Source organism: Paralichthys olivaceus, chromosome 15, assembly GCF_024713975.1.
Source record: "Paralichthys olivaceus isolate ysfri-2021 chromosome 15, ASM2471397v2, whole genome shotgun sequence".
Taxonomy (NCBI): Eukaryota; Metazoa; Chordata; class Actinopteri; order Pleuronectiformes; family Paralichthyidae; genus Paralichthys; species Paralichthys olivaceus.
The window spans coordinates 23,177,383-23,249,471 of record NC_091107.1 but is presented as its reverse complement, the minus strand read 5'-3'; the positions used below and the strand labels follow the sequence as shown (position 1 = coordinate 23,249,471).

The 72,089-nt window shown below is 39.9% G+C and overlaps 2 protein-coding genes and 1 long non-coding RNA gene across 3 annotated transcripts in view; 1 reads left to right on the top strand and 2 right to left on the bottom strand.

Moving 5' to 3' along the window:
* Window positions 1-29,765, bottom strand: part of LOC109642007 (myotonin-protein kinase) — a 38,284-nt gene extending 8,519 nt beyond the window's left edge. The window contains exons 1-11 of the mRNA XM_020106628.2: window positions 29,161-29,765; window positions 12,902-12,993; window positions 5,359-5,442; window positions 5,085-5,180; window positions 4,794-4,942; window positions 4,570-4,663; window positions 4,225-4,422; window positions 1,357-1,605; window positions 1,037-1,116; window positions 841-937; window positions 531-691 (exon numbers count right to left, since the gene is read on the bottom strand). Of these exons, the coding sequence (XP_019962187.2) occupies window positions 531-691; window positions 841-937; window positions 1,037-1,116; window positions 1,357-1,605; window positions 4,225-4,422; window positions 4,570-4,663; window positions 4,794-4,942; window positions 5,085-5,180; window positions 5,359-5,442; window positions 12,902-12,993; window positions 29,161-29,326 (1,466 nt within the window). The 5' untranslated portion in view covers window positions 29,327-29,765. The remainder of the gene's footprint in view (window positions 1-530; window positions 692-840; window positions 938-1,036; window positions 1,117-1,356; window positions 1,606-4,224; window positions 4,423-4,569; window positions 4,664-4,793; window positions 4,943-5,084; window positions 5,181-5,358; window positions 5,443-12,901; window positions 12,994-29,160) is intronic.
* Window positions 29,766-47,923: 18,158 nt separating this feature from the next.
* LOC138404893 (uncharacterized) lies at window positions 47,924-57,664 on the bottom strand. The gene is made up of 4 exons (XR_011238640.1): window positions 57,543-57,664; window positions 56,154-56,246; window positions 55,845-55,899; window positions 47,924-48,610 (listed from the first exon to the last, which is right to left on the bottom strand). It is a non-coding gene; the product is annotated as an uncharacterized lncRNA (long non-coding RNA).
* Window positions 57,665-67,678: 10,014 nt separating this feature from the next.
* On the top strand, window positions 67,679-71,839 carry LOC109642455 (protein LBH). The gene is made up of 4 exons (XM_020107257.2): window positions 67,679-67,907; window positions 69,258-69,336; window positions 70,947-71,200; window positions 71,619-71,839. The coding sequence occupies exons 1-4, from the start codon at window positions 67,882-67,884 to the stop codon at window positions 71,752-71,754; spliced, it is 495 nt and encodes a 164-aa protein (XP_019962816.1). The 5' UTR covers window positions 67,679-67,881; the 3' UTR covers window positions 71,755-71,839.
* The last annotated feature ends 250 nt before the right edge of the window (window positions 71,840-72,089 follow it).

The following is a 72,089-nucleotide window of genomic DNA, read 5'->3' as shown; positions in this document are numbered from 1 at the left end:
CAGAAAGTAAATGGTTTGATCCCAGTCTTGTACATCCCCAAAGTGTCCTTGGCCAAGATACTGAACTCTGAATGGCCCCTCATAGAAAAAAAGTGCTGCTCTGTATTAAATTGTGTGTGAATGGGTGACTGGCAATAAACTGTATTGTAAAGCATTTTGAGTGGTCATCAAGACTAGAAAAGTGCTATATAAATACAGATCATTTACTTATCCTATGAGTGAGCCCCCCTACCCTTTCAGACCAATTCACATCTGGCCTGAATCTAGGGAGGCCAATCACTACCATTCCTCTCAATGGCTGTTAAAATATGATTGGAAAAGGTGTTGTACTTGGTTGTAGGCCTGTTCTGTGAATGCTGATAACACCCTTTTGAAATTAAAACATACCAACATAACCAAGAAGGCTCCTCTCTACCATTAGCACCAATATTACCACTGTATGTGCCAATGAAGCTGACTGGTACTCTTGCTCAAATTCTGACTGGTACGCAGATAGATTATTTTAAAATGGAATTTGTGTAAGATGATACCGCTGCAGGTCTTCATCAAGATCTGATATTTTGTCAGTATTCCCCTCTTCCTCAGTGGTAGTTTGGGTGGACACAGTACAACTTTGCTCCAGAGTGAGTGGGAGCTTCAGCAATGCAGGCAGGTTGTCTGGCAGAGCATCGATGAGATGCAACAGCTGGCTCTGAATTTGAATTTGAAAAGGAAAACAAGCGAAACATTATTTGTTATCATTACGTGAAAATGTGTCTTGTCGAAATGCTACACATGGGATTCTGAAATAACTACTGTAAGATAACAATCTATACAGTCTGTAGGGTAATTATGTCTCACCACTTTCTCATCTGTATACAGTCTCTCACAGTCCCTGAGCCTTGTGTGGTCAATCTGCATCATGATGTTGTGGCTGCGGTCTATGGCACCCGTTTGACTATAAAAGAGAGAACAATCAAACAACACCCTGGAAGATCACATACAGAGGACGTCAGTTAGAGATGCCTATAAAACATAAGTCATATATTCAGCTCACCTCGTAGCCGTGTAAGAGTATCCGACAAAAGCCAAGTGGACTCCTATTGGTGCTCTTTCCATTACATCAGAGTGTGTCTCCTGCAGAACATAACCAATATCAATTTACATACCAATTGTATGATGGAATTGTACGCAGGCAAATGGACTCTCATCAAAGAGATTTCTAAAATTTTATTGTTGTGTTAAACATGCAGTCGGTCATTTGCAAAATGTTTTTAAGAAACACTGGCACACCCAGTTGTACATGTACACATGCAGAACTCCTGAAGATTCCATGACATTCATAGACTAAGACGTGGACATTTTCTAAAAATATACCATTTCGCTTAGAGAGTCATCCAGAATGTCAAAGTTGGAGGTGTCTGTAGGATTAGATACATCAGGCAGGAATGGTGCAGAGAGTTGATTCAGGGAATTCCAGTCTAGTCCACAGAAGAATGGATGGCTCCTGAAGTCACTGGAGCCTTTTCTCCCCAGACGGATTTCCCTCTCACAGATGAGCCCAGTGATGAATGAATGAGCCTTATCTGAAATCTCAAGGCCAGAGGGAGGGAACTCAAAATACTCCTGGAGTTTTAAGAAAAGAAAAGACATAATACAACACAACTATATCAAATCAAATTTTATTTGTATAGCCCAAATTAACAAAACACATTGTGCCTCAGAGGGCTTTACAATCTGTACAGGGAGTGACACTCAAGAGAGGAAAAACTTGCCCACAAAAAACCCCTTTAAACAGGGAAAAGAAGGTGGAAGAAACCTCAGAGGAGGGATCCCTCTCCCAGGACGGAAAGACGTGCAATGGATGTCACGTGTACAGAACAACGCAACAGAAAAATATTGTACAATTACAATGAAAGACAATGATTGCAGTAGCAGTGGTTAGCAGTGGTGGTAATATATAACAATGATACAATTATAAACAAGTTCATATTAATTTCATAGAATTATGACTAATAGTAATAACAAGAGTGGTAATTTTGGCGATGTTACGTAGGTGGAAGAAATCAGTCTTTGAAATGTGTATTATGTGGACATTAAAGGACAGATCCTGATCTGAAAAACAACTCAGAGATTCTTAACGGTGGAGCTGGAGGCCAGGGTGATCCCATCTAAAGTAACTAAGTCTCTAGAAAGAGAGTTTCCTAGGTTTTTGGGTCCAATTACAAGAACTTCAGTTTTGTCTGAATTTAACATCAGAAAATTGTAGGTCATCCAACTTTTTATATCCTTAAGACATTCTTGAAGTTTAGTTAACTGATTGTTTTCATCAGGCTTGATTGATAACTATAATTGGGTGTCATCGGTATAAAAATGAAAATTAATGGAGTGATTCCTAATAACGTTCTCTAAAGGAAGCATATATAAACTGAATAGTAGTGGTCCTAGCACAGAACCTTGTGGGACTCCGTGACAAACTTTGCTATGCATGGAGGATTCATCATTGACATGAACAAACTGAGAGCGATTTAAAAAATAGGACTTAAAGCAGCTTAAGGCGGTTCCTGTGATGCCAATTTGATGTTCCAATCTCTGTAAAAGAATTTGATGGTCAATGGGGTAGAATGCAGCACTGAGATCTAACAAGACAAGTACAGAGATGAGTCCTTTGTCTGATGCCATTAGGTGGTCATTTGTAACTTTGACAAGTGCAGTCTCTGTGCTATGATGCACTCTAAATCCTAACTGAAAATCCTCAAATAAACTGTACTTATTGAGAAAGTCTCGCAGCTGATTGGCTAAAGCTTTCTCAAGTATCTTAGAGAGGAAGGGAAGATTTGATATTGGTCTGTAATTGGCTAAAACCTCTGGATCTAGAGTGGGCTTTTTAAGAAGAGGTTGAATTACAGCTACTTTACAGGACTGTGGTACAAATCCTTATAATAAAGACAGATTAATCATATCCAATAAAGAAGGGCTAACTAGAGGTAGAACATCCTTGAGCAGCCTGGTTGGGATGGGGTCTAAGAGACAGGTTGATGGCTTTGATGAAGAAATTATTGAAGTTTTTTGATGAAGGTCGATAGGAGAAAAACAGTCACAATATATATCGGGTTTTACAGCTGTTTTCAAACTTGCTGTGTAAGAATGCAGATCAGTGCCTGTTGAGGGCAAGAGGTGATGAATTTTGTCTCCAATAGTTATAATTTTATCATTACAGAAGCTCATAAAGTCATTACTACTTAGACCTAACAGAATAAACGGCTCAATGGAGCTGTGGCTCTCTGTTAGCCTGGCTACAGTGCTGAAGAGAAACCTGGGGTTGTTCTTATTTTCCTCTATTAATGATGAGTAATAGGCTGCTCTGGCATTATGGAGCCTTCCTGTATGTTTTAAGATTATCTTGCCAGACTAAACGAGATTCTTCCAGTTTAGTGGCATGCCATTTACGTTCAGATTTATGTGCGTCTTGCTTTAAGCTGCGAGTCTGATGGCTATACCATGATGCTAACCTCCTTTGTTTAATGATCTTCTTTTCAGAGGTGCAATAGAGTTGAGAGTTGTTTGTAATGAGCCTGTAGTACTATCAACAAGATGATCTATTTGTGAGGGGCTAAAGGAAGCAGACAATTCCTCTTCTACATTGAATAATGGCATTGAATTCAATACTGAAGGAATCACTTCCTTAAATTTGGCTACAGCACTATCAGATAAACATCTGCTGTAGGAGTTTCTGCCAAAAGGCTTATAGTCCAGTAATACGAAATCTGATACACATAAATCTGATACACACAAATAGTTTTCATACTGTTAAAACAGATAGATGATTTTGTATTTAGTGATTTTTATTTGTTACTTTAGTTGTTATTATTCATATACAAATAATATATAAATATCCCCCCAAAACCCTAATCATGGTTTGAAGTTACCATCTAGCAGTCCATCTATTTTCTCAGTTTCATCTGTTAAATAGGTAATTTTCTGTGGTCAGTGGTCGCTATTTGGGGTTCTGGATAAATAATTTAGCTTAGCTTATATAGACTTTCTTCAACAAACTCTGTCTATAGTTCCTGAACAAGAAAGGTCCACTTCATCCTATTGGTGATTGTTTTCTTACTAACCTACCCCTCAACCAGAACTTATCTTTAAATTGCACATACAATTACAAAATTTGATTCTAGATAGATAAGTGGACAGATGGACAGACAGAGAGATTGATAAATTTGTGTCGATTTGTTTGTTTACCTTGAAGTGAATAATCTTGGCATATGTTTCAGAGAGGGTATCTGCGTAGAAGGGTGTGGTCCCCAGCAGCATTTCATAGGCACAAATACCCAAAGCCCACCAGTCACATTCAGGACCATAACCTCCACCTCCCTCTACTGCTCTTAAGATCTCTGGGGACAAATAGTCAGGGGTCCCGACTGCTAGAGAAGAGTGAACCTGCAATGAAAACAACAAAAGCAAAAGTGGTCCTGACCCATATTTCCAAAGTTATTCCGTTGTGATAAACTGTTGCTGATGAAACAATTATTTGCTAGCAATGAGTATCTTTGAAATTGAAGCCTTTATGTAAATGTCAACTCTCACCATCCCATCATCTAAGAGCCTGAGACAGGAGCCAAAGTCCCCAAGTCTGATGTGTCCATCGGCTGTCAGCAGGATGTTGTCAGGTTTGATGTCTCTTTGTAACGAACAGAGTAGAAGGGCAACTGGTTTCATTTAATAACATCATAGCATGTTTACAAGGTATCCCCCTCATTTTAAAGCTCTTGAGGAACTGTGATATATATAAGTGAGGGAGAATAATCTACCTGTGCACATAACCCAGTTTGTGGACAGATTCAATGGCCATGACCATCTCCGCCAGGTAGAACTGGGCCATGTCCTCAGGGATCCTGTCTCCAAATTTACTGAGCAGAGACAACAGGTCCCCTCCTACATAATAATCCATTACCAGGTACTGAGAGAGGTTGGATCAGTAAGGGAAATGGCAGTTGGATTAAAGTTAAAAACAGTATGCACTACTACACAAACAAACAACACAGTGTATTTACATACAATATGTTAACTTGACATTTTTGATTGGGCATGTTGATACACACCAGATAGTTGTCATCCTGAAAGGCATAGTACAATTCTGTGATCCAGCGTCTGTCACCCCTCAGTAAAACCTCCCTCTCCTCCTGGTAACATCCTGTCTGTATAAGACAAAAAACTGGATAAAAGCCACAAATAGGAACAGATACATGTTAAATCAAAAAGCATGTATCCCCATTACTTTCCTTCCTTTTTCTTCCTTCTCAGTCCTGCATATACACTGAGAGAACTGGCGATGTTCTTAGTCCTGTGTATGTGAGTGCAGATTTGTGTGTGTACCTCTCCTCGCCTCAGCATGTCCCACTTATTCATAATCTTCAGAGCGTACACTTGTTGTGTGCTTTGCATCCTTGCTACAGCAACCTGCAACAGTGGCAACACAGAATAACCACATGAAGCATACATAAACAGAATGGTAGATACATTAATTCCTAAAGCTCAGTGACAGTGACTCATTTAAAACAGTTAAATTCAGTGTGGTGGTGGTTACACACTCTCTTAAAGGCTACCATTTATATAAAAAAAATCCTTTTTTCATTTACAATAAATTACTGGAAGTACAGTTGCCAGCAACTTTCTGTATTTGAATTAACAGTAAAGTGCTGTAATTTTACTGTATTGTAATTCATAGTATAAAGCTCATCATTGATTTTGTCTTGGAAATGCGGTCCTTGGTTATCCAATTTGGCAATGTTGCATGGCAGAGCCACAACGAGGTAAATGTGGTCCTGAAAGTAGACCCTCTGATATTGCAGGAATCCCCTACTGATATATTGAAAAGTACTGTATTATTGAAAAAAATGTTTTTATGTAATTTGTAATTTGGTCTATGTACTATGTTTTACTATTGCCAGTAAATATTTATATATTATTGTGACTTATTACAAATTACAATAATTTCAATACAATCATTTGTTTTATTATTAATATAAATATTTACATGTCCACCATTATTTAATAATCTTGTTACTAAAATTATAAATCAGTACATTTCAACATTCCCTGGAATGTTGAATGCCTAGTAAACAGGGGAAGATCAGCAAAACTGGACAGATCTGTGAAACTCAACATCACTGTAACAGACACAAAGATGAAACCTGTCATCCTCTCCCAATGCTCTCCGGGGATAGCAAGTCACACTCCTATGCTTTTTTTTCCTCATCAACTATCTCAAGCCATACAGAATCATGATGTGGTTAACTGAAAGCTACTGGTGGTGTTGCTGGCTCTGAAAAAGTGGCGACTCTGGTTATAGGAGGCGGAACATCCTTTCATTGTGTATGATCACAAGAACCTGGCTTATCTTTAGTCAGCTAAAAGATTAAACCCTTAACAAACTGGGTGGGCATTTTCTTGGGGATGTTTAAATTCTCTCTAACCTACAGACCTGGTTCCTGCAACCAGAAACCTGATGTCCTCTCCCTATAGACAGCCCATGAGAACTCAGCAAACCTCCAGAGTCCATCCTCCCTCCTTCATGCATTGTGGCAGCTGCCTTCTGGGAGGTGGAGTCCCTGGTTAAGGAGGCCCAGCAGTCTGATCCGGCCCAGGTAACAATTCCCCCCTAACCACCTCTATGTTCCTGTCTCCCTCGGATCCCAAGTGCTCTTTTGCGGGCACGTGTCTGCCTGCACGTCTGAGCCCACGGAAAGGTCTCCCACCAACCTCCCTCTGGACTGTTTCGACCACTGCCCATCCCCAGTTCTCCATGGTCCCATATAAGTAAGTCCGTTTATTTATAACTATAATATTATAGCACCTTTCGAGAGCAGAGATGTCACAAAATGCTTTACAGGGTAAAATAAGCGAGTACATGCATACAAATAAGAAATACAATCAGAAAACACAATAAAAACAAATAGACAATAACACAAAGGCTAGTCTAAACAAATGAGTCTTAAGCTGCTTTTTGAAGCTTTCCACAGTGTCTACAGATCTCAAGTCCAAAGGGAGAGAGTTCCAAAGTTTAACAGCAAAAGCACAGTCTCCCTTATTCCTAAATCTGGATCGGGGGACAACTAGCAAACCCTGATCAGAGGACCTTAGAGACCTGCTGATGACATACAGTAGACTGCAGCAGATGTGTAATGTAGGCAGGGGCCTGACCATGCAGAGCTCTATAGATGATCACAGGAACTTTGAAGCGGATTCTGAATTTAATGGGTTGCCAGTGAAGAGCAATCAGAATTGGTGTCACATGAGAACGTTGGAGGACCTGGTAAGGAGTTTAGCAGCAGCATTTTTAAACACTTGTAAACGATCCAAGAAAGTTTTGCTGAGGCAGGTGAAAAGGGAGTTATAATAATCAAGATGGGATGATATAAAACCAATGTTTCTCAGCTGGAAAAAACAAGTGCGAATCAGACATTTGGCGTGTTGGTCCAGAGTCAGGGCCTGGTCCATACTGACACATAGATTTCTTATGCAGGATTTAACCATTAAGGTAAGAAGACCAAGATCATCCCTTATGTTCTGCACAAGACTAGGAGGGGCAGAAATGAGGACTTCTCTTTTATCTGCATTTAATTGGAAATTATCGGTCATCCAGTTCTTTATAGCAGTCAGGCAGTTTTAAAAGAGTGATTTAAAAGAGACATATAACTTATTATCTGTTCGAAGGGAAGCATATACAAGGCAAACAGGATAGGACCAAGGACTGAACCTTGGGGCACACTACAAAACAGAGTTTCAGATGAGGAGGTAAAATTGCCAATAGATACTGAAAAACTCCTATCACAAAGGTGAGAGGAGAACCACTGCAGGGCTGAACCAGTGATACCCAACCACTGCTCAACTCTCTCTACAGTGGTCTACAGTATCAAAAGCTGCACTGAGATCTAACAGAACCGACACAGAACATTCTCCTGCATCGCCCTGCGTCAAGATATCATTTGAGAAGAGACATTTCTATAAAGTGCAACCGGCGGAAACCAAACTGAAACTTATCAAGGATATTGTGTTCATCAATTGCAGTAATGAGCTGCTTAGCTACCACTTTCACCAAAATTTTTTCAAGAAAAGGCAGTTTGGCGATAGGCCTGTTATTTTGGGGTAGAGGAGGATCAGTATTTCTTTTTTTGATAAGAGGTTGATACCATCCCATTTGAGTTGTGCAGGGACTTGACCAGATAATGACATTTTTAAACAGAGATGTTGGGAAGATATCAAGGGGACAGGAGGAGATTTTCATTTGACCAAATTAGTGAGATCTTGGAGTGTTGATCATAGGCTGAGAGGAGCAGGTGATTGGAGGAGAAAGTGAGGGGACAATGTTCAATCTGATGTTATTTATCTTGCCCACAAAGAAAGAGAGAAAATTGTTACAGAAAGAAATCTGGACAGCAGGCATTGCAGGAGTAACAATATTATGAATGGTGTCAAACAAATTTTTGGGATTAGGCCGACTATTAGATACAAGATCAGAAAAGTATGTTGCTCTGGCATCCTTCATCGCGTTATTGAAGGACATTAAAAGTTCCTTTAAATAAACATAGTGGACGTGTAGTCTGGTGGCTTTCTGTACGCATTCCACTCTCCTACAGTCTCTCTTAAGACAGCGGATATTGTTATTTATCCAAGGGGCAGAGTTGATCAAAAGGGCAGACCTAGTTTTAATAGGGGCAATTTAATCCAATGTTGCAGAGCAGTGTTCATTGAACATCACTGTGCATATCAGAGTTTAAATGAAAAGTGTCATTAAACATTTCAGCAGAGAGGTGGTTAAGGATGTGAGAGCTAATGATTGCCAGGGTAGGGATTCTACAAATAAAATAAAATACAGTCAGTAATAAAAAGATTCCTGCATAATAGAGAGTCAAAAACTAGAGGCAAAATTGTCAGACACATTGTCAACATGATGTTAGGGCAGGTGGATGGTAGATTAAAACACAGTAAAAAGGATTAGTAGGTCCAACTTTCATCACTTGAAGTTGAAATAGAGAGAAAGACTCAGTGCTCATCAAGCAACATACGATATAGCTGTGGACTTCGTCACTGGTCTCCCCCCATTGGCAGGTAACACTACTATACTCCCCATCATTGACCATCTGTCTAAGGGTGTGCATTTTGTCTCCCCAAACTCCCCTCCGACCTGGAGACCGCGGATCTTCTGACCAAGAATGTTTTTTCAGCTACACAGTCTACCCCTGGAGATAATGTCAGACTGGGGTCCCAGTTCATCTCCCAAGTTTTGCAGGTTTTCTGTAAGGCGCTAGAGGTGTCTGTGAGCTTATCCTCCGACTATCATCCCTAGAGTAATAGATAGACTGAGCAGACCAACCAGGACCTGGAGGCAGCTCTAAACTGTGTTCATCCTTGAGTTCCCACTTGGCGTGGGTGGAATAGCCCCATAACTCCCTCACCAGCTTTGCCACAGGTATGTCACCATTCACCATCATGTGTGGTTTCCGACCCCCTTTGTTTCCTTCCCAGTAGGAGGACGTGGCCATCCCGTCCATTCAGTCCCACCTGTGCCGCTGCCATAGGATCTGAAGAGGGGGCTCAGTCAGCGTTGGTCCGCACAGCCACCAGGAATGAGATGCACCCTCCTCCCACATACACACCAGGACACACGGTTGGCCAATTCTTGGGTCCATATGAGATAGAGAAGGTCTTTAAACCAGTCATGGTTCGCTTCAAGCTCCCATCCGCCCTCAAAATACACCCAACCTTTCACACATCTCTCATCAAGCCTGTCTCCAGCTGTCCTCTGAGCCCTGATACTGATTGCTGATTGCTCTGTGGAGGCGCTGCCAGGGACAGCTTACCACCGCACCTGCAGCTCATTCACTGATCACCGGCAGGATATACACCCTGGTCTAGTCCTAGTCATCGCCAGTTCATCCTTGTAACTACAGTGGTAGTTGTTCTCACCGCTCTGCTTAGTGTAACAGAGTTATTCTCTTGTGTTGTTATACCCTGTACTCACCATGCTTCTCCTCGTTTCCTACAGCATTCAACCCTTCGGTCATCCTGCCTTCCCTTCTTGCTGGCGACTTCACAGAAATATATCCTTCATAATCCATTGTCCAACCACATCTCCCATCCAGTGTTTTGGATAAATAAACACCCTTGAACTTTCATTCTGACCAATTTCATTCTGGCAATATGGGGTTCAGAATCTTGCCCAAGCACATTTTTGCATGCAATTGGGGAAGACTGCGATCGAATAGCCCACCTGGTTAGAGGATGACCACTCTAACCCCTCAGCCACAGCCTCCCCCACTGCCATATGTTTCATCATTCTGAATAGAACCACTTCCTGACTGTGTTGAAATGATTTAGATAATATTTAATTTTCATCAATTTATTCTATTATATTTACTCGTATATATGTTATGTTTTCAAAACTTCGAATGAGAGTTCTGAAACAGATACATGTATTTTCATGGTTTTAAAGATAATGGGTCTGATCTATTAAGATACCTAATAAAGAGTGCTTAATTGCACTATAAAAAATTGCTGGTTTTGTTTGTTTGTGGGTGTTTTGTGCAATTGTGCAAATGATAACAGGTGCAAACATGGTAGAGGCTGTAATACATATTTTAGTGTTTTGCCTGCATTACTGGTTTCGTCCATGGAGCATTACGGAGAGTGGAGTGTACAGGATCAATAAAAGAGGTAAACAAGAATGTTGAGCTACAGCAAAGAAATATTAATACAACTCAAAGAAACAGGATATGGGAGAGTATCTGCGAGAAAGTGGGTTGTGGGTAAAACAAAAAATTATGAAATTAAGAGAAGATGACAGGACATAAGACGTAGAACAAAAGAGAAAATTGCTCATAATAAAACCTCAGCAAATAAAACAGGTGGGGGGGCCGGTGGAAGAGATGCTTCTGACCAATATTGAGCAGGAGGTAAGAGCTGTGTCCTGTGTGACACAAGCGCTCAGGCACGACACTCGGGCCATTGTAGCGCACACAGTGTGACGATGGCCATCAGTACCCTGACAAGAGAGCAATTATTTTTGCTTCTGTCAATCTAAACATGCTAACACGAGCAGAAAAAACCTGTTCTCTCCATCTTCTTCCATGCCGACTCCTCCACACCACAATAACTTCAGCCATCTGTGTGTAACGCTGTGCCGATTAGCATCTACCTTTCAAACATACTAAATATAGATGCAGTCACAACCATCGCATTTTTTTGTAAATCACATTGCATGTGCTAAATTATCCTATTTGATTCTACTCCTCCCAATATTTTGCACACTCGGGTAGAAGCGCCTGATATTGCGTCTTCATTAAGGCAAACATACTAAATGGACAGTGCGTGTTATTCTGCATGCAATCCTCAGTGCGCACCATCAGTAAATCAGCTCGCAAGTCTTTTTTGCAGGTGAAATCAAGTTTGCACACATTTTTACGGGTGCAAACCTTTAGTAGATCAGGCCCAATATTCCGCTATATTCAGCAATATACAGCTAACAACTATTTCACTGAAGTCTTTAAATCAATTTCCTATATAGCACAATCATATCCTTTAAAAGTATTTAAATTAATTGCAAACATAAATGAACAATATAAGTGTGCGAGGTTGATTTAATAATTTTCATAATTTTTACGTATTATACTTAACATGACATGTCACAACAGCATTGATGACACCAAAATAACATAACTTTTGAAATACAAGTTTATCATTAAGTCATTAATGCCCATTAAAACAAATGGGATAAAATTGCTTATTCGACAGCATTCTCCTCACTGTTTGGAAACCAAGTATCTGCAAAGATGGGGCTCTGAGCAAAAGGGCTATATGAATACAATTGTTAGCAAACAAGACTAGCATTTAATCAATGATTTTTAGTATGAAATATTGTTAGGGTACTTATTTTCACAAAAGAAAATCACAGTTTGTAATTTTATGTGTACTGTAATTATAATATCACAAATAAATGGAATAAATAAAGGCATGGTAAAGAAATCTGCTTGGAAGGAGATTGCAACATTACTTCGCTAACTTTGATATTTCAGTCAGAAAACTCATGTTCAACTGTTTATTATGGTAGTAGAACATAGTTTGTCTTTCGCGTCTAGGCTCCGACTGAATCACTCCCCGATATGATTACACAGATATGATGGGAGTGATGAGCAAATACTTGTAACCCCCCCTGGAGGCGACAGGTGCAAGCAAAGGGGTTGATGGGAAATTTATTTCTGCTTAAATAGGCTGCTTAATAAGGTGGGTGTGTATAATAGATGATTGTGGAGAATGAGGTATGTCACATGATGTGTGTCACATGATTGGAGCAGCGGAGCTTGAGTTGGCTGCCTGAACTAGCTGCCTGAACTAGCACCTAGTAAGGTGTTTTACTGTAATAGAGAAATGGAGTATACTGTAGGTTTTCTTGTACCAAAATATACAGCATTGTTTTATTGTACTGTTAAAATAACATCTAAACTTATACTGCATGTTCTTTTCTTCAATATGATCAATGAGTGGCATTGAGCTACAGGCTACATTTGTTTGACATTGTAAAAAGATTAAGATTCCTTTTTATGGTCCCACACACAGCATGCAACATGGGGAAATTTGACCTCTGTATTTAACCCATCTGTGGGAACGGAGCACACACAGAACACATCGAACACAATCCACACAGTAGGTTTTAAAAAATGGTGTGCCAATGTAGACAGCTTCAGTTCCAAAAACAATTAACCTCTTATCAAATTAGAAATTATTAGTGCAAATGTAATTGTCTAAAAGCACCTGAATAAATATTTGAACTTTGCTAGACACATTTGTAATCAATTCTTTGTCAGATCGTACTGATTCAAAATATTTTAAAAAGTTGGATACCTGCTCTACACATGCTCACCTCACTGAATGTGCCACGACCAATCACTCTCAGGATGTGAAAGTCTTCCCTTTTGATGCGAGTCTTCTTCACCTGCCTCACCAGAGGCTCAGCTGTAATGGAGGCGAGAAGAAAGAGAGAGAGATCATGATTGTCAAAAAGTGTGTGCCATAATGTAGCTGTTGCCTAAGACTGAAATGATAATGGAGGCTTTAAAGAGGGGACTTCGAACAAGATTCATTGAGTTAGATGATTTACAAAACATTAAAGGAAGTGATATGTGTCCCCTCTTTTCTATTCTTCAGAATAGAGGAATTGAATTTAATCTAGAGGTTGCTGTTGAAACATGCACAACACAGTGGGAGATTCTCAGGTCAGATGCATTCACAACAGCAACAAATCATCAGAAGGATTCAGTTTAAGGGGTGATGGACCAGGCAGAGGCAGGACATAATGTTTTGAATTATGTTCGGCTCTTACCACCACAAACTCTCTATGCCAGTGTCTTCTTTGTGTATGGCACCTCTTTTTCATTCTGAGATATTTGTATTCTATTTTCTACAGTTTGTTATTTGTTTCATTTTTGCGTTTGTAGTATGTTAGAAACTTCATCAATCCCCCCACTTTCTCTCGGACAATCCTGGATCTTTTGCTGTGTTCTCACATCGGCTCAATCTTTTCTACAGACTTTTTACCAAGGGGCCAGATGAAGGTCCAGACCAACTCAAGAGACTCTCACTTGGACATTAGATTCACATCAAGAGTAAAGTTAATAACTGGAACACAGTTTGGAATCAGATGCATGACTTTAAACAGATCAGTTCTATATAAACACACTCCTTTAAAGGTACAGTGTGTAAGATTTAGGTGAAAGGGAACTATTGACAGAAATTTAATGTAGAATAATCCTCATTATGTTTTCACTAGTTTTTTTCATCTAAATTGTATGCATTGTAGTTTTTTTTACCCCAGAAAAGGCCCTTTATATTTAAATACTTTATATTTACATCGAGGGGACCCTCTCTAAGGAGGGCGCCATGTTTTTTACATTAGTCCAGACTGGACAAACTAAACACCTTTTAAGTTTTTATGACAAGTGAAGGCTGCCACAGGTTCTTTTTCATGTTTGGAAGGGGAGGGTGAGGTCAGTGGTGTTCAGCTGCAATATGCAACTTCAACACTCGATATCACTACCTTTAAAGCAAAGCAGGTCAGTAACAGGCAGGCAGTCAGTCAGACAGAGCCTGGAGGGCAAAGGTAAAAGGTCTAAAGAGTCCAAAAAATGAGCAAAGGTCACGAAACCCATTGAGACTAACATAAAGGAAAGCACGAGATACAAGGAATTATAACAGGCAGTCAGTCAGACAGAGCCTAGGGGGCAAAGGCAAAAGGTCTAAAGAGTCCAAAAAATGAGCAAAGGTCACAAAACCCATTGAGACTAACATAAAGGAAAGCACGAGATACAAGGAATTATAACATACTGGCAACAAACAGATGAATGACATAGACTAAATACTCTAGCTGAAGGTGAATAACAAGATACAGGTGTATCACACAACCAGGGGTGGGATAAACTATCACAAAGGCAGGAAACACACAAGTACTGGAAGTGAAACAAGAGAAGAGGTAAGAAACTGTGGAGGTAGCACGTCAGAGCACCTCCAGGAGAGTTTATTGACACAGCAGAGGTTAGTTGGCCAATTACTCTCCATGTATTAAAAGGCAGCAGGAGAGCTGCCTAGGAGAGAAAAACACACGAGCCTCAAACGAGATAGAGAAAGACACATGGAGAGAAGGCTGAGCTGAGCTGCCACAACACCAGTGGAAACTGCTGGACAGTTTAGGTTTGTTTATATTTAAGGGTCTGTTGGTCTCATCTGCCATTAGAGACGATGCTGGCTAGAATGACGAGTGTGTGCATGGTGTAATTGACCATGTTTTTGAGTCAAATTTGAATGTTGGGGTTTATGGCCTAGTCTCTTATGATTTGGAACTATACAAATAATATTGAATTAAAAATATTTTAGATCTGCTTCTTTGATAAAACTTAATCTGATTAATATTATTTGCTTTATGGGTGTTGCTTCCATACTATTGGAATTTCTTCTGGATTAATAAGGAACACTGGCCCCCTCAGGAATTGCACTTGAGAAATTTTTCTTTCTATTTCCTCCCCACCAACAATGAGATGAAATATCTGCCCCTGAGTACGTGAGCATGAGCACCATGTCAATCACTGGCTGAAATATTTCCTGTGTCTTTTTTGGGTCATGTCAGTATACATGCTGATATAATATAAATAAACAGTTTAATCAAACATTCATCCATATTCAATTATATATTTACTTTAATTAAAATTTCAGTTCTATGAGGAGATGGCCCTGGACACCAACTGACTCATCAGAAGCATGGTAAAATGTCGGGAGTGCATACAGGCACACGGTGGCCATACAGACTACTGAGTCACATTATAAGTTGTCGTGATGAATTCATGCAAGTTGGAGTAGCCTATGATTTCAATTTTCACTTTGATTTTAGGTGTGGTTTTGATTCCAGTCCTCAATGGGTTGATGATTTTGGTTTCCATCGACCGTTGTTGTCATTTTGTTCTCAACAAATAATGCAATGTACATAAGTAAATATTTCCAACTTGAATAATTAATTCATCAAGATCTGATGTGTAATTTAAGTGTTCCTTTCATTTTTTTGAGCAGTGTATTTTGTCTTGTATAAACTGTAAATAGACTATATTTTACTTTTAACCACTGAAGTCACACTCACACATTCATTTAGAGCTTATATTTCACTCATATAATCAGGGTAAATTTGGCATTCAGTGTCTTGCCCAAGGACACTTTGACATGATAAGTAGATGGCCCACTCTTCTTCCTAAACCACAACCAATCCAAAGTCAAATACGTACACCAAGTGAAGGTTATTCCTACCTCCACCACTCACCCGATTCTTTTCAGACTCTCTCAAGTGATTTTAAGCTGGATAAAGTGATAAGGTGTAAACACATCTGTGCAAATGACTTGACCTTTGGAACTGTGAAAATAAATGGTGCCTCCTCGGATTTCCTTTTTCTTATGTGGTCAAATCAGACCAGCCTCTTTTAAACATGTAGTCAGTTTGCTGCTCACTGTATCCTTCAGCTTAAGACAAGACTGTTTGCCATAAAGGGAGTTCCTTCCCAGCACAGCAACTGTCTGAATTGCAGTCACTCGATTCTGCTAAAAATAGCAGCTATCATTTATGAATAGAGCTCAAGTTTTCCAGTCCTATATTTTTATTTTCATTCCCCTCCTCCTCACTCACTGAAAGGAATGCAGGAAAGTCATAGGCACCGTGTTGTGTGTTGTTTTAAAACTGAGAGAGAGAGCAACTTCAAGAACACACATTAACTGCAGCTACCGAGCTCCAGGTTTCCTGGAACATCAGGCAACTGCATATATGGTAGCACTGGGTCAGTAGCCAGGCCTAGCTATGTGATCTGTGCTGCGTCACAGCCTTATAAATTTGTGATGCTGTATTTTGCATTGAAACAGAGTGATGAACATTTAAATTTTATACAGATCATTAACTTTTGTACAGATAATGTCTCAAGTAAGGGTAAACTGTATTTTTCTACCAACAGGATGATATAATAACTCCAGTGCTTTTCAAAAATGCTTCATAGAGAAAGTCTTGGTACCTTATATCATCAACAAGAGAGAATAACGCTATTCACTCATTTGTTACAGAACACATTATACAAAGCTACAAATTCCACAAACTCTGCAAAAGATCTTATTATCTTCACACTTGGCAGCCAGCACTCTGGAGCAGTCAGTGAGGTTGGCACAGAGTAAAAGTGTTTTCTTAAGCCACAGGACAGCTTGTGCAGATAATCTAGGCATGATGAACACTTCTTTTAAAAATGTGCACAGGATGGCTGTGGCTAAGGGGTTAGAGCAGTCATCCTCTTCACAGAAGGTCAGTGGTTCAATCCCTGTATTTCCCAAATTGCTCCTTCTCATAGAGACTGCTGTACATAGATGCATTGCATGAATGTGTCTCTCAGTGCGTGAATGTAAAACTTGAGTGGTCATCAAGACTAGAAAAGTGCTTTACAAATCACACCATTTACCACTCCTCTGATAAACTACAGTGGTCAAATTGGGGTTCAAAATTGTTATTCTTATTTCATCAAACTGACACAGACAGTACCAGGGGTGCATATCTTCATCATGGAAGCAACATTCATAGAATCACTTACTCTTTAGCAATTTGCACCATCCACTGTATATAAAGCCCTGTTACAGTATATTGGAGGTCTGTTATATTTTAATAATCATTTGTTGGCATTAGTGAGCACAAAATGCCCATTCCAAACAAGCATTTTAGAACAGGCACTGCACTATTGTTAAACAATGAAGAAATTACTAAAATAATTGTAGGGTCAGAACATTTTGAGCATTCTTGCTCAAATGATCCAGAATCATGGCAAACTGATGACACACTGGAGTCACACTAAGTATAACTCTTCCAATAACACTAAGCTCATAAAAACTAGACTGCAGAAGCATCATGAGCTGAGTGATCCTGAAAATGTTGGGAAAGATTTCTTTCAAAGTTCTTTTTATTGAATTTCACAATTTACACAGACAAACCGAAAAGACAGGCCCTTGACATTCCAACTAACTGAGTTAAGGTCAATGTTCATACGGCTTCTGTGAGTAGTATGGTATTTACAGGCAGTTATACATCAGACAGAGAGTATGGTGCAAATAAAGTGTATGGCAAATATTCAGGCAAAGAAAAAACACAACCAGTTGTCCATTAGTGACAGAAGAACAAAAACACACTTTCCCAAACTCTGAGGTGATGTTGTGAAACCTAAAATGCCCCCAAAAGTATAACCTAGTTTGTATTTCTTTATTGTTGAAATTATGGTTGTGGTTCCTCTCCCAATTAATTCAAACAGAAGTCAGTTAGACAATTCTTCCTTATCTCTCTCCTCTTCAGCTCTTCTCGCCCCTCTTTGATAAAGCTCTCCTCTCTTCCCCATTTATCTCATCTCACCCCAACCGGTCGAGGCAGATGGCCGCCCACACTAAATCTGGTTCTCTTAGAGTAGACAGTCAAACTCATTCAGACAAACGCCACTTCTGCCCCGTGGTACAATTATATCCAGCCTGTGATAAAATATCATGTGTCTTTCGTAAATAGGATGCAAGCTTTTTTCTGTGAAATAAAAGCTCCAAACAGTCAGGGTTTAGAGCTCATCACAGGACAGAGACAGCCTTGGTAAAAGTCACTAATGACTTTGTGAAGTTGTAATGAAGTTGTTTAAATACCATTTTTCAGATCGCTTGCAGTATTCTCGCAGACTCCAAACATTCTGTGAAGAACCATGAAGAAGTAACTTGTGTTTACCATCATGTCTGTCACGTGACTATGCACATAGCCTTCTGTTTCTCTATGTTACAGCATCTCACATCGGAGGAACAGCTGATCTGTGTTCAGCCTAAATAAAACTCTATTTGTGCTGTCCAAAAAAATCCCATAAAAATATCTTTTTAAAAGGGAAATACAACCATATGTCTGTGTCCCATTTTGATGAGCCATTCATACAGCATGGAAGGAGCCACAGCAGCTTGGTCAGTTTGTAAGAGAGACTAGACTATGAGTGTGCAAGCAGTGAGGGCACACTGTATGTCAAGGAGACAGGAGAGCAGACTGCAAGGCAACAATGAGAAGGGGCGGGTAAAAGGTCAGGTTGTGCCTGACAACCTCATCAAGATCAATCAATCAAATCTATTTATATAGCACAGTATCACAACAAACAGTTGTCTCAGGGTGCTGAACGAAAGCCCAAGATCTTAAAAAAGACAAAAATCCAACTTGTTCCACACTGAGCAAACATGAGAAACAGGGGGGAGGAAAAACTCCCAGGTGGAAAAAACCTCAGGCAGAACTGGGCTTGGTGTGGACGGCCTCTTGCAGGACTGGTTGGGGTGATGGAGAAAGAAAAAGTAATATAGGGGAACAAAAGGAAATAAAGGGGGGGGTTGAGTCACAGTGTCTGGTCAAGGGCTTGAATCCAGCCCAGGGATCTCCACGTGGACGTTGGCATGGTCTTCCAAGGGTGCGTTGGTCCCCCCCAGGCACTCCTGCCTCCCTCATGGTCCAACATACGTAGCAGGTGGACCCATGGCTCCAAAGGTGAGAGGTCCTAAGATAAGATAAGCACCAACTCTAGGTCTCTTAATACAAGATGGATGAGATCCATTAGAGATATATAACCTTATTGCTATGCATGCTGCAAACAGCTGTGTGTAATGGTGTGGTTTGATATTCCATCCAACCTCAGGTGGGATGTTCCATTTAGCTACAATAAGAAGAGGGGGGAAGAATGACTTTCTCTTACTTGAATAAATTTATTTTATAACTAATGCATTTACACATTCTTAAAGTGCTACTACACCGCATACATTTTACATCTGACATGTCTCCCACAGACAAATCTCTGTTTCCATGGGAAATAACACCTCATCCCTGGCGCCACTGATGTGCGGAGTGCCACAAGGTTCTATTCTTGATCCCATCCTATTCTCGCTGTACATGCTCCCTTTCGGAAACATCATCAGCCACTTTAATGGGATATCATATCATTCCTATGCTGATGACACCCAAATATACTTGTCCTTCAAGCCATACAAAGTTAGCTGCGTAAATGTCCCAAGAGAGTGCCTATCCACCATTAAGGAATGGATGTCACTTAACTTCCTTCAGTTAAACTCAAATAAAACTCATCATTTCTCGGTCCCCTGGCAGCCAATATTAAAACAACAGCTAAAAATCTAAGCATCACATTCAATCCCCATCTAAACTTCAAAACACATGTTAATCAAATCATTTAATCTTGCTACTTCCATCAACAAAACATGTAAAAAATCAAATCGGTTCTATCCCTCGCTGATTTAGAAAAGGTATTACATGCCTTTGTTTTCTCCCACCTGGATTATTGCAACGCCCTGTATACATGCCTCAGCCAAACCCTGGTAACTTGTTTGCAGCTTGTTCAGAACACTGCTGCTCTTATTTTAACAAATACAAACTGTAGGGCTCATATCACACCAATTATGGCATCCCTTCATTGGTTACCAGTTAAATTCAGGATTGATTTTAAGATTATTTTAATAACTTTTAAAGCCCAACATGGGCTGGCCCCTACTTATATTTTGCAGCTCTTGACTCATTATAATCCCAGTTGTAACCTGTGATCGGCCAGGCTGTCCCTGTTGGCTGTCCCTAGGTCAAGGCTGGCCACTCAAGGTGACCGGGCTTTTTCTGTCAGGGCTCCGAGGCTTTGGAACTCCCTGCCAGGTGAGATAAGGCTTGCAAACTCAATACCAATCTTTAAATCACTGCTCAAAACTTATTTTTATAGGAAAGCAATTTTAACATGTAACTTTTAATTACTTTCACTACAATAATCAGACTTATAGAGTTCACGTATGATGTTCCTGAGCACCCTCTCCCCTCTCCAGACCCCATATCTCTTTCTATTCTACTCCCTCATTGCCACCCACCTCCTCTCTTCCCCATTTTTCTTCACTCACCCCAACCTCTCCACAGTTGCCAATGGGCTTGCTCATTGTGGGAAATGTTGGGTTTAATATGACAGCTTCTGACTCTGCCACCTTTAAAAGTAGGTATTTATTTAAATTTAGTTTAAAAATAAATAAATAAATAGAATAAAAAAGGCACAGAGGTAATGATGTCTGATCTACTGAGCGGGCCACATGGCTTTAATAGCACTGCCATACAAGGCAGGAGCCAGTCAGATTTACCTTTAGCCTCTCGCCTCTCTCAACATTATTGTGATAAATAGGCTGAAACACTTGATGACACCAACGTACAATTGAAGATTATTATTTTCATTACAACAATCACTCTTACAGAGCTCAAATGTGATTATTAAACTGCTCTGTGGCCCAAAAAATGTAACTGAATTGAATACCTTTTATTATAATGTATTCTTCTTCTATCCATGGATTGTATTATTTTTCTTGTGAAGCACTTTGTAACTTTGTTTAGATAAGATCTATACAAATACAGTTATTATCATTATTATTATTATTTTTATTATTTGCACCAGGAGTTTTTGGAGCTGATATAGATTTGGAAATGTTTTAAAGTTTCAAATTCATAGTAACATATAGTGTCCTTTAAATTTGGTTAAATACTGAAAACTGAATATTTCAACTTCAGATTTTTTTAAATTAAATAAACTGATTATTAGGCTATATATTTTGACTATCAATGCATGTGTGTTTTCATCACAAAGAGCTTTGAGAGAGCAGTGCTGGCCCACATCCAGAGCAGCATACCGGACATCCTGGATCTCCACCCTCTGTGACTGGCTGTTTGACTTCCTGACTGGCAGGCCTCAGTCTGTCAGGATTGGAAACAGGACTTCAGCCAGCATTATCACCAACATCGGCACCCCACAGGGCTGTGTCCTCAGCCCCCATCCTTTACACCCTGTTCACCCACGACTGTGTCGCCTCCCACAAAGACAACATCGTCCTGAAGTTTGCAGATGACACCACAGTGACAGGACGCATCACTGGGGGAAACGAAGTGGCCTACAGGAGGGAGGTGGCCAGTTTGGTGTCATGGTGCGAGGATAACAACATCACCCTCAACACTGACAAGACCAAGGAGCTGATAGTGGACATGAGGAAGTAGAGGAGCTTGAAGTTGAGAGGGTGAGCAGCTTTAAGTTCCTCGGGGTCCACTTCAGTGAGGACATCACCTGGACATTAAACACAATACAGCTGGTCAAGAAGGCTCAACAGCGGCTGTACTTCCTGAGGAGGCTGAGGAAGTTTGGGATGACTCCTAAGATCCTCAGCAACTTCTACAGCTGCATCATCGAGAGCATACTGACCAGCTGCATCACCGTGTGGTACAGCAGCACATCTATGATGGACCGCAAACGCCTGCAGAGAGTGGTGAGGACAGCAGAATCATCAAGACCTCACTGCCCTCTCTGCAGAGCATTTACCACCGCAGGGTTCACAGGAGAGCTGCCTCCATTCTTAAAGACCCCACCCACCCCCAACATGGACTGCTCACACTTCTACCCTCAGGCAGGAGATATAGAAGTGTGGAATGTAGGACCACCAGACTAAAAAACTCTTTCTTCCCCACTGCCATTAGACTCCTAGACAGCTGACAGGAGTCTACAACCTACCTCACAAAGTGCAACACAGGTCTGCACTTTAACATAAAGTATTCCATTTGTACTGTTTAAATTTATATTGTATACATTTTATTACATTTTTCACTCTTACTGTTCAATTTGCACTGCTCAGTTTTGCACCATCCTCACCTTATTCACCTCATTCGCCTTGTTTCTGCCTTACTTTTAACATGTTCATATTGTATTTTATGTAAATATTGTATTCTAATGTAAATTTTGGTCGGTATTCCAGAAAGGACAGCACAATAATTTCAATTCACAGGGAAACTCTGTATTCACAATAAAAATCTTTGAATCTTGAATCTTTTGAATTTCATTATTTTGATAGGGAGAGTGAAGCCTGCACACATCATCACCTGGCTCTCACAGGACTGTAATAAACATGACCAATTATTTCATTTGGACTACATGAAAATAATAAATGGTTTACCTCTCTGTTGCTAACCAACCTTCCTGCCTATGCACACCCTGAATGCTCTCACAGCGTACGAGTCTTCACAAGAGAGATAATGAGAGACAAGGGCAGTACCGGTTCACCCAATACAAACACTACGCACGTTGCATAGGGCCCCGCAAACTAATAGAGGCCCCATGAAAAAAATGTTAAAAAAACATGACGACGTGACCGTCTGTCGCGCATGTCAGATTCCCAGTGCATCTGCATCAGCCCAGCAATATGAAGCGGAGTTATCCCTCGCGGAATGAGAAAAAGAGGAAAAAACTGCATAAAAATGAACTGCGGGAACAGCAGTCATGTAACTCTCCTCACCGGGTGGGAGAGTGGGAGGGACTAGTCCGTGTTTAACTGACATTAACAGGGCGGTGAGCCCTGGGTGAACACCAGTCTCCGTATGCGTCTTGCTGGCTTCTATAATTTTAGTTGTAGTACAACTGCACTTATACAAAATGGAAAGTAATGGATAAATATTGACTAAGATTGTTTGCTTGGATAGCCCACAGGCAGATATAGATGTCTTAGTGAATAAATAAAACTCGTGAAATATTATGACAATAGTGCTAAATAAATAATAATTAAATAATAATATAAACAATCACCTACATTTGAAGTATATGAAAGTAAAACAAATGCAGCTGATTTGATGGAGCTGAAATAATAGTTACCTTATTTACAGGTGCTTAAGTTTCTGACAGGCAGCACAGACTCCAGCCAGTCAGCCAGTGGAGGGACAGAGCCAGCTTCATCATCCAGTGCAGGCACAGGCGCAGATGAGCCATTTACACCTTCAACCGGCACAGATGAGTCACATGCAGAGGGGAAGAACAGGCAGCCTCAGCCACTATTCACACAACCACATGTGCACAGCAAGCATCAGAAGCTCTTTTCTTACCCCAAAGACAAGTCCAGAAGAGGGTTCCATCCAGGATTATTACAGAGAAGGCTGTCAAATGGTGAAAAGATAACCAGGAGCTGGCTTTCATACTCAGTGAAAAACAACGCTGTGTATTACAATTAATTAATAATGACTGGTCAAATATTAATGCCATTCTGAAGCAGCATGAGGGTAGTCCAGAACACACAAGCAATATGATTAAGTGGAGAGAACTTGATCTGCGCTTAAGTCGTGGAAAAACACTTGACCACATAGAAATGACAGCTTTGGAGGCTGAAAGAAAGAGATGGCGAGATGTCCTTACATGCCTCATAAGTATCACACAGTCTCTGGCTGAAAGAAGCCTAGCATTCAGAGGTTCATCGGATAAGCTCTTCCAACCACATAATGGAAACTTTCTAAAAGAGGTTGATGCTACAACTGGCTTAAATCTGTCTACAGTCATCTTGGATAAGCTGACTGATCTGAAAATTCCATTTGACAATTGCAGAGGGCAAGCCTATGACAATGGGGCCAATGTGAAAGGTAGACACCAAGGAGTACAAGCCAGACTGTTGAGAATGAATCCCAGAGCTGTGTTTGTCCCATGTGGTGCACACACATTAAACCTCGTCATTGCAGATGCTGCCAAATCCTCCAAAGATGCTGTTAGTTTTTTTTGGCTATGTACAAAAGCTGTTCACCTTTTTTTCTGCTGGCACACAAAGATGGAATCTCTTGAAACAATATGTGAATATAACAGTGAAGTCATGGAGTGACACAAGATGGGAGAAGAGGCTCCAAAGTGTCCATGCAGTCAGGTATCAGGCTTCTGAGATTCGAGAAGAACTACTGGAAGCGAGACAGAAGATTAATGATCCTGTGGCCAAAGTAAAGGCACAGTCACTTGCAGAGGAAGTTGGTTCTTACCGCTTCTTGATTTGCTTTGTAGTGTGGTGTGAGATACTGTCAAGAACAAATACAGTGAACAAGCTCCTCCAATCTGCTTCAATGCAGTTTGACATAGCTGTGCAGTTAATCTCGAATGCAAAAGCCTCTCTCACTCTATACCGGGACACTGGATTCCCAGATGCCCAGACAACAGCCAGAAGCATTTGTGAGGAAATGAATGTAGAAGCTGTTTTGAAGGACAAGAGGCTGAGATCCCGCAAGCGGCACTTTAGCTACGAAGCACCTGATGAGTCAGTAGCTGATGCACTGCGGAAGTCAACTTCTTTAACATTGTGGTCGACTCTACAATAGCATCCATTGATGAACGATTTGAAACTCTGAACCAGGTGAAGACTAAATATGGAGTAGTGCTGAACTTCAGCACTACATGTCAGATGTCCAGTGACTCCTTAAAGGCTCAGTGTATGGAACTTGAGAAAACTCTGACCTTCAACCAAGACTGTGACATCAGTGGAGTGGGTCTGGCAAACAAAATCAAGAATTTACCTGACCTACCATCAGGTAATATGACTGCCTTTGAGCTGCTTTCTTTCCTTTGTGAGAAAAATCTGGAGGAACTCTATCCTAACCTTTGGAAGCCCTGAGAATTGCTGTCACTCTGCCTGTGACCGTTGCCTCAGCTGAGAGGAGCTTCAGCAAGTGAAAATTATCAAAAACTATCTGAGATCTTCCATGTCCCAGGAACGTCTGAGTGGTTTGGCCATCATGAGCATCAACCATGATGTGGGGAAGCAAATATCATATGACAACATTATTGATGATTTTGCATCCAGAAAGTGCAGAAAGGGACACTTTTAATGGTGAGTAATTGAAAACATTAAAATGTTTACATGCCCAACATTTAAGACTGTATGATTGTTTGTTTACACATTTAGTGTGATTTGATTTGTTCTGTATTTATTTTGAGTTAGACCAACAGGTGGCAATATGTTTAAAGGGGGGATGAGTGGAAGCTATGGGTGTCAGGGGCGACTGTTGAAAAATTTTGGGGTTCAGTTAGGAGGGCCCCTTAGCAGAATTTTGCCTAGGGCCCCATCGAGGTCTGAACCGGCTCTGGACAAGGGAGACCCAATAGATACACCATTGAAGCAGAGACGGCAGCCAGAAGTTAGAGTGAGCAACAGTAGATGGCTTCCTGCAGTTTTTAGGCATTACACATTGGGCCTGATCTGCTAAAGGTTTTTGGTGTGTAAAACGTGTGCAAACTTGATTTCACCTGCAAAAAATCATGCAAGCTGATCTACTAACGGTGCGCACTCAGGATTGTGTGCAAAATAACACACGCTGTTCATTTTGTGAGTTTGCCTTGATGAAGATGCAATACTTGGTGTTGGGAGGAGTCAACGCAAATACTTTAATTTAGCACACGCAATTGCATTTACAAAGCTTGAAAATAATTGCGGTGGTTGTGACTGCGTCTATATTTAGTACATTTGAAAGGTAGGTGCTCATCGGCACAGCGTTCTGCACAGATGGCTGCAGAATAATATCTAGTCTAATTCATAAAATTCATAAAAATGTGCACAAACTGGCAAATTTTGTGTATTTTTAATGCAGCACAGCAGAAAACTTACCAAAGTTCAGAGTTGTGATGTGTTTCTTGACATTTTTGGAAACTGTGGAGGTTCTTCTGGAACTTAATTTTTTGATGAAAGTTGGGTTAATATACTGTCATGTTAGTCCAATAGAAGTTGTCTTCTGGGAAAATGTTGATATTTCCAATGGTCTCATCTTTTCCTTTTGATTTGCCTTTGTATTTCCTGCAGTACTTTACTAGCTTAATATATTGTTGCACAGAATTGGAATAACAAAGTTCACAGGAGGACGTCAGGAAAGATGTATGGATCAACAAAACATCAGGCTTTTGATAATATCCTGCTCTTCAACAATAGTTAATATTTTAACCTTGACCATGATCATTCTCTTTGTAGTTATTTTATCTGTCAGCTCAGAAACCGGGTTTACTTTTGCAATAGCCATTTGTATAGGTTTTAAAAGCCATAGACAAATGATGTCCTGCTAAAGGGCTCATCAGATTAGAAAAAGACACGTCACTTCCTGCAGTGACACCTTACATTTGGCACTGAATATAATTAGTGATTTACAGAGACATCCAACATTAGCCTAAAAGAACACTAACACATACAGTATTTAGCTACCACTCTGGAGTTTTTGAAGCCTCAAACACTGAGAACTTTTGGAAACGCTGTTGGCCATGTTTTAGTTCGAAAATGCTAAAATCAATGGATAGGAACTGAGACTTTTGGAAACAATGATACACTTCCTGTTAGTTAAAGTTCAACGTCATTCTCGCCCCAAGAAAAGAAATCCATGCTCTTATTTTTTACCATAACTGTTGCTCTTTTGCTGTATTTTCTGTAAGTAAACTCATTAGTATGGGTGTATAGCCTTATTCTTAAGACCGTGGACTGTTCAAAAGGTATAGTATTCAGTAGCTAGTAGATTTAATGTCACGCTAACAATCAGACTTCAGATAAACATCAAAGTTAATCTGTAGCACAAAGCTCAGCATTTCTTTAGCTCTTCTTCTTGCTCATCACTAGTGGTGGACTGCACATCAGGACAACTGAGACATTTCCTTTTTGGTCTGCCTTGAACTGATAATATAGCAAGCAGGAGTTGACAGACCTGTCAAATCCACTTATCTGGCAACCGATGCAACTAACATAATGATGTCGGACTTGACATCTGTCTGTGCCAAATTATTAATTATTATATTACAATTGTTGTAGCAGCTGTGCGCCCACTTATGATAGTACTATAACAAGTTGCCAGTGTGGCAGTATGCAGTGATTTGGTCTTAGTGAATTTCAGCTGGTTTCCGATCCCAGCCAATCGCTGCATGAGAATGCTGTATAAATACGGGCAAAGAGCACCTGTCTGCCTCTTGCTTGCCAGAGGCTGGGTTACGTCACGTCCCCCGGTGGATTTAGCTTCCTCCTCCAGTCATTGTAAGTTGCTCATGTATATATTTGCTTTGTATTGCAGGGTAAAGATAGCCTAGCAGCGGCATGGCGCCGGCTAACCTACAAGAAACCACTGCTGCTTTGCTTTGCTTCGCCTTGCTTTGCCTCGCCTGACACTGATTGGTCTATTAGTACAGTCTTTATTTCCTTTGGTAATAAGTGGGATTCATTTGTTAATTTGTGTTTATTTAGGTTATTGGATTCTGCATTTCATTTGATTCTGTAGATTTTGGTTAATCATTTGATCTTGTTTTCTTGAACCGCTGTCTCTGCCTCTTTTAGCAAATAGACCTAAGTGCCCTTTCTGTCTTTCTTGGGGTTGATTATATTTTGAGTATTTCCCCGGGTGAAACTCCCAGGGTGATGTTGTCTAGCAACCAGATTTAAATCCTTTACACTGCCCTAATTCATACGTTACGCCTTGTGTAGCCACACCAGCAATATGGAAGGTTGTGGTCAGAAAAAAAGGAAAGGTGGAGCAGGGGGATAGAATTAAGAAGAGAAAGGTTCTTCCTCAGACACATCTAAAAACTGCAAAATAAGCAAAATGTTTACCAGGAAGGGACCAAGTATGTCACACTGTACAGCAGTACAGGACTGTGGTCAAGCCAGCCTCTATTGCAAAAAACATGGTCGAACTTGTTAGAGTGATTTCAAAAATAAAATATACCTCCCTATAAACAGGAGGCCACATTTGTTCAGACTGTGAATACATGATTTTATTAATGAGGTAACAAATTAATTAATTGATTAAAATACCCAAAATGAATTGCACTGAATGAAGTAATAAAAAATAGCAACTGAAATTAATGACTGCATGTGAAACAATTTCAGAGAAAATTAAGAATTAATAGTGAATAATTACACAAACTTTACAATGAAGAAAGACTTCAAGCAACAAAATAACAGACGGTCATTGAAAAATCACAGACCAATTCCACTTCACAATGAGAGTTCACCACCTCAGATTGTCACAGAGAAAATATCAGGACAATCTGTTGTAGAATTTCTATATAAAAGCCCTTGAAAATAACATATTTTCACTGTTTTGGTTGTGGCAACAAATTAGAGATTCTTATGACACTGGACAATAATGACATCACTGAAAAGATAGCAGAGGGCAGTGATTTACATTGCCAACCACTTTGGTTACGTTGGGTTACCGTTTTGGCTGAGGGGTGGAGCAGTCGTCCTCCAACCAGAAGGTCAGTGGTGCTCGATCCCAGTTTTCCCATCCCCATGCCGAAGTGTCCTTGGGCAAGATGCTGAGCCCAGAATGGCCCCTCATAGAAAAAAGTACTGCCCATAGATGCACTTTATGAATGTGTGTGAATGGGTGAATGGCATAACTGTACTGTAAAGAATTTTGAGTGGTCATCAAGACTAGAAAAGTGCTATATAAATACAGACCATTACATCAACAAATAGGGTTTGCTTATAATTAGAGGTATGGTGCTTTGAAATGCTTGGAAAGGAATTCAATTCCCAACCTGAATTATGGTCCCAGTCCGCCCCTGCTCATCACCCACAGAATTTGCATTTTTTCTGCTTGATTGTTCTTGATTAGGGACCAAACAAAGTGTACTTGTAAGGTTAATAACAGATTGAGTAAGGTTTAGGTCAGCAAGTTAATATGTGTTATTATTATAATGATGATAATTAAATAAAACAATAAAGGTAAATACACACTCTCACATACACACACACACATACAAATAAGAGGAAAACACTTACCCCATTGCAGGAAACGAGATACATACTTCTCCCTTGCAAAGGGTGAGGAGTAGAACTCCTGATAGACCCCCACTAGTAGATCCAACATGGTCGTGAGACCAACAGGTCCTGTGGTCTGTGGGTCCCCAGCCTCGTCAGGTGCATCAAGGGCAGGGCTGGTCGACATAATGTCCAATGGGTGAGGTGCGTGCTGGTTTAGAATAGCAGTGAAAACCTGATGTCCATGAGTTGTTGAATTTGCATGAATTTAAGGTGGAACATCTTTATCCTCTTCCTTTACAGTTTCTCTATTTGGTTTCTTGAGAATAACGGTAACAGCCCACCCTCTCTCTGGCTGCACCCATGCCAAACATACGGTCACCTTTTGGGATCTCTTTCTGGATCACAATCTAACCCTTCTCCTTACCTCCGCCTGACCTGCTCTCTGTCTTTACCTGCTCAGTTTGATCATTGTTCAAGTTTGTATTGTTTCTATGCAAACATGCTCTTTCAGTAGGTGATGTTCCCTCTCACGTTTTTCCTCTCTCCGTTTTGTCTTTATAAGTCAGTTCCCTCCTCTCTGTGTCTGTCTGTCAGTCTCTGTCGTTGCCCTCGTTCTTCTCTTCCTGTGGCTTTCCATGGTTGTGCAACATCTGTCAAGCCTTAATTTTCTCTAGCTCTGACTCAAGACCTTTTTTGGTGTTTGGGTCTCCCTCTGTGTCTCTACCCACTCCCTCTATTCAAAGTAGTACCCTTTTTTTCTACTACAACAGTGAAACCTAATATAGAAGCATGTGCATGCAAAACAATTCCTCTTTTTCTTTTACAACATGTTTTTTTACCTGCCCTTGTTTGCCTTTCTTCCTTTTTTCTTTGCCCTGTGACAGAGCAAATATGAACCACTGACCTGAATCAGAGCTATTTCTTTTCACTCATGTTATGTTTTGAATCTTTTATTTTGTCAACAGTAAAAATATTTTTTTAGATCCATTCATTCTTTTTTACCTTTGTTGTGTCACCCCCTCTCCCCTTTGTCACCCACTTACTCCTCCTTGTTTAATGCCCCCACCCCCTTCTCTCTCACTCACTCTTTTTTTGAAGGATGCAGCATTTTTCATTTCCTCTTCACAATGATCACAACAGTACATACAAAAACTGCATAATAAACATCAGACCGAGAAATTCACAAAGAATCAATCCAGGACATCATTAACATGGTCATATGAAAGCAATTGCTGTTGTGTTAGAAAGGAATTTTTGTGAGTAGACAGCAAGCATGTAGGGTGTAGGAGAAAATCATTATAGACAAAATCATTGTCAAAATGACATTCAAACCAATATTATTAAATTCAGTTATATTCCTATAGCACCAAATATCTGATTCAGTGTGGGGACTTTCTCATATCTATGTTGTCTAGGGCAGTGGTTCCCAACCTGGGGTCTGCGCCCCCCACAGGGGGTCGCCAGAGATGGCAGAGGGTGCGCAGAGCTTTGTCTGCTCTTAAGTTGTCAAGTTATTAAAAATATATTTGTGCATATTACATTTAAAAAATCCCAATAAGACACTCAATTTGATAATCAAAAGTCTTTAAAAAAATTAAAACATATATTTTGTCTTTTTTTCTTTTTCGTCTGTGACCTCTGAACTTCCATTCAGTCTCGTCAGGACTACCGGCTACGTTACCGGGTCGATTGTTTAGCATCACACAAAATGTCGGGGAAATGAAAAAGTGATGATACATCCTCGGTATCAAAAAAGAGGTCTTTTACAAAAACAAGGCAATATCAGGACAGTTACCTCGATTTGGGTTTTATGGAAAGCCAGGACACATTTCGGCCAGAATGTGTCATTAGTGGTGAGAAGCTAGCTAACGACAGCATGAAGCCAAGCAAACTCAAACGAGACCAGGAGACTTAACACCCCCAGACTGCTGGTGAAAGACGGGAATATTTTGAGAGGAAGAAGCAGCTGGCACTATCAACAATATCTACGGACATTAGAAGCGCTTATGAAAGAGCAACTGGTGATTTACACAGAGCCACGGAGGCATCATTTGAGTGTTCACTATTAATTGCCAAGGCTAAAAAGCCACACAATATTGGAGAACAGCTTATCAAGCCCGTCTGCCTGAAAATTGTGGAGCGGCTGTGTGGACCACAGGTGGCTGATAAAGTGAGAACTGTCCCGCTATCTGACAACACTGTCAAAGACAGAATTGATAAAATGGAGAACTACTGCCAAAACCAGCTGCATGAGAAGCTTAAGACTTCTCCCTTCGCCATTCAGCTGGATGAAACAACAACAGTGGCAGAGGAGTCAGACATTCTTATGTCTACAAATCTAACAACAACAACAACAGGCCAGGATATATTTTTAGCCGTGGACTCATATTTCTCATCGCACAGTCTGCCCTATGAAAACCTGGTCGCGTGTTGCACTTACGGGGCCGCAGCAATGATGGGCAAAAACAAGGGATTTAACACCCGTCTGAAGGAAAAAGCGCCATTTTTCCTTTAGGCGGGGTGCACCATTTTTCACTGCATGCTGCATCGCCATGCATTGGCAAGTAAAAAACTTTCAGAAGACCTCAGCAATACCCTGTCAACTGTTGTTTAAGTTGTAAATTTTATTAGAGCTCACCCTACTAATAAGAGACTTTTTGCCCAACTGTGCGAGGATGAGGCACATCAAGCATTACTGCTTCACACAGAGGTGAGATGGTTGTCACATGGACAAGTGCTTGTGCGTTTTATGGAATTGCAAGAAAAAATAAAAGAATTCTTGCAACATCACAACCAACCACTGTATGAATAGCTGACTGATGCGTTTTGGATCAAAGCGGCTTACCTGGCAGACACATTCACACTGTACAATGAGACGAACAAGCGGATGCAAGGACCCGAATCAAACGTCATGCAGTGCAAAGACGCTCTGGATGCTTTTGTGCGCAAACTGGAGTACAGAGCTGCAAAATTGTCAAATGTGGACTTGCAGCATTTTCCACTTCTGCTGAAGCAGTCTGATGGCACCGTCAGTGCATCTTTACGCACAGAGTGAGGAGTTTAAGAGCTGCTTTGCTGACATCGACGACTGTTTGTCAAAGGAAATGTGGGTGATGGATCCCTACATTTCCAGCCTTGAGGACGTGGCGTACCTCGGCTGTGAAGATGAACTTTATGACCTTCAAGCTGATTCTGTGTCAAAAAAATATTTCCAGGAAAAAGGATACAAACAGTTTTGGATCGTCAAAGGACACACTGTAGCTCCCACCCTGGCCAAACACGAAGTAACAAAGGTTATTCTCCCATTTAGTACTACCTACCTGTCTGAGACAGCCTTTAGTGCCCTTGTCACAATAAAAACAAAAGCCCGGAACAAACTGGATGTCCACCAGGATTTTAGGCTGGCTGTCACAACCATCACACCTGACGTGGCATCCCTGGTCAGAGGTATGCAAGCCCAAGGTAGCCAAGGAGACCTCTGAAAATAAATGTTTTCTTTATGTAAGAAGGTGTGTGTATGCCCACTGTGTTAAGTTGTCAAAGAAAAACTGTTTAACTTTAATGTTTAGCAGCTAACATTTCCTTAAAGTTATTTGTGACAGAAGGGAAACAAAACTGTATGCTGATCTGATGTATATCTGACAATGAATCTCTATTTAATTTGCGATAAAATAGGCCTACTCTGTTTGGCAGGAAGAAAGTTAAGGTCATGTTCGAAGTTTAAATGATGATGAATGATGAAATGAAAGATGAAGTTTAAATGCTCTCTTGAAAAGAGACACATTTTTATGTCCTTGCAGTTTTATGTCCTTGCAGTTTTTTTTTTGTAAATAAATGACTTGATAACTTCATTCTTTTGATGCATTTGTGCAGACGGGTCGCAGCTGGGAGAGGAGGGTGTGGGGGGGCCTTGCTTGTCTTGGACACAGGCAGGGGGGGCTTTAAGGAAAAAAGGTTGGGAACCACTGGTGTAGGGAGTGAAGCCTTTGACCTTGGCCATGCTTTCGCACTCCCCTAACCTGACAGAGAGTGGCACTACGCCACAAGGAGAGGAAACGGTGTCTTCGATTAAATAAACGTATTAGATTTAACAACTTAAACTAACAACTTCAATTAAATTAACCATCATCATAATTAACATCTTGTAGAGTCTTCAACCCATGTGCATTACGCATGTAGAGGGTCACCACCATGGAGAGGTTACTAGCACATATGATGCATGGCAATACGAATTCCAACTTTTTCTGATCATAAACCACAACTGTTTTTTCTTTCATGATACAACATTCCTATGAGAATGTGACCCTCCCCCTGTCTAAGAGTTTTCCTGGAGGGCAGGGATGTTCGCAACATCCATTTAAGAAAGGAAATGATGAGACAACGATATTACAGGTACCAGATGTATGATTTACTGCGCATGTACTGTAACAGAAAAAAATTATTAATTTAAAAAATCAACCTTTTATATGCATGCAATCGGGGAGAATGCAGCATGGATGCATCCTCAATACTTTTCCAATTAGTGACATTTAAAAAAAATTTGGCCAAGTTAAGCCGAGAGACCTTCCTGGGGACTTTGTCTTGAGTCTGCTGCCCAATTACTGAGTTAAACATTTAAAGAAGCCTCCTGGGGAGCCACTTAAAGGAGAAGTTCATTTTTTTCAACCTGGTCTTTATTTCCAGCATATGGTATGGTATGGTATCTACTCACCCATAAAGGTTTGGAGTAACTTGGAGTCCTTCGGACACTTTTAGATCCACACGCGATCGGCGTATATTCATACAACGCAAGGGACTGGGGCATCCACAATACAGCCTCTAAATAACACATTATCTGCCGCGAAACTCTTTATTTACTATAAATCGCCAGCACTAGTCCCCAGTGAGTCCAAATTGCTTTGTTTACATCCCGGGCTTTCACTAGGGTGACGTCACCAAGTATTTTTTTAAAGCAGCTGTGTCCTGGTTTCTGATGTACATCAAGCTGACTTGCTAACATACAGTAATTGTAAAATGCATTGCAATGAATAAGTAGAATGTAGTTCTTAGTTAGTGAATTTTGATTTAAATGTGTATTCATTGTTTTAAGTGTGGGGGTGTTACGGCTGTATGTGTTTACTGTACTGTGTCCCTGTTTTTCTCGTCTCTCCTCTAGCTCTACCCTGATTAACCGATCAGTCATCAATGAGGTGCACCTGGCCTGTGTCAGTATCAGAATGGAGGCTTCCCGTGTGGGGACTGCTCGGCCACAGCAAGAGGTTTTAATATTGTGTGTATTGTGTCGTTTGATGATAATAAATCCCATGGTTCTGCTGTTATAAATGCTTTCTGATCGTGATTCGTATCAGTGGTGGTCAGTGATTTTACATGTTGTTCGCCTCGTAGGGCCGCGTAATCGTGGGGCATAACACTATTATTTATTATATTTTTTTTGCAATTGATAAAAATGAAAATATAGGGCCTAGCTACTGACTGTTCTATTACCAATTACATCCTAGTGTTTTTTTTCTGTTCCTTCATTTTTAGATTCTAAAGTCATTACTACTGCCTTGCCTTCTGGGTAGCCCTTTATTTTAATACAGTGTCATAGTTGATAATGGATAAGCCATCACACAATTATATCAATTTATTTAGCTAACTCATACAGCATATTAATTAACTGGTGGGATGTGTAAGTATGAGAGACATCAGTTGTGTCAGAAGTGTGTGGATGAGTGACAATATAGTGTGATGTGTGTTGGTTGGTGCAGCAAACCAAACAAAGGAAGCAGGATGAGGCTGGTGCAGCAGGCCCTGCTGAGAGAGAGAGAGAGACACTCCCAGAAGAGCAGTCTTTTATGCCTTCCTGGATGCACCAAACAGAAAGGCAGGTAGGAGCAGGTGATTGTCCCAGCTCCACACACTAGCTAACTCCCAGTATCTGAAACCAGCACTGAGTAAGGCACACAGGCAGTGGGAGGGTCGTCACACTAATAACGTTGTTTTTCTATGTTCCTCCATCTTTAGATTCTAAGGTCCTTACTACTCCCTTGCCTTCTGAGAAGAGACTTGCGTCTTTTTGTACCTGCCCACAACAATATAAACCTTTTTCTTTAATGCAAATAAACAACTAAAATGCATTCCTATAACTGTAGACTAAGCACCAGGGGTCGCGTTAACCGAATATTTTCCGTCATTGACCGTTTTTTTAAAACTGTGACGGAAAAATCTGAGGGCCATCCGTCATTTTGACAGATTGCAGGTTCTTTGGCGTCATCTTTACGCACAGAGTACGTTGCGGAGGTGACCAAATCAATCAAAAAAAGATTCCCATCGGAGAATCTGAGCATCATTTCTGACCTGGACACCGTACTCAATGCATCTCGCTATCCGGGTGGTGCTGACAGCGCGTTAAAGAGCTATGGACAGGAGGCTTTGGAGCGCGTCTGTTTCCACTATGGGTCACAGACCGGTGCAGCTGATCCACTGGTGCAGAAAGAGCGCATGCTGCGGGATTTCCTACCACTGAAGCGGGTGCTTGCAGGATCAGGAAATCCCTCGTTCAGAGAGTCTTGCCGACATCTGATCACTTCACTTGGAGCAGCGGACCAGGAGGAAGGTGTGAGACTATGTGTTTAGGCCACAGGTGAACTGTTCATATTTCATGATTCATTGTTCATATGTAGCTAATGGGGCCACACAGTCAGTTGTTTTTGTTACTGCGGAGAAAAAGTTACATATTCTTCTGCTTGATGTGTGTATCCAGGGTGTGGATTATTTGTTCAGCTTGTTTGGACTGGATGTTAATTAAAAATGAATTAAAATTAAATGCTATTGAGTATGTCATTATTATCATTTAAAAAATTAAAGTGACCGGTAAACTATGACAGGATTTTTATGACCCTGTCAGTCAAAATGACAGACAACGAAAAAGTCTAGCGCAACCTCTGCTAAGCACACAAGTTTATTAAAAAATGGATTGACATCCACTTGTTATGAAGACTTGTCATGATTGAATAATTTGGATGGTCTATTTTATCCAGTATTTTCCTTTTTTAGACTCCTAAATACTTACTGCTCTCTAGCCATCTACACTGAAAAAAAATTTGTGTTATTTACTTGGGAAAACCTAGAGAAGTTTTTGCACAAGTAAATTCTACAAGGGCGATCATCAAGTAAACTTTACTTGCAAAGTTTATTTTACTAGCAAACCTCAGGTAATTTACTGATGATTATTAATATGGTCATTGAGTTTTATTCTCTCCTTCTTTGTAAGTTTTACTTAGACTCTGACTGCTTCAAACTGAAAAATCTCACTTAAAATCAATGACATTTTACATAATTTATTTGTAGTATAAATTGCCTAAATTTGTTCTTAATGTTTTTGTTTATTGAAACAATTACTTTAAAAAAAATGAGGCAACTGTTTAATTTAACAACACCTTTATTTTTCTTATAGTTTTTCACAATTGTTAAAACACATTTTTTGAATCCTCCTGTCCTTTTCTCAGAATTCTAAACACAAAACTCTTTTCTGTAAACTACATTCACAAAACCTCTGATTCCTTTTGCAAAACCTTACCATCGCCTCAGAATAGTTTTACATGTGCTCAAAAATGAACAATGTTGTCAGATCTTGCACGAATCGGTCAAAATAGAAAAACTGCTGAGATGTCATTAAACACTACACCAAAAAATTGAAAACACAGTGGTCGAGGCATGTTGCTCATGGAGAAATGTTTATTGGTCACAATAAAGTACTTTACACAGTTGATCATTTAGCTTCATCCTGTCTTTGGGCTGGGTCAGGCCACAGCACTTCATCCACATAACACGTTATATTTGCCTTTGCCAGGCAACGGGGGAAAAAACCTTTAGTGTTCCGTACCCAGCCCTGACACATCTCCTCACCAATGTCATCACAGGCTAGTTCCATGGACTCAAGAAGATTACTGTAAGCCTGGTGTAGGGCTGTCGCTCATAGACCTTCCATCTCCAAGTGGACAAAAACTCCTGTATTGCATTGAGGAAGGGAGAGTACGGTGGCAAATATAGGTTACTGTAATGATATTCTGATTCATATTGAACCATTCTCTGACTTGGACAGCGTGGTGAAAACTAACATTGTCCCAAATTACAGTATAACATAAGTGGCCGCTCAATCATCTCATGTTCCTGCTTTTCATTGCAGACAACACATCACTAAGAGCACCAAGAAAGGTGAGAAGGTGCTGGGTGTTACAGTATATGGCCTGAGTGGCATGATGGTGAAGAACACCCCGGTTGCTTATAGCATTACACAGTGTTATATTACTGTACCACCATTAGAAATTGCCACTCTTCGTCTTCCTCTCCCTCCTCTTCCTCTGCCTCCTTCTTGTCCTCCGCCTCTACCTCCTCTTACACACACTCGTCTTCTGTGTCTCTGATCCATTGTTGTCATGAGCTTGCAGGACCAACCTGCTTGAACTCTGAACTGGCTTATATTGGTTGTCATGTTGTCATGATATGAAGCGAAACAAGTGTAATCAATTTTGAATCGTTGTGTTCAATGTATGATTCATGTGTTTCATATGTGTTCATATTTTGCCTCTGGTTTTTACCCACAAGTGCATCACAGTGACAATTGTGTTATATTGCATGAGAATGTGTTTAGATTTTTGCAAAAGGAAGGACTGAGATCTGCAAATAGTGTTTTACTAGGTGAAGATAGTTTATGGTTTTGTCAAAATGATGCTCAATTCAGTGAATGAGTTTAGACAACTGAGCAATTGATTCACACAACAGGAATTAGTGTTTTAGCAATTCAGAAAAACTGTAAGTGAAACAACGACAAGGTATAGTTTACCCTAAGATGACATTTTTGTTATTACTTACTCACCCCTTTGTTGGTAGGATTGGTGAAGTAAACATCCGTGTTCTTCTGTGAGTTTGAGAGACGTTTTTTCCACTCAACTGCAGTGAGCAGTAGCTTAGTTTCAAACGTCCATAAATACATCAAAGACAAAACACAATTTTGTGATGTTTTTTTCAAAACATCTAGGAATTTGTAAGCTGCCAAGTTGCCATTCACTGCAGTTTTGTGACAAACAAACATCTCTGCAAACTCCCAAAAGAGCATAAATGTTGACAAAACTTCAGTCCTTCCATCAGCAAATTACATCTTAGGGTGGCTAAATGGGTCTGAGGCAAGCTGCAACATCCCAGGCTGAGCGATGAGGCCAATGCGGAAGTGCAAAAAGCTGCAGTTCACTTAGTGGCCACTTGAGGCTGGCTCCAAGAGGGAGTCAACCCCATTGACTCCTATGTAAAAAAGGCCGACTTTAGAGCAGAATTAAACCTGTTTACAGCCTGGTTCAAAAAACGTTTTTAGTCTAAATCACTAAGTTCTTCCTTCATGACAACTCTGGGGGGGGGTGAATTTTTTCTAACTATATCGCGGTTTGAAATTACGAATAATTAAGGGCGTGGTCTCTTGAGTGACACCTGGGCACTGTTGCTAGCAGACCGGAAGCCATCAGCAAGCTAAGGGGATCACTCATCGGTTCCGGTTCAAATCCAAATCGGCGTCCTCTTTATATACAGTATATGTTCGCGTCACTACATTCGACTTCTTCATGGGTTAAGTGCCTTTTTTGAAAATTTTTGCATGCTAATTTGAACAACTTGGTTAACAATATGGCTTGCTGTGCAGTTAATTGTACTAACAGACCGTGTAAGAACTCTGTTTTCAAGTTCTTTCGGTAAGTGAAAATATATTTTTATTTCACTTATATATAAGAACCTTAGCACTTATTAGCAAGTATGGTTTCTAAATATGCATGGCTTTTAAATTATGTGGGGATCAAGCTAATTAGCTTATGTGAGCCGTTGAGCCATACAGCCCAATGCGGTTCTGATGCTAAATAACGAGTGTCACTGCTTGTCACATTAAACCGGTACACATTAAAACATAGTTTAGAAGTGTTTCAATGCAGAATTGGGGATTATAAATTACACAATGTGAATGTTACAGTTGTGGGCAATGCAGGTGTGTCATATATAATTATTAATGTCATATCACCTATATATATATTATTATATATATTTTAATGTATATAATATATGTAATATTTATTTCACTTGATGTGCCATTATGTGTGGTTTCATTGAATACTATGTTTTTCTGTTGCATTGAATTGTCCACTTTCACACTCACTAACACTTACTAAACATATGTCACTTGTGTGTTACAAACGTGAATATGGCATGAAATAGTATCCATTTGAATATGAAATAACTTCAAATATAAGTGCAAGAAATAAACCCAAAATAATACAAAAAGAGGCAATGCAACAGATAGATTATGTGAACTGTGATATCTACAAAGACCAAAGTTATTAACTATTATTTTATTGATTGCATATAAATAAGTCGGAGGAAGGTAACCTGACAGATAAATTATTTTACATATTTTTTGTCTGTCTAGTTTTCCACTAGGTGATCCTGAGAGGCTCGATCTGTGGATGCTCAATATGAAGAGACAGAACTGGACTCCACAGAAGAATTCTCGTCTCTGCAGTGAACATTTTCAGAGAGATCATCTGAGCATTGACACAAGGGTACACAAAAATGTTTTAATAACTTCTGAGACAACAAGCAACTTGATTAAATTGATTAATTGTTGAAAATGATATGGGTTAATGATTTATTGCATTACATTACATTGCACACTACTAAACACTTGATTAAGGCACAACTTGCTCTGAGCCATCACTGTTAAGGTGGGTTTACTGACACACTAGTGAAGTTGAATGTCCCCCTGATGCAAATTACTATATGAAGACTTTACCAATAAAGCAACAAGATAACGTTTTTCTTTGCTAATTTTCACATGTCATAGCATTTAATGCAAAGATCCTGTACCTGATAATCTTTTTTTTCACCCACATATCACACTCTCTGTGACATTTTGTTTCTCCAAGTAAGACAGCCAAACACCGTGCAAGCCCAAGTAATCTTTGGAAGTAATTATTAATATTTACATAGCAACTACAATTTTAGCATGAACTGTGTACAGAGTTTTTTTATCTACAGAACTTGAACACACAAGCCTTTTGTATCAATGACACTCAGTTACTGTGCAATAACAGAATAATTTCTTGTCATTTTTTTAGGGAAGGGCATGCCTGAAGGACACCGCTGTGCCTACTATTTTCCTACACTCCAAGGGCAAAGAGGACAACCCAGAGGAAGAGGTATGTGAATTGGTAGGTATGAATGAGGAGGTAAGTGACATTCCTTTTTTTGTTGGAAATAGCACAAAGGAGGTTGCAGATGTAGACAATGGCAGTAGTGGCAAACATCTTACTGCCCACCAGGGCAATGTTGTTATGATGGCAGACACATCTGAACAGGCTTTTGTTACACAAGATGACAATGACAGTGCTCTTACAGTACATGTATGTGACGATGTTGTGGGTACCGGCATTCAGGCAGAACATCTGACTGGAAGATGTACTGACTCAGCATTAGATCACTCTTATACAGTTTCATCACAGCTGTCTGGCTGTTTTAAGAGTTATCACAGCTACACCATTTTCGGGTCTCCAAGTGCCATTAAAAGGAAAGCTTCTGCTGTAGAGAATAAGCTGTGTGCAGCTCGCAAGAAGCTGAGGATGACATTCCAGAAGACAAGGAGACTGAAGGCAAAAGTTTCTTCCTTGAAAACTGTTATCGAGGTTCCTCAAAATAAACACCTCATTTCAACTGAATGTGCCTCTCTTCTTGATGGCCTTGATGATGTTCCCAGAGACATCTTTCAGAGAATACATAAGAGGAAAAGGTCAGTCTTTTCAGAAACAATAAAGCAATTTGCAACTACGCTGCATTTCTACTCTCCAAAGGCTTATGAATATGTCCGAGAGAAGTTTCACTTGGCTCTGGCTCATCCTCAGACCATACGAAATTGGTACTGTAGCATCTCTGCAGATCCCGGATTTACTGCTGCTTCATTCATAGCTTTAAAAGATCATGTTGCTGAGCAGAAGAAAGAAGGAAAAGACACAGTTTGTGCATTAATGATGGATGAAATGTACATTCATAAGCAAACAGAGTTTGGGGGGAGACCAAATTCATGGCTATATAGACATCTATGCTGGTGAGATGGAAAATGTTGTGGCAACACAAGCATTAGTTCTTATGGTTGTCTTTCTTATCAACAGCATGACAGGAGCGGAGAAAAAGTCTTTGTGCTCTTGGATCCATGTCACATGCTCAAACTTCTTCGAAATGTTTTGTCGACAGTTGAGGTTCTGGTTAGAGAAGATGGCCAGCAGATAAAGTGGCAGTACATTGAGGAGCTCCACAAACTTCAGGAGAAGGAAGGCTTGGTAACAAACTAAAAATGGCACATATTCAGTGGCACAATCAGAAAATGAAGGTCCATCTTGCACCCCAGCTCTTCAGTCGCAGTGTGGCTGATGCCCTTGACTATTGTAAGCAGGAGCTAAAATATTCACAGTTCAGTGGATGTTCCGCCACCGCTCAGTTTCTGTGCACAATTGATGCAGCCTTTGATGTCCTTAACAGCCGTAACCCACTTAGAAAAGGACAGAAAGCACCCATCAAACCAGCAACAAAACATCGTGCCAAAACCATTCTTGATGAAACTGAGTCACTTCTCCAAGGGCTCAAAGTTAAAGACAAATGCAACAGACGTGTTCCCTTGTATTCCACCCAAAAAAAGACACCCATCTTTGGGTTCATTGCTTGTTGCAGAAGTATGGGCATCTACGAAGATCTGGTAGAGCAGCCAGCTGCCCCATGCCGATACATTCTTACCTACAAGCTCAGTCAGGACCACTTGGAGCTTTTCTTTTCTGCTATCAGAGCACGTGGAGGTAACAACAACAACCCCAATGTAAGACAGTTCCGAGGGGCATTTAAGCGCCTCCTTGTGAGGCACCAGGTGCAAAGAGGCACAGGTAACTGTCTCCATCGTGACATTACCACCATCCTTGACTCAACACCTGCAACCGTTAATATTGCACGCAGGGTGGATGTGGAGCCTGTGGAAGTGCTTATGCCTGAGAATGATGTGTTTTCTCACCTCCCAGATGTGGACACTCTGTCTGAGTACAAGGAGGCAGCCATCGCTTATATCAAAGGCTTTATTGTTAAAAAAATGAAGCAGAGGATCACCTGTATGCCTTGCTCAGAAGCGCTCACCTCAGAGGATTCAGTGCATCAATTTGTGACTTTAAAGGACAGAGGTGGTTTACAGAAACCTTCACCAAGCATAACCGCAGTTTGTCAAGCTACAGAAAGATGCTTTCAGTGGCTTCTTACGGGTTCTTTCTGATTGTTCAGAAAAGAATCTCTTCCCACAGCTGCACAGCCACATGTTTGACATGTGTGTTGAAGCTAATCATGTGCATGTTCTTGTGAAGATGGCTTCTGCGTGGTATTGCAAAATTAGATTGAATCACATAGCAAGACGAGAGACAGAGAAAATAAAAGAAGGCAAGGTGGTTCACAAAAAACTGACAAAATTAATCAATTTTTATGGAGATTAAGTTGGTTGGTTATTTCTGAGGCTGGTGGTTTGCATCTTAATGTGTGGTTGAACCATAGATTGTATATAAATGTTATATGTATGTATATTGAAATGATAGAACATACAAGGGATATTCCTTATCTTGTCCTAAACTGGGACATCCTTTTACTTATTTGCCTGTGACAGTAGGTGTTTATTTTGAAGAGGCACATTGGTAATGATGTCTGATCTACTGAGCGGGCCACATGGCTTTCATAGTACTGCCATACAAGCCAATAGCCAGTCAGATTTACCTTTAGCCTCAGTGTACCCTCAGGTTAGGTGTGTAACGCTATTGCAATTAAAAGCCCGGAACACCTGATGACACAAAGGTACACAAATGAAGATATGTCACTAACATCCACCGCAGTCTGCATAAACGGGACCAAAGGTGATATTGATGTATTTACTGTATTATATATAATACATATGCAACCTCCCTGTTCATGCTAATGTACATAGTTTCAAGAATTGTTTTTATAAGTTTAATGTACTGTATAAAAAAAAATTCACCAAAAAAAATAAAATAATGTAAAGCACTTAAAATATATTTTTCTGACGTTTCAGATGTTTGCTGCTTGCACAGTTCATATCCACAGCTCTGTGGATAATGTTTTACACATATTTATGTTATTGAAGTGTGTTATATTAAAATAATTTAGTTTTCTAGTTCAAGTTTTGGGTTAATTCTAGATATTCCGTTTTGGATCTATAGATTTTGTGGCATTCTGTGTTATTTAATTTTGTCAGCTCCCCCCCTCTTTTCTTCTTTGTATATGTGTTCTCCAATGTTGTGTCATTGTATTTTATGTTCTTTTTCTCTCTTTATGTCCTGTACATATGTATTGTGCCCACATTTTTTAGTTTCTTGTATGTTTGTCCCGTGTTATATGTTCCCACTCATGGTCTGTACCTTGAACTGGTGAGTGGGCTTTTAACTGAGATAGGCCAAAGTGAATGTTTTACCGTAGTGATTTTAATATGTCATATTTGTTGCATGGGACACCTGAGTTAAAACATTGAGGCCAACATGATGTGTACCTGAGGAAAAGAGGTTGGGTGCATCAATTGTTTCACAAGACATTGATATTTAATGTGGAAGAACTCCATACTGTACATTCATTGTCTTGGTGGTGCACTGTTTAATCCAAAAGCATATTCAAATACATAGTTGAATACCCACAAAATATAAGGACACAAGCTTTGTTTATAAGTGACACGTATGCAATAATACCATACTGTTGTTTCCTTTCATTTTATTAGGGATGGACGAATCTGAAGGACACAGCTATGCTGACCATGTTCTGTTTCTTTTTTTTTATCAAAGGTGTATCAAACCAGAAAGTAAAAGATGAACATTGCTGTTATAACAGTGGTAATTTTTTTTACCAACCATAATTAATATAGAAATTGACTCTATCCATGACACTTAGCAATGACTGTAAGCTTACAACTGTAAGCAGCTGCAGGTCATCTTTAGTTGAGTCACACATGAAGTGTTGTGCAGATGAAGCTAGTGCAGGTCGTCCTAATGTTGACCAGCCTGAAGCTGCCGATCTCCACCATGTTGCTGCTGCCACAGTGGATTCTGAGGACATCAGGTGCTGCAGTGCTTCATGAAATGAAATGAAAAAAATCACTGTAAAGGATGTTTTATACTGAAATCACTCTGTCACATCTGTACGAAGCAACGCCTCAGATTAAAGACTATCTGTAAATATTTATCACAGATGCTCTTTACTGATGTACTTAAAGAAATAAACATTGTACAAATATATAAAATATCTTTCTACCTCATCTGTAATATTCAAGGTGATAATCTCTCACAGTCCTGTTGATAACAGTCCACATCAAGTCTGTCAACTTCTCTCAGTGTTAAAACAAATAAATATGTAATAAATATGAGCACTGTTTACAACAGTGGTGTGTGGAGATTATAATCACATCTGAACTGTCATAATTCACTGTAAATCCATGGCAGGCTAAAAAACGAGGTTGTAATAGTGATGGTGCTTATACGAGTCTGTATCGATCAGAACATGTGTTAAGCATATAGTTACTATCACATGCAACTTACACATGTAGCTATTATAATTGAGGATTTCAATTATTATAATATCAATTTATAATTCAAATTAAGTGACAACTAAACACACAACTCTTTACTAAAGATGCGAAAACTTCGCATGAGGTAATTAAATGGCTTCAAACTGTTCGTTAGACGTGTTAAATAAATGGTAAATCACCACAATAACATTAAAAACCACTTGAGGCATGTAAGTATATGTGGTACGATTATGATAAAATATAAATCAATAGGTTTTGTTGTTGTATAGTTTCAAGGTAACTTACCTCTGTTCGGTTCGTTGTTACAACCGCGACCATCCCGGAGCAACAACAACGCAGCACTAGCTGGTTAGCAGTAGCGGGTAGCATGTAGCTTAGCTCCTTAGCCTGAGCTAACTAGGTAACGTTGAGCTCCGTGGGAGTGGCTCAGTTATCAGTCTTCACTTAGCCCACCTTAGCTCCACTTGTGCTCCTCCTCTTTGCCCATTTATAGGTTAGCCAGGAACTAGGAGGAGTCAGGCCCCGGCAAGATGGCGCTGGGTGAAACGCCTACTACGAGCATCATTTTCACTCTTCAGAAACCAACGGGTGACGTCACGGACACTACATACATCTTTATATACAGTCTATGGTCTGAGGTAGCTTGTTAAAGGCACAAGAACAAGTTCAGGAACTGTTTGCATAAAGCATATGTAGCCTATCTTTTGGATCCTTTTTAACCTTAAACTCTCGAAAGAAAACATTTGACATGCTTCAGGAACCTTCAGTGCATCTTTAAAGACATGCTTAAAGAACAGTGTTTTGCCCTGAGGCATGAGTAATATCCTACAAAATACAGAGCATCTTGACCTTAAAAAGTGCAACATTTCGCCCCTCGGTCTTTTCATGCCCACACTCACATCCGTGACCTATTAAAAATGGCCCAACGACCCACCAGTTGAGAACCTATGGTTTAACTTGAAAATGCTGATCTAACTTCCCTTCCTTTCCTCCTTCCTTGACCCGAAGACAGCATAAGGGTTAATACAGTGCAACAAGTTGAGATAAAAATTACATCATTAAAACAAGAGAAAAAGAAGAAAATAGACAAATAGTCAAATAAACAACTGTGCCGTTTTTTTTCTTTTAGTGCACTCTTTGAAAGGACAACTCTTGGGTCAAACACGTGCACTCAAGGTATAAGCTTGTTTCGCAGAGACAGGATTTTTGGGGACAGCTTAAGGACATCAAGCTCTAGAAGAAGCTTTTGAAACACTTCAAAAGTGTACTTGGTGAGCGGGTAACTCAAGTTCATGGCATAAATGATGCCCATCAGCAGGAGACAGGCCTTTGCAACACTTCCACAGTTGTGGAGTACCTCTTCTTGAGCTGCCTGTCTGTTGATATCCTGTAAAATATATGTGAATCCATGTTCAGGTGCATATTACAGCTTACAGTTTTTCTGAATTGCTAAAACAGTAATTCCTGTTGCGTGAATCAATTGCTCAGTTGTCTAAACTCATTCACTGAATTGAGCATCATTTTGACAAAACCATAAACTATCTTCACCTAGTAAAACACTATCTGCAGATCTCAGTCTTTCCTTTTGCAAAGCTCTAAACACATTCTCATGCAATAAAACACAGTTGTCACTGTGATGCACTTGTGATGCATAATGGTAAAAACCAGTGGCAAAATATGAACACAAATGAAACACATGTGTCATCCATTGAACACAACGATTCAAAATTGATCACACTTGTTTCTCATCATGTCATGACAACATGACAATCTATATAAGCCAGTTTAGAGTTCAAGCAGGTTGGTCCTGCAAGCTAATGACAACAATGGATCAGAGACACAGAGGACAAGTGTGTGTAAGAGGAGGTAGAGGCGGAGGACAAGAAGGAGGCAGAGGAAGAGGAGGGAGAGGAAGATGAAGAGTGGCAATTTCTGATGGTGGTACAGTAAAAATAACACTGTGTGCTGCTATAAGCAACCGGGGTGTACTTCACCATCATGCCACTCAGGCCATATACTGTAACACCCAGCACCTTCTCACCTTTCTTGGTGGTCTTAGAGATGTGTTGTCTGCAAATGAACAGCAGGAACATGAGATGATGGAGCGGCCTATTTATGTTACATATAATTTGGGACAATGTTAGTTTTCACCACGCTGTCCAAGTCAGGGAATGGTTCAATATGAATCAGAATATCATTACAGTAACCTATACTTGCCACCGTACTCTCCCTTCCTCAATGCAATAGAGGAGTTTTTGTCCACTTGGAGATGGAAGGTGTACGAGCGACAGCCCTACACTAGGCTTACTGTAATCTTCTTGAGTCCCTGGAACTAGCCTGTGATGACATTGGTGAGGAGATGTGTCAGGACTGGGTACGGCACACTAGGGTTTTTTCCCCCGTTGCCTGGCAAGGGCAAATATAACGTGTGATGTGGATGAAGTGCTGTGGCCTGACCCAGCCCAAAGACAGGATGACGCTCAATGAAGCTCAATGATCAACTGTGTAAAGTACTTTATTGTGACCAATAAACATTTCTCCATGAGCAACATGCCTTGACCACTGTGTTTTCAATTTTTTGGTGTAGTGTTTAATGACAGCTCAGCAGTTTTTCTATTTTGACCGATTCGTGCAAGATCTGACAACATTGTTCAGTTTTGAGTACATGTAAAACTATTCTGAGGCAATGGTATGGTTTTGCAAAAGGAATCAGAGGTTTTGTGATTGTAGTTTACAGAAAAGAGTTTCGTGTTTAGAATTCTGAGAAAAGGACAGGAGGATTCAAAAAATGTGTTTTAACAATTGTGAAAAACTGTAATTTTTTATTCAAGTAATAGACTAGTGTCCAAAATATAAATATTTCAATACCTATGGATCCTAAACATTTGAAATAATTAAACTAAGCTTAGAAAGTTTAGAAATTGAGTCTTTGAATCATAAAAAAAGAGAGGGTGTAGCAGGGAACTAGAGAGTGCATCCCATATGATGATGTTGTTGTTGTTATTTGTCTCTTCTGTGTATGCATTTGTGTTGTTAGGGTCTGGAAACATATAAGCTTTGCTTATTCCAACCCATTTTCAAACTGCAAATAAGGTCTGTGAGACTGCTTGGTATGCCTGCAGGTAGAATGAGTTTGCGAATATCGTCGTCTCCAAAAATGATGCAGAGCTTTGCTGGGGTAACCATCCTGGCAGAGAAAGCTGCATCAGAAACACAATAATTGTTAATCTTTACAGATATTCATAAAAAATCTGAGAGATCCTTTTGCTCAATTACTCAAATCTCACTCAAATTTATTTATATAGCATGGTATCACAACAAACAGTTGTCTCAGGGTGCTGCACAAAAGACCAAGATCTTACAGTAAGAAACACAAAATCCAACTTGTTCCACACCGAGCAAGCATGAGCAACAGCGGGGAGGAAAAACTCCCAGGTGGAAGAAACCTCCAGCAGAACTAGGCTTGGTGTGGACGGCCTCCGCCAGGACCGGTTGGGCTGATGGAGAAATAACAAGTAATACAGGGAAAAAAAGGAAATGAAAGGGGGGGGGTTGAGTCAATTGTCAGGTCATGGGGTTGAATCCAGCCCGGGAATCTCCACATGGACGTTTGCATGATCTTCCAAGGGCGCGTTGGTCCCCCCGGGCACTCCTGCCTCCCTCATGGTTCACGTGCACAGTAATAGGACCCATGGCCCATGGCTCCAGAGGTGGGAGGTCCTCAGGTGGGAGTGCTGGTGGTTGCGTGACCCTCCGCGAAAGACCGGCGACCTCACTAGGTCCATCCCTCACCAGGACCCGTGCCAGGATGGGCTCCGGAGAGCCGCACAGTCCATACTGTCCATACTTGGTCCATACCAAGGAGGGGAGGAGAAGACCCAAGGAGTTAGAGATATGTAATAAGACATAACAAAATAAACCAGGCAGAACGTGAAAAAGAGAGAGGAAGATAGAAGGTGCTGGTGCCTGATGGGTGATCCCCCAGCAGTGTAGGCCTATAGCAGCATAGCTATGGATGACTATGGTTCAGGGTTGAGCTAAACGCTTTATCAAAAAGGAAGGTTTTAACTCTAGCCTTAAATGTAGAGACTGTGTCTGCCTCCCTCACTGAGAGTGGGAGCTGGTTCCAAAGGAGAGGAGCTTGGTAACTGAAAGTTCTACCACCCATTCTACTCTTAGTAACTCTAGGCACTACAAGGAGTCCTGAGTTTAGGGAGCGAAGTGGTCTGTGGGGGCAGTAAGGGGTTAAGAGCTCTTTACAGTTTTTCTCGATTGCTTAAGCACGATTTTCAAAACAGGGCCCGTGTTTTCAAAACACTACACACAATTAGCACAACCACACACCCAATTAGCAAAACACTACAGATCCTTTGCAAAATTAAACACTCTTGTAAAGACTATACACTTCTTTTTAAAAACCACACTTTGTTACTATATGAAACACACACTTTTCACATTACTATACTCTGTTTGCACGAGTTACACTCTGCTGTGATAAACCTAAAACACTTTTAGCACTTCTACTTCCCCATGATTAGAGTAGGCTACTATCAACAAAGTACAAATATAATGTAAATTCACCAAACACTACACAAGACCAATGTTGCAGACTGAAGAAACTCATTTATTTCTCAACACGCCTAAAATGTTGACATAGAGATTCATAATACTGTAACCAAACATCACTTTACGTATTGTAAGTAAAAAAAAACAAACAAAAAAAAACTAGACATTGTCTCTTCGCCTAGCTGGATCTGGCCAGAGAATTTCATCAACATCGCAGGCAATGTTGTCATTAGCAAGACACCTTGGAAAGAAACGTCTTGAATGACAAATCCATCCTTGCATTGCTGCTACCTCCATCTGGTCACAGGCCTCCTCCATGGCTTGGATGAGGGGTACCTCAGCCTGGAGACGGAGATCATATACCTTCCACCGCCATGCCGAGAAAAACTCTTCTATAGGGTTGAGGAATGGAGAGTATGGTGGAAGATATAGGACGGTGAAATGTGGATGTTGCTGAAACCAGTTCTGAACCAGAGCAGAGCGGTGGAAAGACACATTGTCCCAGACAACAATGTATTGCATATGATTGATTTGATTTGCTGCTGTTATGTTGTGCAATTGGTCCAAGAATGTAAGTATGAGTGCTGTGTTGTAAGCGCCCATATGGGCATGGCGGTGGGGGACCCCATCAGAAGTGCTGATAGTGCATAGAATACAGTACTGTAAGCAGTGACTGAAACAGTGCAGATGTTTTTGATATGATGATATTTTTACAATACCTATTTTCCAGTCGAAATGTTCTCATCACACTTGCCACTGTATATCGGCTTAGATTTAGCTGTACTCGCAGTCCAGCCTCCCTCAGCATCAGGCCGTGGTTGACAACATGGTCAACCAGTGTTGCGCGGATCTCATTTGTCAGATTCTGTCCTCTTTGAGCACCTTCTTGTCTTCCTCCTCCTCATCCTCCTCCTCGTCCTCCTCTTCCTCTTCCTCCTCCTCCTCGTCTTACTCTTTCTCTGACTCTTTCCATTGTGCTTGGAGAACGATGAACTCACCTACTGCTTTTTATAGTGCTTACACACCTGATTGTTGTGTCTACAATTAAGCAAACAAGTGTTTGCACACCTGATGACTGTGTTGAACCAATTGGTTGGCCGGTGTGGTAATTTGACAGTCAGTGCTTTGGTATTGCAAGGACGTGACTTCATGATAGATTTTTGTGTGTAATGTATGTTAAGTGTGTTTAGTGTTTTGCAAATCACTGTGTGTAGAGTTTTGCAACAAGTGTGAGGTTGACAATGTGCTTATAGTTGTGCAAATATGGGCTGATGTTTTGCTTCTTGAGTGTAAGGTTTTGCTAATAGTGTACTACTTTTAATTTTAGTGTGTAAGCAATCCAAAAAAACTGTAATACAGTATATGATGGGGCCTGATTGTTGAGGGCCGTATAAGTCAGTAGGAGGATTTTGAACTCTATCCTTTGTTGAACAGGGAGCCAGTGAAGTGAAGCTAAGACAGCAGTAATGTGATCCCGTCTTCTGGTTCCTGTCAGTACTCGTGCAGCAGCATTCTTCAACAGCTGAAGGGTTTTTAAGGATCTGCTGGGACACCCTGATAATAGGGAGTTGCAGTAGTCTAGCCTAGATGTAATAAAGGCATGAATCAGTTTTCCAGAATCCTGTTTTGACAAGATGTGTCTGATTCTCTTTATATTACGCAGATGAAAGAAAGCTATTCTGGAGGTTTGACTAATGTGTTGGGTAAGTGACAGATCTTCATCAATGATAACTCCGAGGTTCTTCACAGTGGAGTTTAGAACCAGGCGGATATCATCTAGGTTAACCAACTGGTTAGACAGAGTTTCTCTGAGATGCCTAGGACCCAGGATTATGACCTCAGTTTTGTCTGTGTTTAACAATAAGAAATTCTGGGTCATTCAGGCCTTGATGTCTTTAAGACAGCTTTGAAGTTGAATTAAATGGTTCAGTTCGTCTGGCTTCATAGATAAATATAACTGGGTGTCATCTGCATAGCGGTGAAAGAGAATGTTATGTTTTCTAATAATATTGGCTAATGGTAACCTGTATAAATTAAAGAGTATTGGGCCAAGAACCGAACCTTGTGGGACTCCATGATTAACTTTAGTGTATGATGAGTATTCATCATTAACACTTACAAAGTGGAATCTATTTGATAAATAAGACCTAAACCAGCATAATGCTCTCCCTCCAATCCAAACCTCTTGCTCTAATCTTTGAAGGAGAATGCAGCACTGAGATCTAACATGACCAGCATGGAGACAAGTCCCTGGTCAGAGGCTAGGAGAATATAATTTGAAACTTTTAAAAGTGCTGACTCTATACTATGGTGCATTCTAAATCCAGACTGATAGGCCTACTGCAGGTCATTTCTCTGGAGGTGATTGAGCAGCTGATTTACAACGGCTCTTTCTAAAAGTTTAGAAGTAAATGGGAGGTTTGATATAGGTCTGAACCTCCTCTGATGAATTAACTTCTTTTTCAGAGGAGCAATACTATCAAGGACAGTTTGAAGTGATGAGGTTGTATTATCCACTAAGTTATCGAGTTCTGCAGGAGCGAGGTTGAAAAGATTATCACACATTTCATTTATGCATGGCTGCAGAAAAGAGGGAATTATCTCCTTGAATTTATCAATCTTGTTATCGGACAGTAACCGACTATGGGATAATTTTTGACTCGCCTGAGTACAGTTGCTAGTCATAAATTCAAATGAGAGAAGGAAATGATCTGACAATAAAGGGTTGGAAACACACACTACTAGATTCTCAACATCAATGCCATGTGTCAGTATAAGGTCTCAGGTGTGGTTTAAGTTATGAGTTGGTTTATCTACATGCTGACTGAAACCAAATGAATCTATCAGAGAGTTAAACGCACCTCTAAGGCTATCATTTGCTTCATCAACATGAATGTTAAAGTCACCCATGATGATGATTTTATCTGCACTAAGGACTAGTTCTGACAGAAATTCTGCAAATTCATTTAGAAACTCTGTATAAGCAGCGGGTGGGCGATATAGGATGGTTAAATAAACAGGTTTATGTTGTTTGAGGGTTGGGTGGGAAAGACAAAGGGTGAGGCTTTCAAACGATGTAAAATGTTCTTTAACTCGAGGGGTAATTGTAAGGTAAGAGTTATATATTGCTGCTACACCTCCACCTCCACCTGTACTTCGGGGAATATGTGTGTTACTGTGGGTTGGAGGTGTAGCTTCATTTAGGATCACAAATTCGTCCTGTTGGAGCCAGGATTCTGTTATACAGAATAAATCAAATTTGTGATCACTAATCAGGTCATTGATCAGTAGAGATTTAGACCTGAGTGATCCGACGTTTAGTAAGCCACATTTAATTTGACTATGTTTAGATTCTGTGGCATGGGTTGTCTTGATTTTTACAAGGTTACTGTGGACTGCTCCTACACTATTGCTACTGGGCTCGCACCATCTGGACAAGCTAATGCCAGCCGCTAAAGGTTGTGCCTCAATGGTGCGGAGCCGTGCCTCTAGCTGACTAAGCCTCGCCTCCAACTTACGGAATAAACTACATTTAATACACATATCTTTACCACTAAAGGAAGCAGAGGAGTGGCTAATCATCAGACACACCGAGCAAGAGAGGGCAGGAGAGGGAGAGGAAGAGGGGGAAGCCATGGCTACCGCTAAGGCTAGGAGCTAAGTTTGCTAACCGGCAAAGAAATTACGCTTCACCGATGTTTAGCGTGAGAGTGGCAGGTACGGAGCAGGAGATTAAGGTCGTGATTGTGTGTAGATAGAGAGTCGATACGGAAATGTTTTCAGAATAATAGAATTATAAGAGTGAAGAGAGCAGTATTCAGAACAGCGATAACAACAACCGGAAATGACTCAATACGCTCACCGTAGTACATCAGCAAGTCGGGATTCAGAGCCAGTGATGAGGAAAACACAAGCAATGAGCAATTACTTGCTCATTGCTTGTGTTCTCCAACTCATAACTTTTAAGGTGCTCATTGTACCATGCCATTTTTAGTCTGATGACAAACACTGGTTTGTTATGAACTATCATAATTTGTTGCACCTCTGCAAAGTCTGGCAATCCAGCAGTAGAACCATGGCAGACCACCATTCCAGCAGCATAGGTTGTCCCTGGACAGTTCACAGAGTTGGCAATATGTACTCTTGTGACACCTGGAAATCTGCACTTCAATGTGTCTTTAATGTCATCCTTCAGAACATCCAGAAACACCTCTGTTGTTTTTGTAACCAAGAGTGATGATCTGACTGCATTCGATTCGTGGAGATGGTTTGCAATCATGAGCTGGTGCTCAAATTCCTGAAACACCCTGTGTGTCTGACAACTCTCTCGAAGAAGCTGTGTTTTGCTTCGAATCTCATGGTCCACAGAGCAGCTACAGGACCAAATTCTCGGATAAGCTGGGGATAGTGCTCAAGAAAATGGTGCTTAGGGATGAGCTTCTCTTGAGGAAAAGCTTCAAGAAGTCTGCTGCGATGTTCAGATATCAAACTGTCAAGATAGCAAATGCTTTCCTCTGTATGACTCGGTGACATAACAAGCTCCACAATGCTTTTCAAAGTCATTAGCATCTGCCACGCAGGCTCATCTTGAGGTACTTTCAAACCTATCATCAGAGGGTGCAGATGTAGCGGGCACCAGGTTTGAAAGGTTGCCGGGGACAAGATGAGGGCGATTTGTCTTATCACTCCACTTGTCAGGGAACTGTTGGATGACAGCATCTAGTTCAATGAGAGAAAAATACTTCTTCTTGATGAGGACATCAAAAGACAATGCCAATTCCAATGGAATGATGGCTTTAAGAAGGCCATGTAAAACATCTGGAGGGTACCCAGATGTAACATGAAAGTGCTCAAGCTTTTCAGACAGTGCACATTGTTTTTTCACACCATAGCACGGGGAATTATTCAGACTGGACAAAGCAGTCTGAACATGTACTGCATGTTGCTTCTCAGTTCTCTGTTGAAAAAAAACAGATCTCACCTCTCTTGACTGATACTCAGATCGCTCAGCAAGACAAAAACGGCAAGCATAACAACCAGAAAAGCTTTCAACAAAGCCCTCAACTGAGTGAGCTCCTAGGTTGTCTGCTACCACATACATAACATTTCCTTTGACAACTTTTCCCAGACCTGGAACAAATAAGCCATCTCTTTCTAAAGTCTTCAGATCCATTAGCAATGGCTCTAACACTTTCTGGTATCCAAATGTCTTGGTGTCCACTGCCTTACACAAAACAGCTAAATTAATGGAAGTTAATGCTGGAATGGTTCCCAAAATCCAATACACAGCTGTGACTTTGTGTTTTTTCCTTGAAGTTCCCAAAGGATTGCACACCTCAAAGTCATCAATGTACAGGATAAGACTAAGTCTGTCCTCTTCAGAGAAAAAAGTTGGATCCATCATGAAAAGATTGGTACTGTAAGGCTGTTGCCGATCTATCAGTATCCAATAGTTTTTCTTGATTATGTTTGTTGTTCAGAACCTGTGATAGAGATTGCAATATTGGCACATACTGGAATGTTTTGCCCTCTTTTCTATCAAGTATATACTCTTTTGGTTCAACAACTGAAAAATGTTCCTTCATGAACTCTCTTCTCTTGTAGGATGTTGAAAAGGGACCATTGCTTGCCAAAGCTGAGCTTATTGGGTGTGCCTCGCTGAGAATTTTAACCAAATCAGAGATTACAGCTGTGTCCAACTCACAGCTATGGGTCCTTAGAGTAGACTCGATCAACTCTCCTATAACAGAAACTGATGCTGTGCATGATATGAATTGAAGCTCATTAACAATTTTGTCAATGCACTTGTTTGACACATTAAAGGTGCTCTCTAACTTAACAAAAAGTCTGCCAAACTTCTCCTGTATGATCTTAGATAGATCCTTGTCTTCCTCAATCAAAGGTTGAGGTTCCTCCTCCTCAGTGTCAAACAATGGCTCATCCTGAGCAACAACTGGATCCAAGTATTTTTTCAATACTTCATCTTTAAAGTCTTCAAGGCCATGTGGAGAATGTTTCCTATGTCTGTGCGAGGCGAAGGTTGAATATATGTTTGAGCTGAAGGTGCAGTTTTTGAATACACATGCAACTACTTCAAATCTTCTCAAATGGCTTCCAAGATGTTCAAAGTATTGCCTCTCTGAATCAAAACAAGAGGTACTACACAGGACACAACTAAAAGATAGAATCCCTTTTAAGTTCACTGCCTAGGGGTGCTACCTGGATAAATGAATATTAAGGGCATTGAACGTCTTAAATGAACAAGGACAATCCTCATAAAGGCAAGGCACTATCTGGCTACGACTAACCATTCCATGTCATAGTCTGTAGTGTTTTAACAGTTCTGTACGTGTGTCAGCCTTGACTCTACATGTTGCACAGGACCATTTAATCTTTTTTGAATCTGGAAAATACAGATAGAAATAAATCAAACCTCATCTGAACTAGATTTTCATATCAGTATAAAAGTCAACTTAAAACTCAGAATGAGAGGTTCCTAGGGTTTTAGATTTACCTTGCATTAGCCGTTCAAATCAAATACTGTAGCAGGAGAACTTTCCCGGTGAAGGCTGTAAAATACAAAAAAGAAAAATCATTAATGCATCACACTCAGTTACTTTAATGCCAGGGATAATGGAGAAGCAGCATTTCTTGGGCTATATCCATATCACTAGAATAGATATAACATCAGATTGTCCTTTCAACTTTAGTATACATGACATTTCATGCGGCGCAACACAAAACTTGAAAATATACATTCTGTGATGATGGTAAACTTCTTACAACTTATGAAGTGCAAAGCACTACATAATTTTTTTTTTACCTGAATAGCCAGATGGCTTTGCTTGTGACACAGCTTGTTGTAGTTGCTGCTTGAGAGGGCACTTTGTCAACTGCAGAAAGTTGTTGCTTTGGGCTTATGGACAAAAACACAAAGACAATATAATACATTAAAACTTCACAATACTACAAGAAATACTAAATTAAAACTACAGAATCATGTAACCAAAATAAACTGTACCACTGTCAAACCAATGTATTTTTGATAATATGCTGTCAAAATATTTTAAAATATCGCTCTGATCTAAAAATAAAATACACATCTTTCATACAGAATCGAAAAGATTTCCACATATGTTTAATCTTAAATGAAGAAAATCTTGCATTTTTGCCGCGGTGATTCCGTTCCTCTCCTCAAAAATGCAGTAGAGCATTGCTGGCCTAGATTCACGTCATTGAGAGAGAAGGGTGTCATATGTATCGAGAGTAATGCAGAATCAAAATTTAAACAGTGTAAACGGAATCAGAATAGAGAACAATGAGGCTTCATATCAAATTATGAGCAAAAAAGACAAGGGAGTTAGGCCTCCAAATAAGGTGATGGTCCTTAGGGTTAGGCATGTGGAAGCAAATTACCCCAGTAAATGTTTTTGGATAAATCATTTTTATTTTTTATTTTTTCAAGTTCCCACAAATTAATCTCAATTTCAGATACTTAAGGCTAATCAGTAAACTCTTTTTCCTCATCAAAAAGATGGAAAATGCATCATTTCAACAAGTGGCCTATATCCTAGTTGCATTCTGTTGGTCTTTTAGTTGAAATATGACACAAAAATACAAAATATTTTCATATATGGAATAAAAATATGCAGCCACAGTAAGAAGGAAATGAGAACAAACAGTTAGATTTTGTGGGAATGAACATCTCTCCTGTCCTGTTTGCTCTGCAGATACATAGACTGTCTCAGTAAGATTTTAGATTTGTGGCAAACTACGAGTACACTGCAAAATAACAAAAACAATAGCTTCCTCTTTAGCTTATTTATAATAATTAGCATCAGGGCTTTGGTGAGGTCTGGCAGAGGCTGCCGTAAAGCTCGCAGCCTCTCCAAGCCGACCTCGAGACACCACGGATATTTGAAACGTTTTTTCTCCTCCCTGTCCCACTTCTATATGTAGCGGTTGTGTACTCTGTCAGTCCCGGCTTACACACACACACACATAAAAAAGAGGTTAGCTGGTTACCTAGCAGGCCCTCCTCCTGCTGTCTCTCTCGCGTGTTGGGCGGACTACACACACACAAACACCGGCACATGAACAGGTCGCGCCGGGCCACTAATAAATTCTAAATGTGCTAAATCGCGATGATTGTACAGTATTCAAATTACCGCGATAACCCCGTTATATGCAAGAAAAACCCTTAATGACTTACCTTCAAGATGATTTAGCCGCTCCTGCCTCCATTAAACTTTGTTTTCCGTTAAACTTGACCGCCGTCGTCGTCTTTTTCTTGTGTTTTGGCGCACAATGAAGCGCATGCGTCGATTCAAAACATGCAACACGCATGCGCAGATTCAAAACATGCAACACGCATGCGCAGATTCAAAACATGCAACACTAGTAAAACTTACCTGGTATTTCTAGGTTCATGTGCATATGAAACCTTTGACTATTATGTGAAAATACATAATAAAACTTACTCTTTCAACACAGTTTATTTGTTACATCAATGATATATATAGTTTTACTTGAATAATTCCAGTTCTCACTGATACTTAAAATTAGAAAATACAAATTGTGACAGTTAACCTAATAAATATTACTAAACCACAAAATATTTTTTTTCAGTGTATGTAGCCTTTATTTTAATACAGTGTTGAGCTTCAAGCTTTAGAAATCCTCCAGAGCTGAGCCTTTATATTTTGTTGAGATCAATCTAGACCAGTCATTACCAAAGTGAAGCCACTGCAGGTGGGCCATGAGAGGTCATCAAAAAATGAATGATGACTGAATAAAAAAGTTTCAGATTTGTAAATGTAACCCACCTGACGTATGTGTTGTCAAGTTAACGGGTATATCTAAGTGTCTAGGTTCTCTATGAGGAGAATAGCATGCAATAAAGCAGAGGAATATACAAGGACATTACACAATTCTTCCCTTAATAACTCACACCAACCACCAGATGCCTTTAAGTTTAACTGTAGTGTATTATTGTTTCTTTAACTGTCTTATTTTCAGTTACTCACTTTCAGTTATAGCAATAATCTCACAGTACATGCTCATTTTGTTACGGGAATCATGGATTTTGCAACCCTACTGGGCATGAACAAGAATTGCACCCAATTCCAAGACCAATTCCAAACACAAAAAAATATATATATTTTTTATATTTTATTTTAAATTTATTTTACATAAAACTGCTATGGCTAATTAAATTAGTCAATTTGACAACCAAATTTAGATGGGGCAATTATGCTCAAACCCAGTTTACTTCAACGACAATTTTTAAATGTTGAGGCCCAACAACAAATCAAATAAAACAAATACCAAAAACCTGAGATCTCGGAGTAAAACTGTTATTAGTTTTTATGGAAATAACCAAGGAAATATGGAATTCAGCCTTTTCAACATGCTCAACCATGTTTCGGGAGTTTAAGAGTTTTTAATGAGTTTTTAAAGTTTTTTAACTGCACCAAGTTCCTACCATCACCCTGGCTCCCAAAAGGATGGAAAAGATAAAGGGGTTGAATCCGATGACTAATGGGAATGAAGACCAAGGATGATGATGGCGGTGAGGATCCAGTGAGCGATGAGTAGATGATGATGAGCGGGGTGACGGTGACTCGACAGCACAGTTCTGTCCGTAGTAATTACCATGAAATATTTATTGATTAATTTTTAAAAAGTAATTATCACAGGTAATGAAAAAAAGTTAGATTTAAATTCCACGTTATTCCTATTTTATCTACCTCGATAACAGGTGACATTGTATTTGCTCATGGTCACATAAACACGCATCATTAGCGGGGATCGTAAGTGGTGGTAAACTTTGTTATGTGCTGGGTCAAGCAAGATGGAGCAGTGGCTGTCAGGGTGAAAGAGGCAAGCTGATTATGATGAAGGGAATCAGAAAATCAAACTGAATCATTCAAAACAAAAAAGCATACTCGCAAAAGATACTCAAGTGAGTACCTGTTTCTGTGATTTACGAGTGCTGGCTCAGAGGACAACCTCAAGCCTGTTTGTGTGCTGTGCTACCTAACGAGGCCCTGAAACCATGTAAACTGCGCCGCCATTTAGAAACTAAACATGGACAATATTTGTCCAAGCCTCTAGAATGTTTTGAAATAAGCTGAGAGAGTGTCAGAGTCAAAGGGAATCAATCAATCTGTAACTGAGAGTGAAAATTGGGAAGCCACACCCCTTTTTTGAAGATTGTATCCTGTCAGATATCACACAGTGAAGGTGCCGCATTGATGAAATGGCAGAATATGAGCAAGCGACTTTTATGCTCTCCAAATCGATAAGTTGACCGACATCCCAAGCTTGTCAAATTTGCTTGCTTTTGTTAGATATGAATATGATGGAAAAATACATGAAGATTATCTGTTTTGCAAACCTTTACCCTCACACAGGGACCATTTTTGAGACTCTGAATACATTCATGGTTTCCCATGATTTAGACTGGGCAAACTGTGTGGGGCTCAGCACCGATGGAGTGGGCCATGGGGACAACGGGAGTTACTGCACCCCACTGCTGTATCCACAGAGAGACACTGGCCACAAAAAGATGTCTGCAGATTTAAAGACCATTTTGGATGAAGCAGTGAGAACAGTAAATTTCCTCAAAAGTCACCCTCTTGCAATCACGTTTGTTGGGAGATGGGGAGCGACCATAGGCAGCTTCTCCTGCACACTGAAGTGCGGTGGCTGTCGCGCAGTAAGGTGCTCACATTTCTTGTCCACTCCTGGTGTGAACTGATCATTCTGTGACTTCAAGTGGCTATGTAAGTTGGCGTACTTGGCCAACATTTTCATCTACTTAAATGGCCTCAATCTATCCCTCCAAGGAAAAACAGTTACCATGTGTCACTTCCACGGGAAGGAAGGAGGCCACAATAAGGAAGCTTGAGCTTTGGGACAGAAGAGTGTTCTACTACGAGTTCCTTCACAACCTGAGTTTCTCAAAAAAGAGGAAGATCCCGACTTCCATGGCAGGTGTCAACAAGGAGCACCTGCAGACCCTGAAGACACAGCTCCGGGGCTCCTGTACTCACTCCTATATTATGATTTGGCGCTATACAAATAAAATTGAATTGAATTGAATAGATAGCCGAATAGCTGGATCCAGAACCCATTTGGCCCCCATTACGAGAATGCTATCGCAGGCCTCAGTTCCAGGGAGCAGGTCAGACTTGAGGATTTAACTTGTGAGATTGCTTTGAAGCTGATCCTCTCACAGATGCACCTGACACATTTCTGGATGCATGTGTACTCGGAATATACTGATCCGCCTACGAAGGCAGTGATCTTTCTAATGCCTTTTGTCACAGCTTATCTGTGTGAGACTGGATTTTCAGCAGTTGTGGCTTTAAAGACAAAGTACAGGAACAGACTGGAGTTGTCGTCTATTCAGCCAGACATCAAAACTTTGACAGCAACCATGTGGCAGTATCACCCCTCTCATTAGGTGAGTTACAGGTGACACAATGTAACTTTATGCAATGTGTGATTCAGTATCCAGTATATCTAGATAAACTGCTTGTGGTCTAAGGCAGGAGGAAATCAAGTGTTAATGTCAGTTTATGGACATGTGAGAGTGAGTGTTTTTTTTCGGGGAGCCTTAAAGGCCTCAAGTATATTTGGTTATGCGCGAATGTGTTTTTCTTCTTCCTGATATTATTATTGTGAAATGAAATGTGTAAGTGCTCTCTTATACAAACAGTGAGAATATATGTTTAATAATTTACTATTTGCCCTGAATGTTTTACATTTGTTGCTTTGCAAATTGTTATGCTTAAACATGGATGGAATACTATGGACAATGTTTTGACTTTTGAGAGTGCTTTGTTTTTTTCCCATTATTGGATTTGCACTGCATATGTCCTTGTTCATATACAATTATTTTGGCTGTGACATAAATAATTTGTTTGGAAATAGTTGATTCCACTCTTGTGTGTCGATCATATAGTAATGATTAAAAGTGTGTGGGTGGGCCACACAAATCTTTCAGTTTTCAAATTAGGCCGTGGCATTCTTAAATTTGGGAATGGCGGATCTAGACTGTCTAGTCAAAGTCTGATACCAATCATTTCAATACAAAAATTCACTAGAGGGTTTTATACATGATTTTAGCTTGATTTAAAGGTACAGTGTGTAGAATTTTGTGATAAGTATTGTTGAAATTGCATGTTGCAGCTGCATATCCCTCATCTCACCCTCCCCTTCCTCCCCCTACATGAAAAAAAACCTCTGGTAGCCTTCAGTTGTCATAACGACTCAAAAGGTGTTTAGTTTGTTCAGTCTGGACTAATGTAAAAAACATGGCGGCCTCCGTAGAGAGAGTCCCCTCGATGTAAATACAAAATATTTGAATATAACGGGCCTTTTCTGGGGTAAAGAAAACTACAATTCATACAATTTAGATTAAATTAGCGAAAACATCATGAGGATTATTCTACATTAAATGTCTGCCAATAGTTCCTTCTCACCTAAATCTTACACACTGGACCTTTAAAGCATGACCAACAGGGGACCTGAAAAATGTCCACTGTTTGCTCGGCGGTCACCTGTTGATGAATGTGTAATAACGCATAAGTCCACTGTTAGATAGTTAGCTGGTTAGCAACGGCTTTTTCTAGGATTTTGGAAATGAAGGGCAGGTTGGATCTATATGGGTCTATAGTTAGCTAAAACCTCTGGATCAAGCGTAGGCTTTTTAAGCAGAGGTTTAATAACGGCTACCTTAAAAGCCTGTGGTACGTAGCCGGTTAGCAAAGACATATTAATCTGATTTAAAATGGAACTGTCAATTAGGGGGAGGACTTCTTTAAAAAGTCTAGTTGGAACAGAGTCCAGCTGACAAGTAGTTGGTTTGGATGATGAAACTAACGAGGTCAGTTCAGGAAGATCAATAGAGTAAAATTTGTTTAGACATAAATCTGGTGCTATGGTTTCAGGACCAGACAATGTATCAGTGTTATTCACTGGGAGGAGGTGGTGGATTTTATCCCTGATGGTTGTAATTTTATTAGCGAAGAAGCTCATGAAGTCATTGCTTCTCAGATCTAGAGGAATAGATGGGTCAGTGGAGGTGTGACTTTCTGTCAGCCTGGCTACAGTGCTGAAGAGGAACCTGGGGTTGTTCCTATTTTCTTCTATTAGTAATGAGTAATACGAGGTTTGGGCATTTCTAAGTGCTTTTTTGTAATTTATAAGGCTATTCTTCCAGGCTAGGTGGAAGTCTTGGCGATTGGTGGAGCGCCACTTCCTTTCTAGCTTCCGCGATGTCTGTTTTAGAATGCGCGTTTGGGAATTATACCACGGAGCTAATCTCCTCTGACTTACTCTCTTCTTTTTTAATGGGGCGACAGCTTCAAGTGCTGTTTTTAGTGAGGCTGCAGTACTATTTACAAAGTTATCAACTAGTGTGGGAGTAAGGTTTTGATAATCTTCTTGTATTGTACTGACACATGGCTGAGAGGGAAGTGAGGAGGGGAGCAGTTCTTTAAATTTGTGAACAGTTTTGTCAGATAAACATCGACTGTAATAGACTTTCCGTCCAGAATTGACGTAATTAACAATTCTGAATTCAAATGTAAGTAAAAAATGGTCAGACAGAAGCGGGTTCTGTTGGAATATTGTTACATTTTCTATGTCAATGCCATATGTCAGGACAAGATCAAGAGTGTGATTCAGGCAGTGGGTCGGTTGATTCACATGTTGAGTGAAACCAATCGAGTCTATTATTGATTTAAATGCTGAACTAAAGCTGTCATTGGCAACATCTACATGAATATTGAAATCACCGGCTATAATGATTTGATCTGTTTTAAGGACTAGTTCTGATAAAAATTCAGAGAATTCAGATAGGAATTCAGAGTAAGGGGCGGGTGGACGATAAATGATGACTATATTAATTGGTTTATGTGACGTCAGGCTTGGGTGGACGAGGCTGGTTCTAAGATTTTCGAAAGAGTTATAACTCTCTTTTGGTCGGGGGTTGATAGATAGATCAGATTTAAAGATTGCTGCAACCCCTCCACCTCTGCCTGTGTTCCGAGGAATGTGAGTATTAGAGTGGGTTGGGGGCGTCGCTTCATTTAAACCTACATATTCTCCGTCTTGTAGCCAAGTTTCGGTTAAGCATAATAAATCTATTTGATGATCAGTAATGAGATCATTTATAAGTAAAGATTTTGAATTTAGTGACCTGATATTTAATAAAGCGCATTTTATAGTTGTGTTTTCAGCTGATGTTTTGGCTGTGTTAATTTTGACTAGGTTTGAGTGTATCACCCCTCTCCTGTGTACTTTTGATTTAAAGAAATTAGGTGGTCGGGTGGCAGACACAGTTTCTATAGGACATTGTGATGGTGACTGTTTGAATAGAAGCGCAGAGAAGCGTGTAGGACTGCGACTCTGCCTCCTGGTCTCAACTCTGGATTGTCACGGTGTGGACTTTCTAACAAACGTCGTCATGTTTCTAGATATGAGAGCTGCTCCATCCCAAGTGGGATGAATACAGTCTCTCCTAATCAGACCAGGTTTCCCCCAAAAAGTTTTCCAATTGTTAACGAAGCCCACGTTGTTATCTGGACACCACCTCGACAGCCAGCGGTGAAAGGATGACGTGCGGCTAAACGTGTCATCGCTGGAAACATTAGGCAGGGGTCCAGAGAAAATTACGGAGTCCGACATTGTTTTTGCATATGTACACACCGAATCAATATTGATTTTTGTGATCTCCGACTGACGTAGTCGGAGGTCATTACTGCCGACGTGAATAATAATCTTACTGTACTTACGCTTACCCTTAGCCAGCAGTTTTAAATAGGACTCTACGTCGCCCGCTCTGGCCCCGGGAATACATTTAACTGTGGTCGCTGGTGTCGCTAACTTCACGTTCCTTAGAATAGAGTCGCCAATAACCAGAGTTTGTTGCTCAGCGGGTGCGTCGCTGAGTGGGGAAAATTTATTTGACACGTGAACGGGTTGGTGGTGAACCTGGGGCTTCGGTTTAGGGCTACGCTTCTTGTTTCGCACAGTCACCCAACCCACCTGTCCTCCCGGCTGCTCGGGAGCTGCTGGGGGGGCTGGAGAAGCTACAGCTATGTGGCTCGCACCGGCTACTGGGGACTGGCTAGCTACATCTCTACACGATCTACTCTCCATGGTGCAGAGCCGCGACTCTAAAAGGCTCATCCTCGCCTCCATCCTGGCAAATAAGCTACATTTAACACATGTGTCGTTATCGCTATTGCTCCCAGGCTTGATGTCAGCACCCAATACTTTGGATGAGATGTAGGCCTGAGTTGCAGTAGTCCATTCTAGGGATAACAAATGCATGGAATAACTTTCAGCATTCTTTTGAGACAGGATGTTACTAATTGTCGTTATTGTGACTTGTACAAATCCTCAGGAATAATGAATTTCAAACAGATGTTTACACAGTTTGTGAAAGTAGCAGTGTGTAAAATGTCTGAGGTTTTCTAAGGCTCTCTTTGCAAAACAATGGGACATAATCCTCATATCTAAGTTGTATTAACTCTGTAGTGAGCCTGAAATAAAAACCGTATTGTTTGTATTTCAATAGAATAAGCCTTATAAATTCATAGTATCTCCATAGCGTGGGTCAAACACAGAAATCACTAACAGGACAAACCAGTCTGAGGCGACATCTCACATATGTTTACTGCCTCTTCTTCTGGCTTTTTGGCGGGAGGCTAAGAACAGTTTGGTGCATTACCACCACCAGCTGGTCTGGAGTGTGGACACATAGACAGTGTGCGTTTGTTTACTGAAGAAGCTGCCTGAAGAACCGTGCCTAACTTAGATCATTGTAGTACTTGTTGAGTCATCCTAGATGTATTTATTTGGCTTAGTGAACTTCCCACCACCTCAGGATGTAAAATCATTAATTACAGGAGAAGACCACTGTGTCATGTATCACTTATTTTCTTACTGTTCTTTTACAGCTTTCTGACCTTGATACATTAACTTCAATGAAAGAAAAACCTTTTTCGGATCCGGTTGTATTTAGCAATGGAGTTTGCACTGGAACACAGGCAAGTCAATGCATTGAAAAATTTTAATGTTGATTCTCTGTTTTATTACAAAAAGTTTATTTGTTTTGTTGTTGTGTCTTTGTTATTTCCTCTCCTTTCTGGATGCCATTTTACTATATCCATTAAAACAAAGTTTGAAATGCTTTAGTATTGTAATATTATTTGTTTGCATCTGAAATTAATCACTCACATGCACAGTCAATGTTCAAAGTTGTTTACATGTATATCAGATATTGAATGGTTCAGCTTCAGAAGACTATACAAATATTGTTTTATATAAAAGATGCATTTTTATAAATACACATAAAATATGCACTCTTTATTTGTTTTGACATCATTCTTGTGGAATACAAACTCTAAGTCATACTCATATTAGCATTGCTTTAGTAAAACTAGATATAAATGTCAAATATTATATTAATAATTATTGTAACTGTTTTCAACTGGACTGATCCAGACAGGAGGTCACTAGTCATCCTTAAAAAGCAACGCTGAATCATGGTGCCTTTCAGGCACACCAACCTGTGTAAAAAAATCTGTTTATGTATATAATATATATTCAAAATAAACCCAACAAATCTGTTTAATGCCCCTTTTATTATTGCACTTTTTTTTACAGTTTAAACTCAATTGAACAAATATTTATAGTGGGAAATATAAATATATTCATTAAAAAGAAATAAAAAAACTGATTAAATTAAAAAGATATAACAGAAGTAATAATAATAACCATCAATATATCTTTTTACACCTATGTACAGGTGTGTGGATACTTTCGGTACTGTATGAAGCCTTCAGATGGACAAATAAAGCAGCTGGGGTTGACAAGATGGGTTCCCTGGCCTAAAGTGCCATGTTGACAATAAATAAAATGTTGATATGCTGCAGTAACGTTGTCATCCCACACTCTCTAATATGGTCTAACACCGTATCATCCTCCTGGTACTGCCTGTGAATATGTAAAAAACTTCTAGGCAGTACTGGGAGAAGTATGCTGGTAGACTCACGGTTTTCAGGATCCTGACAACAGCATTTCCTCTGGCTGTCTGAAAGGTGTGTCCCTACAGTTCATAAGAACACCATGACACTCCAGCAGAAGGTGGGTCACCATAACTGCAGCTGTCAGCTCCTGTGCTGCTCCACGCTTATCTGTTCAATAAGTGTCTAAAAACACAGGAAAAACTCAGACAAGGCTTTATTATTAGCTCTATATTATGTTAGTTATGTGATAATGCCAGTTATTAGGGTTGTAGGCTGTAGGATGCTTTTCATCCTACATATGTGAAACAGTAACAAAATATTCCTGTAACATACAGTATTCATATAACAATTGTTCAGTGGTGTCTCTGAAGTTTTACAGTCAGTGACTGACGTGCACTGCACAGCTAATGTTACAGGAACATTACTCAGTAAGATGTGAACACAGAGCTGTGGTATAAAAACACTCTGTGTTGTGTTGTTCTTGTTGATATCAAGCGGACCATGTAGTAATATAATTAAAACACAGAGCTGTGGTATAAATACACTCTGTGTTGTGTTGTTCTTGTTGATATCAAGCAGACCATGTAGTAATATAATTAAAACACAAACCTGTAGTTTCATTCTGCTCCAGTGGTTTAGTCTCTCCTCCCCTTCACTGCTGCAACTCCAGGATCTTACTCACCTCACTACACACTGGACCTTTAATACATACCTCATTACTTTCGTAGATATTAATGCACATAAACAGGTTGTGTGGTCGACATAAATGTATTGTAGAACTGCTGCTGCCGAAAATATTAAACTCAACTCCTTTGATGGAATAGCAAAGTAAATGAATAAATGTTTGTCTTTTCTATACCTCATGTTTAGTCTTTTATCCTTTGGTTTGAGATGAGAAGGCCCTAAGAAAGTAAAGTTACATTTTAAACGTGTGGTTAATCTGATTTTTTATGATTTTTATTAAAAATCAGAGGGACAAATGACAGTTATAGAGCACTGGGAAATTAAACATTTTATCAAACCAGGTCAGGCAAATTTAATGTACATGAATACTCCAGCCGTGCACTTCCTGCTGGTTCAAATTGACTTCTGTAGCTGCAGCAGCCTCTTGAATTAATCATAATGTAAAATAATGTCCAACACTTGATGAATGAGTGCAGCAGAACAGTGTGAGGCTCTGTATTGCTGCACACTCACATGTTACATCAAGGCTTTGCTTGTAATCGAGCGTGACGCTAAAGCCTTTCAGCTTGTAAAGCTGGTTTGTGTGCGTCAGTGAGCGGGCCATTGGAGGAAAATAAGTAAGAGGAGGAGAAGAGGAGGGGGGTAAAGGAAGTTAGCTGAATGTGTGACTGTCAGGAAAGTCAACAAAAGTGACTGACAGAACAGAGTGACCAACTTTCAATAGGAATAGTTCCTCAGCTGTCTTTGTAAAAGAAGACATAGGGAATACTTTCTTCTTTTTAACCCAAAAATCTTTTAATCCTTGAAATACCTATAAAGATGAGCTGTATTCCTGCCTCACACAGGTAAGATACATAACAAATACTTGACATGATGTATCTTCCTGCCCATGCTGCGATAGCTGAGATAAATGGTGTTTTGTGTTATATTCTTAAAGCACTATTGTTGATGTCATCTTACAGGATAATCACGCTATTAAATTATCCTCTTAATTCCTTGAAAATGATTACCCTTTATCTCAGGCTGTCTTTTTTTGCACCTTTTCTCACCCTTCCCCCATCTTTGCAGCTGACAAGTCACTTGTTGTTCAAGCCTGTTATTCCATTAAGTGCTTACCTGCAGATTAACTCAGAGGAAAAAAACTCTGACTTGGCAGGCTCCCTCCTCATCCAATGCTCTCATTTTCAATACAGCCCAAGTATTTTTTGTCTCACTGAAACGATTTATAATGCACTCCATCTAAGTCTCTGTGAAGATGAGTTATATATATTATAATTTTATTTCTTCTGAACACATGTCTTGAATCTATTTTGATATATATGTTCTTGGATGTTGTAGTGCCAAATAGAGCTTTTCCACAACAGCCATTCCAACATGAAACAATAGGTTAACTCATATATTCTAATCACATCGGTTAAAGGGGAATTGTAATATTTTTCAACCTGGACCATATGTTTATAAATGTATGTGTAAATGAATAGTATGGAATTATTACCTCTGCCAATGCTCCAGTTTAACAGGTGAGATTTGTGTACGTTTTAGACTATCTGAATGAATTTCAAATGTTTAATTCAAGTCACAGAATAAAGCAATGACTTGGAATTTTAACCTCTCATCATTACAAAAAGCCCAAAATGTTACCCAGATGTCATTGAAGGTGTGACTTGAGATCGTAAACATTGTTTGACACAAATACACTGAGGTTGTCATTGAGTCGAACCAAAGCAAAGCCCTCATCAATGTTTGTGTCCTGACAACATGTACACACCCAGAACAGGTGGAAAAATTCCAGAATTCCATATATCTAAACAGACTAAATCCCTCGTTAATGTGATTGGAAGTTTATTTCATGTTAGAATGGCTGCTGTGGAAAAGCTTTATAGTTTCCAGATATAATTTGATTGATAAGGATCAGCAAATTTTGTTTTTCTGTAGCTTCTGTTCATTGCTGAAACCTTCAATTTCAGTTTAATCAAATCAAAAATAAATTGTATTTGTATTTGCACCAAATCATAACACACATGATCTCAAGGCACTTTATATAGTGTGGTTGATGTCACGGTCATTGCATTGTAGACTTGGGGCAAAGAAGACATTCTGTTATTATGTTGCTGAAATTCAGTGGGCCAGTAATGACTTTTCACAGTATAAATGCTTCAGGCAAAACTAATTAAACAAGTTTGTTTTTTTTGCAGTATGAGCACCATTCTCAGTCAAGTAGAATCTCAGATGGACGACAGTTCAGTTCAGAGAAGAGGTAGCAGAGCCTACCAGGTACGGATTGCCTTTTTTTCTCTTGCTAAAATTGCATCATTTGTTTTCAAATCCACATGTTTGATTTGTTGAAACAGTGTTATCTCAATAGTTCTTCACTTTCTTGTTCCTGTTCGAGTTGCTTGCTGAAAATATTTCTGGCAGTGCAAGATGATAATACACAAAAACATGTACCTTTATATACTCTGCCTTACTTCCCAGTCGCCTTTTACTTTTGTATTTGTGTCTTTTCAATCATTAAAAAAGAAAGAGGATTACATTGAAAACTACAACCTATTTATAACCCTGCATTTATTTTTTAAATGCATTGCTGCAATAACAGTTGGACTGAACCAATGCTGGGTTGAGTAATGGGTTTGACCCAGCATGGTTATTTGTTTTTACCCCAGACCGGTTAAAATTGACTACATTGTTGGAATAAAAATACCAAATTAGAGTGAAAAAATACAACACAAATTAAAATATTACAATTACTTACTCTAACTACTTAAGAAACGTAATGACGAAATATAATAATAGTAAAATTATTAAATTATTAAAAAAGCACATTGTCCCAGCTGTTATTTATTATTACTCAATTTATACCAAGTCTGAACATAGACAAAACATCAGTCAAAATGGCTAAACATCACCAAAACACACAACACTCCCATGAGCCCCTGCAACATGCCGTCGAATCAGACTCACCGATCGCTACAATACCTCTTAAGCTGTTTACTTGGCGAATGAAATGTATTAAGTCTTTAATATTTCCATTTACATGCAACTGTGCATAGTCTTGAAAAATTATCCATCAACCATCCTTGGACGTGTATGAAGCCCCCTCTATGTCAATCACCGTGTTTTTTAAACATTTTTCCCTAACTCTCAACCCTAGACTTGTAAACTGTTGTCTAGTTGGTTAAAAAGGTAAAAAGTTAAAGAAAAAAATACATGTGCAGTTTGACTGTTAAATCTCTGCAAGCTTTGGACTCTTAATTTAATTTGAGAATTAAAAATGTGTGTCTCTTTGGTTTAGGTTAGCTAATGTAGCTGACATATATTAATAAGCTGTGTTAAGAGGCTGTGTTTTGCAAACTGCCATAACTGAGACATATAATGAATGTGCAGTATACATGTCTAAAGAATTATTATAAATTCAGAATAATATTAGCACATGTAACATGTCATTGTTAAAAGATCCCTAATACTAAATATACAATTTTACTGTGCATGTATACGCACTGTGGACGGGAAGCCCATCCTTGTGTTCAAGGGGTGACTTTTTTACGAAAAGCAGTAGTAGTGCTTTGTCTTAAACATTGGATTGCCAACACTGCCTGTCCACTCCCCTGATGACATAATACAAAACAATTTATTTTGAAAGAGCAACATTCAATGGGGAAAGCCTAGTACTTGCTTGGCTAATCAGTTGTGAAGCTTGATAACTCTCTCGATCTGTCAGTAACATTTGCATTAAGTGTGGTGGTTCAGAATTGACTTGGAAGGTCTGAGGGTTAATATTTGCAGATGTATCCTCAGATGCTTTTACAACTTTTTAAAAGTTTGGAATAACATAACCTTTTTTTTTTTAAGGAAATGAATACAAATCATATATCTGCCTGTTCCAGATCTTTCCAGAAGCCAACAAGAATGAAGATTCAGATTCCAGTTCCTACCCTGAAGACTTTCTGTATAGGAGGGAGCGTCTCCCCTCTATTGTTGTGGAGCCCACAGAGCACAGTGAGTTGGAGAGCAGGGAGCTTCACTGGCCTCGACGATGCCAAATGAGCAACAATGTGAATGATGAGGAGGAAAAATCTGGTGATCACACAGAGGTCTCTGTGGATGGAGCTCAGCAGGAGGACATGGGAATGGAAGAACGGTGAGGAGATTGCAGTAATATCATATTTGATCCTACCTTTCAAACACATTTGACCTGTGTTCATTTTACTGTCTGTCCGCATTATTGTGCTCATTTCTGCACTTACAAGAGTAAAAAACTTACAAGCTGTTTGGGCTATGCAAGAGTTTGACCGCACGTGGAAACAAAGTCATGCAACACAGATCTCACATCAGAGGATACCACACATACTGTGCAATGCAATAGCTGTAATGTCATAGCAGTTGGAGGATCATATATGTTTCAAAAACACAATTTTCCTCCAGAGAAGGATATCAGAGAACATTTACACTAAAAACATGATGTAAATGACGCAGTTTTGAGTCAAATTTGAATGTCGGGTCATCAATACTCTGTATCCTTTGTACCTGACAGTGTCTCTGAATTATTATTGTTGCAGCTCAGTTGCCAGGAAGTCTTCTATTGGACCATCCCAGAGTCAACTATCCCTCTCACGGCTGACTCCACCTGACTCCCCCCCCCACCTTGAAGCTGCTCCACCATGTCTGAAGAGTACAGAGAACAGTACAGACTGACATAATTGCAGTTTACCTGAATTGTGTGTATTTAAAATGTGTAATCAGGTCATGAGTGCTATACCAATAAATAAGAATCCTTGAAGATGCAAGGTCCATTTCAGATTTTTAAAAAATTGAAGCTGAATCCAGTATTGCTATTTGCTGATTGATATATCTAGTTTAGTATTATCTGTGGTTAACTGCTGCACTACTGTATCTGTAATGAGTAACTACCTTACCAGTACTTCTCAGGGTGATTTTCCCCTTTGCAACACCATTTTCATTCCACACCAAATAAGCATGTGATGAATGAATATCAGATCCAGTTTACTAAAGCATGAAAGCCTGGCCCA

What these genes read in the sequence shown, in the direction of transcription:
- LOC109642455 (XM_020107257.2), top strand. Translation starts at nt 67,882, where the DNA reads ATGAGCTGTATTCCTGCCTCACACAG. An exon ending in TGTATTCCTGCCTCACACAG is followed by an intron (nt 67,908 to 69,257) that starts GTAAGATACATA and finishes TTTTTTTTGCAG; the next exon opens with TATGAGCACCATTCTCAGTC. An exon ending in GACATGGGAATGGAAGAACG is followed by an intron (nt 71,201 to 71,618) that starts GTGAGGAGATTG and finishes TTATTGTTGCAG; the next exon opens with CTCAGTTGCCAGGAAGTCTT.